At 43.8% G+C, this 61,045-nt stretch overlaps 1 protein-coding gene across 2 annotated transcripts; it reads right to left on the bottom strand.

Moving 5' to 3' along the window:
* Positions 1-1,358: 1,358 nt before the first annotated feature.
* Positions 1,359-32,825, bottom strand: CYSLTR1 (cysteinyl leukotriene receptor 1). 2 transcript variants are annotated; one of them, XM_020964609.2, is made up of 2 exons: positions 32,345-32,825; positions 1,359-3,622 (listed from the first exon to the last, which is right to left on the bottom strand). In XM_020964609.2, the coding sequence occupies exon 2, from the start codon at positions 3,593-3,595 to the stop codon at positions 2,576-2,578; it is 1,020 nt and encodes a 339-aa protein (XP_020820268.1). In that variant the 5' UTR covers positions 3,596-3,622; positions 32,345-32,825; the 3' UTR covers positions 1,359-2,575. The 2 variants fall into 2 exon arrangements, with proteins under 2 accessions (XP_020820268.1, XP_020820269.1); XM_020964610.2 differs by lacking the exon at positions 32,345-32,825 and adding an exon at positions 11,177-11,505.
* Between the last annotated feature and the right edge of the window lie 28,220 nt (positions 32,826-61,045).

The raw sequence follows: 61,045 nt of genomic DNA, 5'->3' as shown, positions 1-61,045 counted from the left end.
TATAGTATAGTGTAATGACCACTAAGCTTATAGCCAGAAGACTTCGTTTGAATCCTGGTTTCTGGTAGCTACTGTGGGATTCAGGGCAAGTCATGTGATTTATTTCTCTGAGCCTCATTTTGCTCCTCTATACAATGAGGGTAAAAATACTTAGCTTACACAGCTCATAAGGTCATTATGGGGAAAGGCACATTGTGGATCTTCAAGCACCATAGAAATGAACGTTATTTACCAGAGTAACAGACTTGATTTCAAGAAGGGTGGATCCTCAGACCCTGGAAAATCCTGAAGGATTTCCTGAATCATCACAGCAGGAGGATACTCCATTCAGCCTAATCAATGTTTATGTGAAGTCTATTACACTCTGTCTCTCTGAAAATTGGGAATGCATGTATAAAATGTGTGAATTCTTGATTACTAGAACCAGCCTTACTGGTCAGCAATTTTCTGCACTATCACTGGGGATCTACGGATATCATGACTGGCCAGGTGGTTGGACTGGATGACCTCCTAGCTCCCTCCCAACTCTGCTAAATGCCACAGTTGGCTTGATGGTATGCCGAAGGCATGAGCAAACAATTCATACTTGACTAATGCTAAGGAGTGACAAATTGGGGGCAGCTATGGTCATTTCTCCACCTAGAAGGCCCCATGCTTGACATAGAATGTTGATACCCTTTAGAACATACACTGTCAGAGCTGGATGGCACCTTAGGACACAGACTATCAGGGTGGCAAGGACCTAGAAAGGAAACATCTCAGAAAATGTCAAAGCTGAAAGGGATCTTAGGACAGAGACAATCAGAGCTAGATGGAATGATAGAAACAGAATGCCAGAGCTGGGAGGAAACATAGAATAGAGATTTTCAGAGTGGGCAGGAACCTTGGGACATAGAATATCAGGGTGGCAAGGACCCTAGAACATAGAATGTCAGCCGGAAGGACTCTTAGGACGGAATGTCAGAGCTGGGATGGACTTAGAACAAATAATGTCAAACCTAGAAGAGACACTAGAATGCCAGAGTCAGAATACCCTAAAATATAGAATATCAGCTCTAAGAGGGACCTTAGAACAGTGAATGTCTGAGCTGGGAGGGAACTTAAGCCACAGAGAGTCAGGGGAAGAAGCAACCTTAGTGCCTTGAATGTCAGAGTTGGAAAGAACCCCAGAGCTCGTCTGGTGGGCTTTTCAGGGTATTGTACCATTGGAAAGGAGATTGAAATAAAATGTATCCAATGTGTTCAGTCAGAGCTTCTTTCATAACCTTTCCCACTATTATCATTTCATTTCTCAGGAAGGGCCACCCAGCAGGATTTTTTTTTGGAAACAGAATGGAGGAACAGACAACACTTTAGCATGAGTTTACCTGTGAGGATTATATTTTTCAGACACGACCAAACTTTTTTTTTTCTAAAGTACAAAGCTTTTACTGTAACATAAAAACCAATGTAAACATTTCCTTAATATTCCTGTCAACATGCCACTAAAAAAGGAAAATCTAGAAAACAATAATACAGCTTATAGTGAATTTTCACTCAAATGCATTTAATGGAATGTACTCTTTCTCAAAGGTACATACACACTGGCATGTATATTTATATACATAAATATATACAATTAAAAATAAAATGAAAGAAAAGATTTTTAAAATTTTCTTTTGAAATTTCTTGTATTAAATTTTAATCCCAGTAATAGGCATATACAGCTATCACATAACCTATTCCTCAGCAAATCAGTTTAATTAACCCTGGCCACCCAAGGGTTACTGTTTGGCCCCTTGAAGAGGGCCTATGGATGGCCTTATTTTCTGCAAACAGAACCCCCACTAACATTCCACTGTGGAGGGAGGGAGAGAGAGGGGGAGGGGGGAGAGGGAAAGAGAAAGACACTTTGACCAAAAGAGATTTGGCCTTTGACTAAAGAGATTTCCTTTGGGCTGCAATTGTCTCCCTGTAAGGGGCCACATGTTGAGAGGAGCCATTGCTGTGTCTTATACGACTCTGGCCCTTGGACGTCTTCTCTTCAGACCACGTAAGCACTCTCTGCAATCAATGACCATTGGCAGTGCTCTTACCATTGTGAAAAAGTTCAGGAGGTTCTTTGTGTTGTCCTTATCCGATGGGATTCATGCAAAGGTGAATTTTGGGGTGGTAGCTAAGCGTTAAGTGCCAACCTAAGATACTGAAGGCTCAATCACTACCCTATGCAAGGCCATCATTTGAAGAATTGTTTATTATGCTTTTTAGGCTAATATTCATTTGTAAAGTGTAGGCACAAACAGTAACAATCCTATGCAGAATTTAGTTTTTGGCAGTGAACTTAATTTTGCCATCTCAGGAGTCGTTAGGATCTATGACAACATGGATGGAGAAATTAAGCAAATTTTGCAGGCGTAAATATCCAGATGCAGGTTGTTTACATTTTGTGACATATACATCTATTTCTCTCTCTCTCTCTCTCTCTCTCTCTCTCTCTCTCTCTCTCTCTCTCTCTCTCTCTCTGTGGTTATAGCAAGTAATTATTTGGCTAGCTCCTCTCATTGACATAAGAGAGATTTCTACTTTGGGGGTGACCCTATTCTTTGCATAATTCATCCACCTTTTCGTGGAAGGAGATCTTCTTCTTGGATACATAGGTCATGCTAGACAGGGAATGCTTTCTAAATGTGGACAGCCTCTGCCTGAAGTTACCCCCTGAAAAGAAATAGAGGAGTGGGTCAAAGCAACAATTTGATGCTGCTAGAGACAAGGTTATGACCACTGACTTCTGCATGGCAAGGACAGACTCACAGTTTTTATTTTCATTGTTCAAAAAGTGAAGGTGGATTGTGCGTTGAATGTGATAAGGCAAGAAACTGATCAAAAAGGCGGCTGTTACAACAATGATCATCCCTACAGCCTTCTTACGGCTTGGCAGATTTTTCTTCATTGAATTCTTTAATAAGGTCAAGATGATCATAGTGTAACAGACAATTATGGTAACAAATGGAATGATGAAGCCAAAGAATAATGAGACATAGTGTAAAGCCATCACTGTTTTCTTGCTCTTTGGGTCCTGTGGGGGTTCAAAGCACTTGGTGTTATTCCCGTCTTTATAGGTTTTGCTCATCAGAAAAAAGGGTGAGCTGGTCAGGATAACAAAAATCCAAATGGCTGCACTCACAACCCTGGCTTTTTTCTGGGTCACAAGGTTGATGTTTTGGACTGGGAATACTATGGCTACACAACGGAAAAAGCTCATGGCGGTCATAAAGAAGATGCTACAATAGAGGTTGACATACAAAGCATATGTACTGAGGCGGCACAAGAAGTCTCCTAAGAACCAGATGCCCCGGTGAACGTAATAAACCACCCGGAAAGGCAGCGTACACACACAGAGCAGGTCGGCCACAGCCAGGTTCACCATGTATACTTGGAAGGCTGATTTCTCATGGTATGTCCTGATGAGAACATAGAGCACAAAACCATTGCCGAAGAAGCCGACTACGGACACCATCGAGTACACAGTGGAGTATACTTGGTTGCGGAAGTCATCGATAGTGGAGAGGCAGCTGACGTTGTCCCCAGGCCTTGTCATATTTCCTACACCGTCCATGGTTCTCTGGGAATGTCCTCTTGGCACCTAGCATATAAAGATGAAACCATCATGTCCATTTTTATGAGGCCATCAATTACAGGAAGTTCTCATGTTCCACTTCATAACTTCATCATGTATCATGCTAAAGCCAGGATAGGCAGTCTTTTTTTTTCCGACCAAGGGATACTTCACTCACAGGAAAAAAATCAAGCAAGGGACACATGCAAGGAAAAAGGAGCTTAATTTAGAATCACAGAAGATGAGAGCTGGAAGGACCTCTGAGGTCAACTAGCCCAACCCTCATTTGACAGAGGAGAGAGCTAAAGTCAGTGTTTGTCTGGTAGGTTTGCTTTTTTTCTGAGAGAGGCACATATATGTTAAAGATTAAACTCCCTGATTTTAAAATTGAGAACAGAGAAAGGCATTCCCCACAATCCACTGAATATCTCCACCTGGATGTCTCACCCACACTTCCAACTGCAAACATCCCGGACTGAAATTCACCCTTGTCCCTTTGACCCCTGCTCTTCCTTCTGACCTCCCTCTCTTTGTTCATGGATTCCCGGGCTACACACCGTGGTGTCTTTTTGGACATCTTCCTCTCCCTAGCCTCCCATGTACAACAAGTTGCTCAGTCTTCTGGATCTGGTCACCTTCCTGGTCAATCTCCCTTTCTTTTCCCTTCCCACTGTTTCTATCCTAGTTAAGTCCTCATGCCTCCTAACCAGACTCCTGGCCTCCAGCAGCCCTCTCCTCTAAGCCATACCAATATGCTGCCAGGTTAATTTTCCTAAAACAAAACTCAGATTATGTTGTTTCCCCCACTCCCAAAAGAAAACCCAAATCACAGCCTTGAATCTTTCTACCCCCATCCTCCCCCAAATTCTAAATCCTCAGGCAGGTGGGCATCAAAGGCCTTCCACATTCTGCTCCAGACACACTGCTGCCTCCTGAACCCTAGCCTACCTCAGTGCTTTTGCTCATGCTTTTCTCTGTTAGGATCCCCTTGCCCTCATCTCTGCCTATCAACATTTTACCCATCTTCAAGGATAAATGGCATCCTGTCCATGCTGTTTGTCCTAATGGGCCTGGTCAAAAGGATCCTCCTCCCCCTTCCAACTCCTGCCATCCTTACTTTCTCCTTTTCTTACTGCTCCTACCACATTCTACCTTGGATGACCATTCTTGGCACTAATTTTGCCTTTCATACTCTGTGTATGTCATGTAGCAAGGAGGCAGGGCCCAGATCTTCTTCTTTGTAGCCTCCTTCATATCCCAGGGCCTAGCTCAGGGTTTTGCTCATAGTAGGGGCTCAATTTGCTGAATGAAGACATTCTTATTCAATAATTGTGCAAGGGGGGCTGCACCCCATCGGCATATACCCCATGGGAAAGGTGCAACACCCAAACATTTTAATAAATACTCAACTTTCTTATTATCACCAATTAGGTGGGAAGGCAGAACGAGGGGAAACAACTAATCTTGGGGAGAGGAGGTAAAGATTATTCTTAAGAATCCAATAGAGGCTCCAAAAAGCAAACTGGTATTAGATTATAGTCTGGAAATAGAGGTGGCTTTAGGCAAAAAGACAATTTAACATTAACATTGTTTAATGAAGATACATACACAGAGAGTGGGAGAGATAGAAGGGAAGAGGAAGGAAGAGGGAAAGAGAGAGAAAGGAATAAAGAGAGGGAAGGAAAAGAGAGAGGGAAGAAAGGAATGAGGGGAGGGGGAGAGAGAGAGAGACATGGAGAGTGAGAGTGACAGAGAATGAGAATATGACCTAAGGTAAATCATTTTCCATCTCTGGGCCTTAGTCTTCTCGCCTTAAAATGAGGGGAGTAGGGAGACTGTGTGGTATCGTTAGACTTGGAGTCAGAGGGTCTGGGTTCAAATCTTGACACTGTCACTTATTAACTGTGTGCCACTGGGCAGGTCATTGGCCTTCACTGGGCTCCACTTTCCTTGGCTGTAAAATGAAGGGGTTGGATTCAATCAGTAGCACAAAGGTCGCTGTCGCCTTTAACCATCCACACAGTCACTTCCCTGCCCTCAAAATCAGTCCAACTGACAAGGTTTCCCCCACCCCCCCTTTCCCCCAATTAAAGCTTTTTAGGAAACTATTTCAGATCATCCTTTTTCAGTGGGAAGTACAGGGTGGCGAGGAAGGAGATAGACTTGATGAGAGAGAGAGAGAGAGAGAAGAGAGAGAGAGAGAGAGAGAGAGAGAGAGAGAGAGAGAGAGAGAGAGAGAGAAAGAGAGAGAGAGAGAACATGAACACACTATGGTTTCTTCCCCCTTCTGCAGAGGTCTTCCTCCATGCCTATCCTCAGGGAAAGCCAGCATTCAGCATTGACAATGCGCCCCCTGGTGGATATCAGGTTATTAACCCAGCTTCCCAGAGCAAATGGGAAACAGTCCACTGTCTGAACGGATTATCCAGAGAGCCCACTCAGGGCAGGCAGAATGTTAGAAATAGAATGGACCTGGTAGCCTTCCTAGTGTAACCTTCCTCTATTTGATAACGAGATAACTCCTGTCCAGAGAAACCAAGCCTAAGGTCACTTGGCTATCAGGATACAGTTAGCTGTATCCATGTGATCTATCACTAGTCCATCCCCTCATTTTCCAGTTAAGGAACCTAAGGTTTGCCTAGAGAGATGATGTGACTTGTCCAAGTCCACACATGGCCCAAATGGTAGAGTCAGGATTTGAATCCAAGTCTGCCCTCTGCCAGGGCTGGTGGAGAGTTGAGGTGGAAAGGGTGAGGGTAGAGGAAGGACACAGCAGAATGGAAACAGCTAAAACTTACATAGAATTGCAAAATTTGTCTGTTTATTATTAGCTATGCTACTTCAAGCAAGTCACTGGGTCTTAGTTTTCTCAGTGGTAAAGTAATGGCATTGGACCAGGTGATTTCTAAGATTGATTCCTTCTCCCTCTAAAGCAGGCTACCTGGTGAAGGCCAGCAAGGTACAAGGTTAAAAAGCTAAACCATTGGTCTGGTATTGAAGCTCTTGTCCTATGGAAAGAGGGTGTAAACATCCCCATTTGCCCCACATTGGAGACTTTATTTTGATATCAAAGATGACTCCTCTATGGGTTGTGATTATACTTCTCTCCAGGCCCACAGACATTGAGGGTGATGACTGAATCTGCCTGAACCTGGCCTTGGGAGCCTGTGGGAGAGCTAAGTTTTGGGGACTCAGAAACACGGACTCAAGCTCCTCAGAGGGAAGCCTGTGAGGACACCATGGTCAAAGAGATGGCAGGAGTGGAACGTGGGAGAATTCTGGTACTAAACCCACTGGAGAGAAGAAAGGGAACTCCCGGGCCATGAAGAGGAGACGCAGCCTGAGCAGGAGCCTAGCAGCAGAGCAGCAAGAGACAGGGCCATGGTATGGAAGGCCATGGCACAGAAGGACCGGGCCCTCTGTTAATACTGTGCTTCTATGGATAAGAGTAGATGACCAGAGAGGTTCCTGAGAAGGTGGGGGCTCACTGGAGGATGAGGGGTCAAGTTTCTCTGGACTCTAACCACTGGTCAGTAGTAGAAGTCTGTAGCACTACAAAGGGCCCTTATTTTAGAAACTCAGTGTTGTTCAGGACCCCCATTGCTACCTCCAGCCATTCTCTCTGGGGCTTTCTCAGCTTTGTCTACTCTGGCTTATAGAGGCATCTCTGAGTCGGGCTCAGGCATCAGACTAGCTATGAGTCTCAATGGGCTGGCTCAGTGTTCTCTCTAGAGCAAGAAAGACCAGTTCCAGGATGGAAGAGAGGCTCAAATGTGATGTCGATGTGGATGTTTATATAAGTCCATAAAGTTCAATGCCAGAAGGAGAGGCCTTGACCTTTAACATTATTGGCCTTGACCAGACAGACATCCTGGTCACACTCCCTGTAACCATTAGGGCAAATTAGGGTACTAATTTATTGCCTGAAATTCAGTTCATCCAGCTCTCCCATGGACTTTACTTTTATGTATAAATGATCTCTCAAAGCCACTAGTATAAGACAAAGAATTGGGAAGAAATCATCAGGGAAAAGTATCTGAGATGCCTTCTGGGCAAAATAGTGTAGTAAAGAGAGCCTCGGCCTTGGCATCAGGAGAAACCGAAATGTGAATCCTGCCCTGGACACATTGACTAGCTGAATGACCCTGGCCAAGTCACTTAACATTTCTAAGATTCTCTTCTCTAAAATGGGAATCTCAATCCTTGCCAGCAGGGTGTGTGGCGAGGATAAGCTGAAAGTGTACACATGCAGAAATACATTTCAACCTTAAAGAGAAGCAGGGACTGGTGCTGCCTTTCCCCAGCTCCAGCCGCTGGTTCCTGGTTGTTTCCCAGCTCCCTGACATGTTTGCCCTCTTGCTGCTATGGTAGGATGGAAAGTTTCAGGGGGATTAGCCACTCTCCGGTATTCTGGTGCCACTCACCCTCATCATTTGCATAGCTGCTAGAAAGCTGACTGTATTCAAGGCCCCCACAGTGAAAGCCCCCTGTTTCCTCACTAGGTGTTTACTCACTAGATGGCGCTATTGAGGTGGGTTTCCCCCCCATGCTACTTTTCTGCATGAAGACCCTCAATGGAAAGGTGTTCTATAATTACACAGAATTAGACAGTCTTACTGATCGTTTGAAAAGCCTTGGGGAGTTTCTGTTCCAAAGTCTTTTTAAACTTCACAAAACTTTGAGCTAGAGGCAGCCAAAATACTCGTTAGGGAAGTGGATAAAGGAGGAGCTTAATTACTCAATCCAGAGCTCCCAGGAGAGTCTGGAACCCATTTCACTCCAGGCCAGCTTGAAAGACTTCTCTGCCCCCACCTCAGAGGGGGCCAAGCAGAACAAATCTAACTAACCCTTCTTCCCCATGCCAATCCCTACAATACTTGAAGATGGTGATCACGTCCCTTCTCGACTTCCTTTTTCCAGGCTAAATATTCTCTCTGCCTTCAGTCAGTCTTCATATGATGTAGATGTAAGGCCCAGCACTCTCCTGGTTGTCCAAGATGTTCTTCAGCTTATCAAAATCTTTCTTAAAACAATACTCCAGCTGTGGAAATCTTGGATTACAATAAGAGAGGAATCAGGAGGCCATAGGCATCCTCTCCTCTGCCCTGGTCAGAGCACATCTGGAACAATGGATCTTCTGCTCTTGGAAGGCAACCAGGATGGTGAAGGGCCTCAAGTCCATTACATCTGAGGATTTGCTGAAGCAACCTGGGAGTGTTGAGCCTGCAGAAAAGACCTTCGTGACATGAGCTATCTTTCAGTATTTCGAGGTCTCTATCATATGACGAAGGACTCAGTCTTGTTGTTTGGCCCTGGAGCACAGAACAAGGGAAGGTGTAGAGCAGCAGATTTAGGCTTGGTGTTATGTTAACAAAACAAAACCAACCTCCTAATAATTAGAGCTGTCCCAAAGTAGAATGGATTGTCTAGGGAGGCAGTGGGTTCCCCTCATTGGGGTTCTTCAAGTGGCATTTGGATGGCCATTGGCTGGGTACATTGGAGGGAGGATTCTTTTTCTAGAATGAGTTGTATGACACTAGAGGGTTCCTTAAAACCCTTTCACCTCTGACACTCTGTGATGCATATGGGGCTTGCAGACCATCATAACCCTCAGATCTTTTTTTTATGGCAGCCTGGATTTGGTGCCAGGAGACAGGTTTGGTGCCCATCTGGGTCACTTCTTAGCTATGTCATCTTGGGCCCTTAGTTTACTCTAAAAAATAAAGGGATCAGAATCTACTTCCTAGGTGGTCGCTAAGGTCCTTTCTAGCTCTGAAGCCTAAGATTCATTGGCTACAACACTGAGTACCACAACAACCCCGTGTCAGGTTGCTGTTATTATTATAGTACAGATGGGAAAACTGAAACTCGGAAAGGTTAAATGACAAATTGCTTGCCCCTGTAGTCACCCCATTAGTTAGTGTAGGAGGTAGGATTTGAACCTGGATCTACTCATAGGTCTCAGTCCAGTCCCCACCCCCACTCTGTTCAACTTTTTAAGGGCCTGAAGTTTTCGGGTCTCAGGAGGATAGACACTAGAGAAGATGAGTAAATAACCAAATGCTTTTGGCTTTGTGCCAGGAGTCTGACCCTGTGATTATCTTGGTACAATTCTTAACATGGCTGCATGTGTGATCAGCTTGCAGTCCTAGAGAACTGCCTAGGGCAGTGAGAGGGTAAGTGACTTGGCCAGGGTCACACAGCTAGGATGTATTAGAGGCCAAGACTTCCTGACTTTCGGATCTGCCCTCTAGCTACCACACCATGCTGTTGGTCTCTTTATAAACGAGGCAAAGCCTCCTTTCCCAGGGATAATAATAAAAACAGCTCACATTTTTGATCACAGTCACAGGGTTAGGCTTCCAAGTTCATTTCTTATATATTGGTGGGACTCAGTAACCTTTCAGGTGTCTCCCAGCTTTAGATTTATGATCCTGTCAATTGCAGACTCTGGAGGTGGCTGGTACAGGGATTATTATCCCTATTCTATATATGAGGAAGCTGAGATTTACAGTGACTAGATACCAGAACCCCCTGAGCCGGCCAATATTATCCTAGCCTCCTCCTCTGCTGCTCATCGCCCCGCCCCCCCCTCTAAAAACCTATCTCTTAGCACTGTAATGGAAAAAAAAGAGAAGGAACAAACATTTGGGGAATTTTGAAGTACGTGATTTTAAATGGAATGGAATTAGGAGCCAAGGGAGATGAGAAAGCTGAGGCAGTGGCTGTCATGGAAGGGGCTGGGGCCTGGGAGGCAGCCAGCTTGGGCTGCAATCTCAGCTGAGCTCCTGACAAGCAATCACTGGATGAGTATTTATTTAAGCCCTTACTACGTGATCAGTTTTCTTATCTCGAAAATGAGGGAGTTGGGAGAAGGGTTTCTCTACAAAGTGGCTTACTTTCTAATGTTCTCATGGTCACTCGTGCAAAGTGCAAAACTGAAACCAACCTCAAGTGTACAGTGCACAACCAAATGGCAAAGGACCACTGCTCTGGCCTGTTTGCTTTGGAAAGGAATTGGTGGTAGGGGGATGTCCTGGGAAAGACATTGTGAAACCAGGTCAAGGGAAAAACACTGTCTCTACTCACTGAGCCATAAATTCCTGTTTGTGGGGTTTCAGCCTTGAGGTCAGAGCATAGAACATATTGGCAGATGAACAACCTTTGGTACCAGCTATCGGGGAAAGAAGTATTTGGTTTAGGGGGCACAATTGACGTTTCTCTACGAAGGGGCAGAGCCTGGCCTCCTGGCTTCAGAAACAAAGCTTTCTCTTCCACAACGGGCTGCTTCTCCTGTGGGTTCGGATGTTTCTTTATTACTATAACTTCATTTGGGAATTTGGCTGCAAATAGAGAAGCTTGAAGGCCCATATACTACTGAGGGCCTCCTGGCTTTCACTGGCAAGCCTCTTAAATCTGTTTTTAATGGATCGGTAAAGGTAAAGAAACAAGAAGACCACTAAAAGCTCCCCATTCCCTGAGGTTTACAAAGCACTTTCTTCCCAACACTCCTGTGGGTTAAGGAGTACAAGCATTATTACAGATGAGGGAGCTAGGGGTCAGAGCAGTTAAGAGACTTACCCAAGGTCACCCAGCTACTTAAATGTTGGTGCTGGGACTTGGACCCAGCTCTCCGGCCTCCCACACCAGGACTCTTTCCACTAGACTCCAAGCAGCCTCTGGGAATCCATTTTCCATCAGGTGGCAGACAGTGTGGAAAAGATGATTGTAGAGGGCTTTGCAAGGCTAAAAACAAATTTCTGCCTGCAAAGTTGAGGGATCCCTTCTTTGGCCACTGTCTTAATTTTCTCAGTTGTGCTCTGCCTGTGGTTCAGAGCTTGTGAGCTGGCACACTAGCCAAAGGCAACTCAAGCCGAAATCATACAGCTTAAAAGGAAGTGAGTTTGCTTAGACTCCTCTGGGGGAGGTCATGGGAGCTTGGCAGGCCTAAATACAGACGTGGGGGGGGGTGATGCTGAAATCAAAGAGCCACTACCATATTTAGGGTTCCCCAATAGGATTCTTGTCCCATTACTCTCCCCCCACACCCTCCTCCATTTCCCCATCACCAGGAGGAAGCTGAAAATGTTGATTGGAAAACATTCTGAGGACAATGACATCTGGGCAATTGGTTGTTTGAGTTTCCATCCAGATGTTTGGCCCTGTATGCACACAACCTTCGGTCCTTGGACCTGCTCTGTCAGTACACTAATAAATCTCCTTTAACTGTTTAGGTTTTTTTCCCATCACTTTCTATTTTTGAAGTTCTAAAGAACCAAAACTCAACAGTTCACAGAAGCAGCCTCTGTGCTAGTGGAAAACATCCTGAATTCCCAGATTGGTGACCTGGGGTCTAGTCTCATGTTGTTAAGAACTAGTGAAGTGAGATGCGAAATTTGGTCTAGTAATTCAAAGAAGGTGGAAATGACTTCCAGTTCAAGAAATCATGGAAAGCTTCCTGGAAGAGGTAGCATTTGAGACAGGCCTTGAACACGGTGGCTAGGAATTGGAAAGGCAGATTTGGGGTGGGCTGCAAGGACATTCCAAGTGGAAAGAGCATAGCAGTAGAAAAAAGTACATGGGCATATTTAGGCAAACAGCAAGGAGCCCTCCAACTGAAGATGAGTACTAAAAGATTGCCTTGTAAAGTCATGTTGCAACCAAACTGTGAAGAGGCATGAACACCAGAAAAAAGTTTAGATTTCATTAGGCAATGGGGAGCTATTGAAGAATTTTAAACAGAGTCACATAATAAGAACTGCACGTTAGGAAGATTGATTTGTCAGCTGAGTGTAGAGCAGACTGGACTGAGAGGAAAGACCAGAAAGGAGGCTGCTGCTGCAATAGTTTAGGTGGCAGGCCATAAAGAAAGGCCTGAGCTAGATAACTAGACCACTGGCACATGGAATGCAGAAAGGGGAAGACATACAAAATCGTCAGTTTAAAGATCCAGCACTGGAAGGACCCTTAGATTTTTCTCTAAGGACTACTCAGTGACTTACAGGTAGGGCGTGAGGTTGACGCTTTGGACTCAGGTGACTGGGAGGATTGTGAAGCTATTAATAGGAAGAGGTGAGGAGGAGGAGGTTTGGTGGAGGAAAATAATGAGTTTGATTTCCTGTCGTGTTGAGGGTGAGGAGCTAGTGGGCCCTCCAGGAAACAGATAACAAGGCAAGGATGAATGGCAGCTTAGGAAAGAAACCAGGGTTGGGGACAGGGACAAGGATTTTCAGCATGAGGGTGGGAGCTGGAGCTGGGAGACTTGAAAGGACTGCTGAGGCAGAGAACACAGAGAACAAAGGCTTGAGAAGGCCTGGGGGGCCCATCATGGGCTGAGGGCAGCAGGAAGGCTTCTGATGGCTGGGCTTTTTCCTTCTTTTGATTTTCTTTCTCACTCCTATTTGTTCTGCTCTTTGACCTTTAGCAGCCACACCCCATGCAATGGGATGGAGATGGGCTTCTTGGACTGTTGTCTCACAAGTTCATATGTATGTGTCTGTTACCCCAAATCAACAGATCTTAGATAGCTTGGTGTTCCAGTGGTGTGCCTGTAAATGTTTAACAACTGGCTCTCTGAAAAAATGCTATGCAGGACACACTTCTAAGTTGAACATCACTACCATTTTTTTCCATTACTCTCTTAAGTCTAGATATCAACAAAACAATTGAGTCCTTATTTGGAGCATTTGCTGATTTCTGAAGTGTAAATATTCACACTAACAGTTTAACAATTGACTCTTGACAGCTAGTTTGAACTCAGCTCTAGCACATCCCTGTCCTTAAAACACCTGACATTGGGGCATTTATGTACATAGAAGATTCTCAGGAAAAATTTGTTGAATATTGAATAAGTAAGGCTCCTTTCTAATATGGAGACCATTAATCAAAGTCTAGCTGCTTATGTATGGAGAAAAAGAACTTCAGGGTTGGCACAGTTTCCTCATCAGCTAAGTGCAGATGATACCTCCTTGCTTTCTCCCATGGCATGGGATGGCATGAGAAAGAAAACTTATGAAACTTTAGGATTCACCTACAAAAGGTACTCCATGCCTACCTAAGAAGCATAAGCTAGTAGATTCCCACGTTTCAGTACCAAATGGACTGCCCAGTCATGCTCAGCCCAAACTTTGAATGGACAGAAGGGTAGGTGATTAGACGATCATAGGCCAAGAGCTGGAAGGGACTCAGTGCTACAGCTTATAGTGGGATTCTAGTGGGCTAGGATGGAGATAGGAAGGAAGAGTGAATAAGTCAATCACTCAATCAACAAGCATTTATAAAGTGTTCATTATGCCACAGGCACTGTGCTAAGCTCTGGGGATACAAAGAAGGGCAAAAAAAAGTCCCTGCCCTCGAGGAGCTCACATTCTAATAGGGAAGACAACATGCAAACAATTGTGAGCATACTAAAACATATACAGGAAAGATGGATGGTTACATCAGAGAGGAAGACATTAGTGACTGGGGGCTGGGAAGGGTCTCCTGCAGACGGTAGAATTTGAGCCCAGTCTCAAAGGAAGTCAGGAGACAGAGGTGTGGAGGGAGAGCATTCCAGGTTTTGGGAACCCAAAAAGGAATGAAGTCAGGAGATGAAGTGTCCCGGTCAAGGAAAAGCTTGATCCTAGAGCATATGGAGGGGTTAGAAGACTGGAAAAGTAGTTAGGAGTTAGGTTTTGAAGGGTTTTATGTGCCAAGTAGAAAAGTTGATATCTGATCCTGGAGGAAATGGAGCAATTGGAGCTTGCTGAGTTGGGGAAGGGATTACATGGGTAGACCTGCACTTCAGGAAAATAACTTTGACAGTAGACTGAAGGATGTTTTGGAATAGGGAGAGACTTGAGGCAGGGAAACCAGTAAGGTGGCTATTCTAATAGTTCAGGTAAGAGGTGATGAGGGCCTAAATTAGGGTAGTAACTATACGAGTGGAAAGGAGATGTATATAAGAGGTGGGAAAAGATCTGGGAACAAATTGGATATGGGGGGTGAACGAGACTGAGGAGTCAAGGATGACATCAAAGTTGTGAACCTTCAGGATAGTGAAGATGGTGGTGCTCTTAACAGTAATAGGGAAGTTTAGAAGAGAGGAAGGTTTTGGCAGAAAGATAATGAGTTCTGTTTTGGACATGTTGAGTTTGAAGTGTCTATGAGACACATAGTTTTAGATCCAAGAGGCAGCTGGGTATGCAGGACTGGAGGTGAGGGGAGAGATGAGGACTATATTTGGGAATCACTTCTGCAGAGAGATAAGTGAACACCAGGGAGCTGACCAGATCACCAAGTGAGATGGTACAGAGAGAAAGGAGACAAGGGCCCAGAACAGAGCCTTAAAGGATACCTACACTTAGTGGACATGACATAGATGAAGAACCAATAAAAGAGATTGAAAAAGAGCAGTCAGACACATCGAACCACAAAAAAGCAGTGTCACGGTGACCCAGAAAGGTCAGAAGTATGAGGATTGCTAGGAGGCCATTAGATATGGCAATTAAGAGATCATTAAAGAAATCAGTTTCAGCTGGCACTCAGTAAATGCTGCAGTGCTCCATAGCAAAGAGCCCTGGGTTTGCAATGCAGAGGACCTGGGGTTACATTGTGAGGTTGGCCAAATCATTTTACTCCTCTGGGACTCAGTTTCCTCTACTGTAAAATGAGAGAGCTGGGACTAGGGATGATCTCTAAGGTCCCTTCCAGCTCTGGATCCTACAGCTATGTGCTGTCCTTGCCCACAAAGTTCGCTGCCCCAAACTGTATGGCTCCCATTCCAATGAGGGCTTTTGGGTGAGTGGGAATGAGGAGGTCTAAAAACATCTCACAGCTTTCTCCCTGGGTTGGCTTGAGGCCCCCTGGCCGGCCTCCTTTGGCTCCACTTTCAGTTGTTTCCTTGGTTCAGAGGATGCTCTCTTTGGACTGTTGATCTGTTCTCATCTCACATTCAACAGTCAGTCTTCTCGAGTCCCTGAGAACCCATTGGCATTCTAAGCAGATGAAGACCCAATTTCCACTATATTGGACTTTTGGTATGGAATTGCCCCATAGTTACATAGGATGGGAATCACTTTATTAGATTTCACTAAAGCTTGCTCCAGGCTGACTTGGTGGCTTATGTGTGTTCCCAACTGGCCTAAAGGACACAGGGCTTTAGTCTGCTGTTTATAAAGACTTATACCTTTTGCTTCTGAATGAAGCAATTTTCTGAAGTTTCATAAACAAGGAATGATATGATTAGAGATTTAGACCTTAGAAGTCACCAAGTTCAATACCTTCATTTTATAGATGAGGAGACTGAGGCACAGAAAGTTTACAGGACTTGCTTAAGGTCTTCCCATGCATTCTGCTGAGTGTAGGTCGATATCACCTTTGCCTTGGCAAGGGTGGAGCAGGTAGAATAGATTCTGGTCTGTAAGGTCTTTGGACAGAAGTAATTCATGGATGGAAAATTGTTGAGGCCCATTATGGTAGACAGTGAGGTTAAATTCTGCCCCAAGCTGCTTTTCTCTTAAGCAAGTGAGAGTTGAATCAGATTACTTCTTTACAGAGCTCAGGTTCTAACTGCAGATTTGTACAGGCTGCAGAAAGCCTAGTAGGCTTAGCTTTAGGCTGAACTTCACAAAGTAAGAGTCAGACATTTATAATGATGTAGTGTCATGGATAGAATGCCAGACTTGAAATTGGGAAGCCCTGGGTTTTGAATCCTATCTCCAGACACTTACTTGGTTATGTGATCTTGGGAAAGTCACTTAATGTCTCAGCCTCAGTTTCCTTACTTGTAAAACGGGGATGATAATACCTCCTTCACAGGTCTACTGGAGAATCAAATGAGATGAGGTGTATATAGTGCATATAAACTGCTTGTAAATTTGAAGCTAGTGTGAGCTATTGATATCTAGAGGGACTCCTTGTTACATTTGGATTCTTTGCTGAACATACTTCACAATAGTAGCAAATACCTTTGGCTAGCCCACATCTCCCTTTTTCCTGCCTTGCTTGATATTAATAATCAGAGTCTAGTCAATGAAAAAGTCATCTCTTTTGTTTTATATTTCAAGTGATTTTGTATGATTTTTACATTTGCAAGGGAGACACCTTATTGGAGGAGATCCTTATGTTGATTATATCAAATCTAAATGCAAGAAGTGGGGGGGGGGAGGGAGGGGAAGGGAATAAACATTTATATAGAACCTACTATGTGCCAGGCACGTGCTAAGTGCTCTAGAAAATGATCTCATTTGTGGGATAAACTCAGAATCACTCAAAAGAGCTTGGCCTAAGTATCTACTTAGGAATAACTTGTGGATGAAGTTGGTTGGACAACCCATACATTTAGTTAATACATATATCTTGGACATAAGCTAGGCCCAGAATTGAACAGGAGGAGTTGTTGAACAGGCTAGACTGCCTTTGGGAAATGACAGTGGTTTTGGCGACCCCCAATCTGGCCCCTGAAGCAAAGGATCATCTTTCTTTTAGGATCAGTATTCTTCCAGTGATGCTTGAAGGCTATGAGTAATGCATCTACAAGTCACTCAGAGGACAATGGAGAAGTACAGGCATGAGGGGGTTGTAACACATCACCAACAAAGGAAGTCATCAAGAGGAGGTGTGAAAGATGTCATTAGAGAGAAAGAGGAAGTGAGACAATTAGATAGGAGAGTGAGGGATAAACAATGGCCAAGCTCAAAGGCAATGACCCCCGCCCCCCATGGAGGATTTGTGGCAGGTCGTAGACAAGAATCACATAGGAGAAGAAGGTTGTGGTCTGCATCGCTGAAGGGAATCCCCATGCTGAGATTTCAAAGGCATTAAAATCCGTCTGCCAGAGACTCACAGCTTTCTTTTCTTCCTTGAGTTGATTTCTTTTGGCTTTACAAATTGGAGCTTCCTCACTTCTGGCGGCTGTTAATCTAGTAACCAAGGCTAGAAGCCCAAATGTCATCTCTGGCTCTTCTGTCTCCTTTGTCCCCCATCTCCCACCTCTGTTGTCCAACTGTACCATGCTTATCTGCTTGGCTTGGCTTTAACATTTATTATCTGATTGGCTCCTGTGGCTTCTGGTAGGCACTCACTCCATGCTTTTTGGACTATGTCCTTCGGACAAGGTGTCCCGTAATGGGTCAGCCTTATTGCGACAAGCATTTCATTAATGGTGGAGCATCAGCCTACTTAGTGAGCTTAGGAGATGGGGAGAAGCCGCAGTAGACATGGGAGAGCCCCCTTAAAGTGCTAGAGAAACATGAGTAGTCATTGCTGTTATAATAATAAAGTGGTTTATGCACACTGGCAGTTGCTTCAAAAGAGCTAAAGGGGCAGCTTAGAGTGTTGGCAGAAGTAGCTTAGAGAAGAAGAAAGTCAGTGGGTCTCCAGAGCCATCCTAGGGGCAGGGCACCTTGCCCAGCTAACTCTGGACCCCTAGGCAGCCTGGGAGGCTAGAGAGAATAGGAATTCACTCAAGGGACCCAAACTGCCTTGTCCTGACTTCCTGCCACTGGGACCTAGAGCCTAGAAACATTAATATCTCTCCCCCAAGGCTCCTCTGTCCCATCATCCCTCTCATCATGACAATAAACTGCACATTCCACTGTGGGATTCTGTTTGAGCCATTGAAATCCCAGAGTCTCGGTACTTTTCAGTCTTCTTCTTTTAAAGTGTTATACACACTAAATTTTCCATTCCCTTAAAAGCCCCAAGTGGAACTGTTCTGCCTCAGGGCTCTCAGCCAGTCCCAAGAACCCAATTTAGGGGAAAGGGCAGCTTTTGTTGAGGGACCACAAAATGTGAGTTGATCAGTCTCTCTCTCCCCTCGGACTTAGCACTCTCTTAGAAAAAGTCCCTTTGACTTTGGAGTTTCATTCTCACAAGACTGGATGAGAAAGTATCTTTTGAGTCTAAATTTGGGGAGCTGACATTACTGCTGATCCTCTGGTGGAGAAAAGCAAATGAAACACCCTCTTCTGGTGAAAAAAAAAAGGCCTCACCAGTTTAGGGGTATCAGTTGGTTCAAGGAATCAAAAGGTCTGTCTGAAAGAGCCAGTGTTGACACAAGGGGATATTTCTGACCAAGAACAAGGAGATGAGTGAAAAATAGACATTGAACTATGTTTTTTAAGCTATGAGGAATTAGTAAAAAAAAATTAAATCGAGAAGGGGGAACATAGAGTTTATTTTGAGGCCAGTTTTTTTCTGCTTTTAAAACATAATAGCTTTCTGAGAGCCAAGACATGGGGGTGCCCCAATTGGAAAGAGCCCAAGGTTTGGAGCCTCGGGACCCGCCGCTCCCCGTCTAGATGACCTTGGGTAAGTTACTTGAGCTCTCTGGGCCTCAGTTTCCTCATGTGTAAAATAAAGGGATTGGAGAAACAGAAGGTCAATATGTCCCCGGTACCACGTTAGGGAGAAGATGACCTGACCAGGTATCTCTAGGCCCTTAGGCATCCTGGCAGCCTAGGAGTTGGAGGCCCCAACTGCTTTACCCTGATTCCACACTCACCAGGCAGAGAGGCCAGAGGCAGGACAATCCCACTAGGACTTTTGAAATTAGTATATAGTTAACCTTTTTCAAAAGTAGGCTGAAAAACACTCCAACTCCAGGATCTCCTTGCCTCATATACAATCCTACCATGAGATTTATGGTTTATTATAATGATGGGAGGGATAATGGGAGGGAGAAACCTCAAGGGAGATGTTAACATTTCTGTGCTCCAGAGGGGCCACTCATACCACAGGCCCAGGAGGCTGCTTGGTGAGCATGGAATCAGGGCATGAAATATGGTCTTTTGAATGAACCTCTAGCATCCATTCCAGCTCTGGGTCTGTGAACTGCCCAAGGCCTGCTCAAATCACAGAGCTAATAAATAACTAATAACCGGAGAAACCAAGTCAAAAATGTTTATTAAATGCTTCTTATGTGCAAAGTCCTATGCTAGGGCCTTGGGGACAAAAAGACAAGGAGGGACCAGATAGGCTGTGCCTTCAGGTTACTGACATTCTTCGGGAAGGATACGACTTGTATAGATACGATGCATAGAGATAAGGTAGACTCTAGAGAGACATTATCACCAACTGGGGTTAGCAGGAAAGGTTTCATGGAGGAGGTGGCAGCTGAGTTGGGCCTTGAAGGAAGAAAAGAACTCTATGAGGTGGAGAGGAGGAAGAGGGAGGGAATTCCTGGCCTGGGCGATACCTTGTATGAATGAATGGAAGCTAGAGATGCTGTGCTGAGGAACAGCTAGCAGGTAACTTTGGTAGACTCTTCCAGTTCAAGTCTCCTTGCTACAGTGAGCATTATTTGGACATAGGAGGTTTTATTTAAAGCCCATTAAGATAATTAATTTGGTATGAGCTAGTAGTGTGCCTCATTGAACAAGTCATGTAAAGAGATTTGCAGTGCTTTTGATATGACCATCTTTTTTTTCTTCTTCTTCTTCTTCTGTTGTTGTTTTGATGACTGACCTTTGAACCGAAGAGGCACTGTGGAGGTGTGAAAAGCAGAATGGGCTTGAAGCCAAAATACTGGAGTTTGAGCCCTAGCCCTACCGCTCATTTGTGACTCTGCACAAAGTACTTAACCATTTTGAGCCTCAGTTTCCATAAGATGGACATAATAGTCCATTCTCTGCCAATTTCTCCAGGACTGTGAAGTTCAAATGAGATCATGGCTGTAAAGTCCTATAGAAACAGGTGAGCGATTATGATCTCGGTGTATTCCAGGTAGCATGGTATGGTGGACAAAATGCTAGATTTGGAGCCAGGGAAACCTGGGTTCAAGTGTTGCCTATGACACTAGCTGTGTGATTCTGGGCAAGTTCCTTAACCACTCATTGTGATCTGTGTTGGCAGAGGAAGCATCCCAACCAACAAGATTCAAGATCATTCCCATATGGTCTTTGGCTATAATCCAGGAAATTGAGCAATTACCAGAGGGCTAAGGATGGCATCCTTTCTTACCCATTTCTCACTCAAGCAAAATCATCAATCAATCAGTCCGATAGTGGACTATGATTCCAAGTGGGCGAAACTAAAATCAACAGCTGCATCTAAGCCTTAAGCTTCTTGAGGGAGGGTGCCCTGGGCTAGAGGTCAGAGGACCTGAGTTCAAGTCCCATTTCTGCCATCCTCTAGCTTTGTGACATTGGAAAAGTGTCAGATTCCTTATCTGTAAGACAAGGAGGTTGGACTATCTTTTTTCTAACTTGAGAATTTCTTCTTTGTTTTTCCTCTCTCTCATATCTGCACCTCCCCCCCCCCCCAACTCATCTCTTTTCCCACAATGGCTAGGACGGTGCTCTGTGGTCATTCACAGTCAATGCTGTTGGCTGACCCATGGTTAATGAGGATGGTGGCAGAATAGTGAATGAGGGGAGGTTTGCACTGAAGCCAAGTATTTTAGGGCTGGAAGTAATCTTAATTGCCACCAAGTTCAACATGGTCCCTTCCCGCAAGAGAATACCCACTCTTTGGTTAGATGGGGAAACAGGTCCAAGGAGAAGTGACTTTGCCCAAGTCAGGTAGTATGGTGGTTAATGGCACAGCTGGAAGTAGAACCCCTGCTTTCTGCCTCTTGGTCTAATGTTCTTTCCACTTTCCACCTCTGAGCCCTATTAGCTGCCATATCTATAAAAAACAGGAGCTAGTAATCCTGGCTCTACCAGTCCTCACAGAGTCACTGGGAGGAAAGCACTTTGCAAATTGTAAAGCATGACAATTTCAAGAAAGCTCTCATTATGCTTCATTTCACTCCCCTGTCTCAGGCCACACTTCCTCCACAGCCTCCTGGCCAATGGCCTTGACTACCCCTCTCTTCAGGGATGGAAGGGTGAACTCTGAATTCACTCTGCCATTGTTCCTAGATGGGATGTGCCAATCTATTTACTTCTCAATGACCTCATTCGCCATTCTAATAACAAAATGGCCCCCCCAAGAATTTAAGCTCTTAGAAGGTGAGAACTATTTTTGGGTTTTTTATTTGTGTCCCCAGCACTTAGCACTGTGTTTGGCGCATAGACCTTAATAGATTTTCATTGATTCATTCATTCATCATACAAATGCATATTGCGATTTCTAACATGCTGCCTCCCATCTAGACACTTTCTCTTGGCCTGCCTTAAGACCCATGACTGAAATTTTGAAAAAGGTTGGCTGGGGTTGCCGCTTCTGTGAGTTTTATGCAACCCCGAGATTCAGTTCTTAGCCCTCAACTTTCCTCTCTCCACACTCCCTTGGAGATCTTTTCCCCTATCCTAGCTTTAACAACAGTCTCTACGTAGCTGCTTCTCTAGGTCGACATCTGCAGTTCCAAATTTACATCTGCCGAGCTCCAGACCCATCATTTCCTATTGTACGTTTTCATACCAATGACCTGGTGTCATTTGAAACTCAACACGAAATGCTCTGTTAAGCTGTAAGTTTTTACTAAGTAAGAAAACAACCTGAATGTGGAGAAGAAGGCAAGGGGGTAGGAGTCAGTGCAGAAATACGAGCTACTATTATGGAGCAATTGAAAGGCATAAAGCAGAGGTTCTTCATGTGGGCAGATTTCAGGAAGTCCATGAACTTGGTGAGGAAAAGCAATCTTGATTTCCATTACCTCTAACCGAAATTTAGCATTTCTTTCAATGATGAAATGTAGGCAACAACCACAGTAGAATTAGTAGTAGGTTAGTGAAAATAAAGATGTCATTTTCTTTCTGAGTTCACAGACTCCCTGAAATTCACCAATAGAAATCATAGATATTTTCATATCCCATTAAAATTGCTGTAGATATCTTGAAAGAGAGTTCATGTTCACCACTACTTTGAAATCATTATTAGACCTGCTACTAGCTTGGGGTCTTCCTGTCTACAGAGCTGCTGAGGCATAGCTACTCGGCAAGTTTCACCAGCCTGCACAAAGAAATGGGGTCCATGACCCCAAATGGGTAAGAAGCCTTTGTCTAAGGCAGGAGTGGGGAACCCTTGGCCTTGAGGCCACATGTGGCCTTCTAGATCTTTAAGTGAGGCCTTTTGACTGAATCCAAATTTTACAGAACAAATCAAAAGGATTTAGAGTTAGGGTTAGAGTCTATAAAATTTGGATTCGGTCAAAAGGCCTCACTTAAGGATCTAGAAGGCCACATGTGGCCTCAAGGCCAAGGGTTCCCCACTCCTGGAGGGATAAATGATTTTATTCCTTCGTTTAATAGAGATTGGAGGGCCCCTGAGAGCTGGGTGCTGGCCTGGCTGTCCCCTAAGCCCAGACTGCTCTCCCCCTCCTCACCTCTGCTTCCTGGCTTCCTTCAAGATTCAGCTCAAATCCCACTTGCTGCAAGAGGCCTTTCCAGGTCCCTGTTCCCTCCCTCCTCCCCTGCCCCTATTCTTGCCCTCGGAAATGATCTCCCATTTGTACCGTCTAGGCCTCACAGGCACGTTGCTGTTAGTACATCATCTCTCCCTTTGGAATGAGGGCTCCTTGGGGGGGTATCTATGCCCTTTCTAGCCACATTTAGTACTTGGTAAATGATTTCGGATTGACTGATTGACATCTGTAGGAGGGTGGAGTTATACAGAATTCTGAAAATAGTTTAAAACATTAAAAAAGACTAAGGAGATGTCCTGGTAGAGGATTAGGTGTCTTGGATATTTAGAAGACACTGGAGAATTATACCTAGAAGGAAGAGAGCGAAGGAGACAGAGTCCTGGGTTTAGAAAGGAAGAGCAGAAGCTGGCGAGATCATGGCAAAGACAATAGTGGATGCAGCCTACTGGGGCCTGTACAAAATCCACAGACCTAGGATGTGGTTGTCTGAGAGCAGACCCTGGGTGAGACTGATGGCTGTTTCTGGATCTGCGACCACAGCTTGGTGGTGAGGAAAGGCGTGGTTCAGCACAGCACCATGTGTTTCAGCTTCACATCCCATTTGACTGCCCACCTAGGCCGTCTCACCACCTTCCTGTCCATGGGGATGAGCTGCTCTTCCCTACCTGGACCAGCACCCTCCACACCAGACATGAACCATGCACCTCCATATGCAGGTCTTCCTGAATCTATGCTCTAGTTCCTAGAGAAATTAATCTAGTCCTTTTTGGAGTTCCTGTCCTAGGGCCCCAACCCAGTTGCCTGGTCACTCCAACTAGCCCAGGTAGCCTGCTACATCCCCTGACTGGCCCTAGGCACTAAATCAGGCTTCAGGTCTGCATTCGTTCCCATTTAGTCGTCCACCTGGGCCGTGTCTCCATTTGCTTTCCCTCCCTGGTTATCATTCTCCTTCCTTATTAGGATGTAAGCTCCTTGAGGACATGGGATGTCTCTGTTTCTCTCTTATATCTATCTAGATCACCAGTACTTAACAGTACCTGACACACAGGAACCATCACTTGCTTTTTCATTTATTTCTATGGCAGAAAGCAGGTTGGTTTTGGATTCAAAGCACTAGGGGTAAGATCAGGGGCATGGTGGATGAAGAGCTGCCCTGAAAGCCCAGAACACTGGGGTCCAGTCTAGCCTGTGACACACGGTGGCTGTGTGGCCTTGGACAAGTCACTGAGCCTCACAATGCTCTAGGCAAATTTCTAAGACAAAGTTGCAGAGAAGACGCTGGCTGGCATTGGTAGTGGGAGTTTCCTGACCAGGGGGTGCTGCGTATTAGTGGAATCACAGGTCCAGCCCCTATGCCTAGAGCATGAGGCCATCTAGTTTTCTAATGTTTATTTAACTGTTTTGTCACACAGAATGCCCCTCAGTCACTGGCATCATAAACATTCTGCTACCCCGAACAGCCATCCATGCCCCAGCCTGAACGTTCTGGGTGGAACTGACCTTTTTGCTAACCTCTTGGTAATTTTCCATGAGCAAGAGAGCTTTGAGGGCCCATGATGGATCCCCACCTACCTTTGAAATGTTTCAGTCTGGAATTTGTCCAAGCGTCTCGCCTCAGGAGAGGTGCGAGGTAGAACCTGCCTTCAACCCAAGCAGGTGGCTCTGGGGACTCAGAGCTCCGATTGTAGCTACCAGCAGCCAGCCCCATTTCAGTTAAAGTGTCAAAGGCCAATCACCACACAGTCACAAGTCTAGCTTGGTGCTTGGCCTCTAGTAGATACTTAAATTATAGACTCAGAGACTTGCTCTGAAATTTGCCAAGGTCCCTCCCAACTCCAGATGGCATCATCCTAAGGGTGTGGTAAACAGAGACAAGGGATCTGCCGGATGGTCTTGGGCAAGTCACTTCACTTCTCTGTCATTAATCAGTTTCTTCCTCTGTAAAAGGGGTGGGGCTAGGGTTTGATTAGATAAGCTCTAAGATCTCTTCTACCTCTGAAACATCAGAGTTATATGAAATGGATCTGAAACTTTAAAAAGACATATACATACTTCAGAGCTCTCAAAGATGACAATCTTAGTTCATGTTTTCTTTTCTGGAAAAAAGGGATAAGGGAAGAGGACTAGAATCAGAAAGGCCTAAATTCAAATTCTACCTCAGATACTTGCTTGCCTTGTGACTCCAGGCAGATCACTTAAGCTCTGTAAGCCTCAGTTTCCTCATTTGAAAAATGGGGCTAATAATAGCACCGACCTCATAGGATTGTTGTGAGGATCCAGTGAAATAATTTTTGTACGGCACTTTGCTAACTTTCGATCTATTCAGAAAGGGTTAGCCAAGACCGCTGCTATCCTGCCACTCTTTCTTTCCCTTCCTCCTGAACTGCTGGCAAAGGAAACAGCAAATACAGCCTTTGGGAACACTTTAAAAAGAACCACTTATCTGCCCCTGGGCCTTGGAACGCCTGACATCCTCGTGCTGCATAACTCTGCAAGACCGATTATCTGATTATTGTCCCTGTTTTACAGAGAGAACAATGGGGTAATTAGGCTAGATAGACCATGAGATAGAAAGGTGCTGAAGGCCAGCACATCTTCACCAATCTCCTGCTCCTGCCACTGCCATCAGAGGGCCAGATCAGAGCAGGCCAGGAGCTTGTTCTGGGCAGGGGTAGAATTTCAGGGAACAGAGACAGAGTCTCACATGCCTAAGTTGCTCTGACTACAGGGCTTATTGTAGAGATCTACAAACCGCAAGGAGGAGGCAAGAAGACCTGGTTAGATCTCTGGTCTACCTCACTGCATCTGTTGGCCCCCCTCCTTTGTCTGGCCTGCGGAAATAAGGTTACCCATGTCATTGCGTTCAGAAGGTTGCCTCTATCTAGGGAATGATAACTCAATCACTCAAATGGCCCACAGATCTCAGGGGCCGTAGGGTTTTATACCGAGGTAGACAAAGGGAACAAAACCCCAATCTGGCGTATGTCAGATAAGGTTAATAAGATAACAGAGAGTGGTCAGCATTCCTCTGGACTCATAGGCCATGCCTATGGATAGTTAGCAGTCTCTAACCATACCTCTCTTCCTCAGAGTAAACTGGGCCGATTTAACTAGCCTGCATCATTGGACATTTACTCTAGTCCCTTCATTTTACAAATGAGCAAAGTGAGGCTGAAAGGTTAAGAGACTTACCTAAGGTCACATAGCTATTGTGTGGCAGAGCTGGCACGTGAACTCAAGTCTTCTGATACAGAAGACTTTGTTGCCTCGAGGATGTGGGCTTAGGACAACTCATTCAGTAATTTTGAGTGAAAAAGTCGTGGAGCAAGAAGGTAGTCCTTGAAAGTAAGGAGAGGAGGTAAACCAGATTTCTTTGGAGCCAAGAAATCCTACCTGGTGAAAGGCAAAGTGGGAAGGCCCAGGGGCTAGGAGGCACTCATGTACCTGGGACAAGTCTTTTCCCCCTCTTTGAAGCAGAACTTCCTTAGCTATGGATAAAGCCCTTTCCAAAATTCACATTGTATATACTCTGTGATAAAACCCACTTTTCTCTGGTGACTCTGAAGCTCAAATCACTCCAACTTTAGAGACAGGAAGCATCCTCTAAACACACTGTCATGTTGGAGTATGTCCAAGGCAAGCCACTGGGATGGGACTTGAAACCATGCCATGGGACTATCAAATTCAAGGATGTTTAGTCTAGAAAAGACAAGATTTAGGGGAGGCACAACAGCTGTCTATCTGGAATGCATTAAAGTGGAAGCAGGATGGTTGCTGTTCAGCGGTTCAGCCATGTCAGACTCTGTTGTCCGTGGGGTGTTCTTGCCAAAGATACTGGAGTGGTTTTGTCATTTCCTTCTCCACTGGGGCCCCATTTTACAGATGAGGAACTGAGGCAAATAGGGTTTAGGTGACTTGCCTAGGGTCACATAGCCAGTAAGTATCTGAGGTCAAATTGGACTCAGATCTTCCTGACTCTAGGTAGTGCTCTATCCACTGAGCCACCTCATTTATTAGGATCCAGAGCTAGAAGCAATGGGTAGAAGTGGCAAAAGGACAGATTTCAGCTCTATGTGGGGGAACATTTCCAAATAATCAGAGCTTTTCAAAAGGGGGTAGTGAGTTCCTTATCACTGGAGGTCTTCAAGCAGAATCTGAATGAGTACTTATGAAGCATATTGGAGAGGGGATTCCTTCTTAGGCATGGGGTTGCCCTAGATGCCCTCTGAGGTCTCTTCTATGTTGAAATTGTGAATTCTTGAAAAATGAGCCAAAGACCCCTATAAAATTGGTCTTAACAAAACAAGAAAACCTACCACTTGGCCTCTTTGTATCCTAGCTTCCAATATGCATTAAGGCTAAAGCCTGGAATGATGCTTGGAGAGAATCAGGTGCCCAAATTCCTACAGAGAGGAGGTAGAACTCTGATTCTCCTTCCTTCCTTGCACAGGCATCTTGATATTTAACTTGGACATAACCTGCGGGAGGGGCACAAGCCCCAGACACAAAGACTACCTGCCTAAGTCATCTCCCCTGCCTTATAGCGTGGAGGACACGCAAAGATACCTGCCCTGCTTCTCTTGGCAACCTTTTTTTTTTTTTTTAGGCAATTGGGGTTAAGTGAGTTGCCCAGGGTCACACAGCTAGTAAGTATCAAGTGTCTGAGGCCTGATTTGAACTCAGGTCCTCCTGACTTCAGGGCTAGTGCTCTATCCACTGCACCACCTAGCTGCCCCACCCTGCTTCTCTTGGGGGAAGCTACAGCACACACGGGCTGACCCAATTACTGGGATTGGTAGTTTTGCTTAACTGTTTTTCTCTGTTATAGGGGAGGGCTTTGTGGAATGGGAAGGACTCTGGAAAATGTCTGTGGCATAAAAAATAAAAGGCATCAATACAAATGCAAAAACCATACAAAGCAAGGCAGTGACCTCATGACCAAGGCCAGTCTTACTTTGGAGCAGGTGGGGGCTGAGAGGCCCTGGGAAAGGCCCTTGGCTGCCCAGTTGCTCCCTGACCAGCATGTGGATGCCTGAAATCCCTTCAGGTGGCCATAAAGCCCTTCCTTCCTCCTCGGGTTTAGAATTCTGATGTCTCCAGACAAGGGGAGCAGCGGCTTCACATCCACTGGGCTTGTTAGACCTCCTCTGAGGGCGGGTTTGAGCAGGAAGGGGAAGAAGCTGAGATGGAGGGGTGGGCTGGAGGGCAAGGATGGCGATTGTGGGGCAGGGGTGGGGTAGGGGTGGAGAGACACTTCCCAGTTTGACTCCAGGCTAGACCTATTTCTGAGTAACACAGTAACCCAGACCCTTAAGGAATGGTTTGTTTTTGAGCTGATGAGGAGGCAAAAAGGAATCCTGGGGATTGGAATGAGAAGACTAGTCCTGCTACTTAATAGCTAGATGACCTTGAGCAAGTCACTCTCTAAGCTACCCTTTCCCTATCTGGAATGATTATTAAAATAATACTAACTCACTTGACATCACACTTTGAGGCTGGCAAAGTGCTTTACTACATACATGGTCTCATCTGATCCCCACTACAGCCCTGGGAAGTCGATGCTGTTATTATCCCCACTTTACAGATGAGGAGATTGAGGCTCACAGGAGTTAAGTGACTTGCTCAGGGACACACAGCTAGGAAGTATCTAAGGCCAGATTTGAACTCATAGAATCATACCTTTAGAGCTGGAAGGGACCTTGAGAAGTGACTTGCAGGGGGATTTAAAACAAGGTCCCCTGAGACTTGAAACCTAATGCTCTTTCCATTGGATGACTCCAAATCAAGGGCTTAACTACACCGAGATGCTCCATCTGTAAAATGAGGATGATCGTCCCTGCCCTATATGTTACTTCTCTGCTCAAAAAGCTTCACTAGCTTCCTGCTGCCTGCTCAATAAGGTTCAGGCTCCATTGCCTGATGTTCAAGGCCTCACCTCCACCCCCAATCTGGTAGCACCCTACTTTCCCAGCCTCATCTCATATCATTCCTCTCTGAACAATCTACACTCCAAGGAAGCTGGCTTGCTCTCTGCGCCATGAATAGACCCTCCCCTTTCCCTCTTCTAGGCCTTTGTTAATGTGATTTCCAATGCTGGAATTCTCTCTTCCTCCCTCCCTCTGTTACTGTTGTGCTTTTGTTGTTATTCAGTCATGTCTAACTCTTCGAGACCCCATTGGGGGTTTTCTTAGCAGAGATACTGGAGCAGTTTGCCATTTCCTTCTCTAGCTCATTTTACAGATGACAAGACTGAGGCAAATAGAGTGAAGTGAGTTGCCCAGGGTCATACAGCTAGTGAGTGTCTGAGGCTGGATTTGAGGTTAGAAGATGAGTCTTCCTGACTCCAGGTGCAGTGCTCTAGCCACTGCACCATCCAGCCACCCTTGTTAAATTCCTAGCTCACCTTTGAAGCCCAATTCAAATGGCCCCTCTTTCATGTGGTCTTCCTGCTTAGGTCAGTAACAGCCTCTCCTCTCTTACTTTATGTATCATGTCCTTCACCCCTCTCTTGCACGTTGACCATGGGCTACTGTGTGTTATAGTTATTTTTCACGAGTCTCATCCCCATATTGGACTGTCAGGGCAGAGACCATGTACAATCAGGTCTCAGCAATGCAAATAGCACTGGAGAGTATACAGAAACTCCCCCCCCCTCCACTGCCCACCAAATTTCTCTGGCCACGTGTCCAGTGAATTCACTTCATTATGGCTATATGTATGCAGCACTCCCCAAACTTTCTGACAGGGGGGGATGCTGATGCAGATGCCCCAGGTCCATTTCCTCTTCTGTGCAAGAAAGGAGTTGGATTAGATGACTTCTGAGGCCTGCTTTCTATGTTTATGGCCTTCACTGAATTGACCAATCTTCCTGTTCCTGGTCTAGCTTTCTTTTTATCATGTTAGAGATGGAAGAGAGCATAGAGTGTGGTTATGCAAACCATAGCGACACAGGGGCCAGTAAAGGGATCTTAGATCATAGATAGTGAGCCGGAAAGGGCCTTAGAAAGCCATCTAATCCAAACCCCCTCATTTGAAAGATAAGGAAATTGAAGTCTGGAGATATGAAGTATGCTGTCTGTGGATGCCTACGTAGGAGGTGAGGTAGCCAGGATTTGAAGCCAGGTCCTCTGAGTTAAAAGCCAGTGGTTGTACAATTGTACCCAGTGCTTCCTTACCTTGGAGATAAAATACTAACTTCTCTGCCTGGTGTTTCAAATTCTCCATCCATCTGGCTCCCACCCAATGGGCTGGCATGATTCTATTGCCCCCTTCTGCACTCTCTGGTCCAGGCAAACTGAACATTCCATCTCTCAATGCCATATTCTCCCCTCTGCCTCTTATGATGCCCTCTCCCATCTGCTTCAGAGTATTCCTAGATTCTTTCCACAGGAGGCCCTTCCTGAGTCCCCTCCAATTGTTAGTACTCACCCATCCTCAAATTACTTTATATTTCCTTATCTATACAGATGCAAAGTGCTGAGCACACAGCAGGGGCTTAATAAATGCACACTGATTCATTGATACTATATAGTATGGCCCCCATAGAACGTCGGCTCCTTGAGGACAGGGGCTGATGTTATTTTATTTTTTTGTCTTTGTAACCCCATTGCTAAATCTCATAAGGAAATCAACTTTGTTGAATTATTTGTTGAATTGACTCTAACAGCTGGCTAGCTATGCAAATGAAGTTCTCCCATTTGTCCGAGACAAACCTGCAAACCCAGAAGTCTTGCATTTGTCATGTATAGCCACTTACACAGAAATAATTTAGGAGTTGCTGGTAATCTATCCTTGAAAACATCTAGAAATTATTTAAAACCAAATGTGATCCTAAGACCAGGCTTAGCTCACATGTGGCATTCATATGACACCTGCCTAATGCCCCCCTCTTTTCTCCAGCTTCCAGGGCCTAGTCTGAGGCTCAGAAGGTAGCACTAACAAATCAAACCAACCCATTTCTTGTTCGTTGGATTTGGAATCAGAAAACCTGATCTTGAGTCTCTAAGCTGACTATAGTATATATATAGATAGTATGTATATATGTGTGTGTGTGTGTATACATATATGTGTATGTATGTATTTACACACACACATATACTATCAATGTTACTAAAGGCAAGTCACTTAAATGTTACAAGTCTCAGCTGTCTCACCTGAAAAATGGGCATACTTGTACTACTTAACACTTTCAAACTGGAAACTTCAATAGAAAGGTGCCCTGTCACCTTCCTTGTCCTCAGTGTTGCCACAAAGTAGAAGGATCTTCCTCCTTCCCAAAGTTTTTGACCAGGATGTTAGATCCAGTAAGCTTTGTGGAGCCCAGGCCATACATGGTAAGACCTCAGGAAATTTTTGTTGTTGAATTGAAGGCACAGCTTGGGAAGCTACTAAATGTGCCTGACTTCTATGTTTTGGTTTAAGCCCTTCACAAACAGAAGGTCAAGAGCTAGAAAATGGCAGAGATGGGGCAGATCTGGAATTTAAGAACAATTTAAAGGGAGCTGAGATGGGACCTTTGAACATGCAATGTAAGATCTAAGAGAGACCTCAGAACGTAAACAATAGGCAGACTGTCAGGCCTGGAAGTTCTGAACTTGGGCCCAGAAGAAGTTGGGCTAGCCTTCAGGCTGTGCCACTTATCAGTTGGAAAATCAAGGGCAAATCCTAGCACCTTTCTGAGCCTCAGTCTCCTTATCTATAAAATGGGGACCATGGTACCTTACTCACAGTCAGTCAATAAGCATTTATTAAGCACCTACTAAGTTTCAGGTACTGTGATAAGTGCTAGAGATACAAAGAAAGGCAGAAAATTCAGTCCCTGCCCTCAAGGACCTTATGTTCTGATGGTAGAATCACCATAAGGACAATAAGATACATCCCAGATACCTGTAGAGTACATGGAGGGGCACTGACAGCTGGGGGGGTCAGGGAAGGGCCTCCTGGACAAGGTGGGATTTGAGTAGAGTCTTGAAGGACACCAGAGATTCTAAGACGGGGAGGGGGCATCAAGCCCCTCGTTTTACAGAGGAGGAAACCGCGGCCCAGAGAGGAGAGATAAATGGTTAGCAAGGGGCAGTGCTGGGCCGGGTCTCTAGACTTCCAGTTTCTTTCTACTTTGTCTCCAGAAAGGACAGTGCAGCCAAATGAAGCCAAACCTAACCTCCAGAGGGAAGCTCTTACAGTATGGCCAGAAGGCCGTTCTTTTGACAGCCTGGCATCACCTGGGAAGTGCTGGGGCTGTCTGAAAGGTGCAGGTGTCTCCTGTTAGCCAGGGGGAATGCTGGGCTGCCTGGTTCACTTAGCCAATCTCAGTCAAAAGAAGGAGAAAGAGAAGCATTCCCAGAGCAGCCCAACCTGAAGCCCCAAAGGGTAGCCACGTTCTTTTCTTCCCTCCTGGGGATAGAGAGGGACTTGCAAATAGCCTTTTTTCTAACACCTACCCACTGAAGGAATCTCCTTACCTTAGGAAAGGCTCGAGGCTGCCCGTCGGGGATCCTTGGCACGTTACCCGCAGAAGCCAGTCCCCAAGGGTCCCAGCAATTCAAGGTGGCTGGCTCTGGGCTTCCCTCCCTAGGCAAGCTGGGCCGGATGCTGGCTGCTGCGTCCTGTCCTGTGAGCTGCCACCATTCACATGCTGTTTGCCCTCTAAGGCAGCTTCTGCAGTCAGCTGGGTCGCTGCTGTTTTGAGGAGGACCTCTCGCCTGTTGGGGAGAGGGCAGGGCACTCTGGCTAGTCAATAGTCATGGTCTCCTTCCTCTTTCACATCAGTCCCCCCCTCCGGCTTTGAGCAGGGGAGAAGGGAGGCAGAGAGGAAGGGGACAGTAATCATAGGAGTTAAAGGCTTGCAGATTGTGTCGGGGTGGGTTGGAGAGTGGGTGGGCTCCTGTGCCTCTTCCTACTAACTCCCCAGGGAACGGTGCAGCTGCGAGGAGCATGGGAAGCAGGGAGGATTTTTATGACTAGGGTTGGGGTTGGGGGGGGGTGAGCTGGTTTATCTGTAGGCGGGGAAAAGTGGATCTTACCAGTATATGCTAATGTAATTGGCATGATGTGAAACTTGATTCTCAGGAAGGATAATAGTCTTACTTTCCCCCTTTCTTTTCAGTTTATACTTGTGGTGGAGAGCCCCTTTTGGGGACACGATATTCGGAAAACTACCATCCTGGCTTGGATTTGGTATACTGGAGCCGAAAGAATATGTACTGTGGGTGTATATGTATATATGTACACACAGATTGTGGGTGTGTACTTTGTACTTAATTATAGATGTTTCCTGCCAAGAGAAATGTTTTTTTGAGGTTGGGGACGGTTTTCTTTTTGCCTTCGTATTGCCAGTGCCTGACACGTAGTAGGGGCTTGTTGAATGAATGAAGGGAGTACTGTAGTAATGTAGTCTGCAGACTTGGGTTTGAATCTTGATTCTGCTACTTTGGGACTGTGTGACCCTGGACAAGTCCTGTCCCTCCTCGTGGCCTTTCAGGTGGGTTAGACTGGGTGACTGGGAAGGCTCTTTGGTTCTCAAACTTCCTAGTCTGGAATTCTTGATCAATTGCCTCTCTGCAACTTGTCCAACATCGTTGGTAGTTCTGCCCTCTAGGGTCAAGCAAAACAAATCGAATCCCTGAGCAGCCCCCATCAGCTGACGCCAGACAGGCCTTGATCCCCACACGTGGAATGCCTTCCTTATTTATCCCAACCTCTTAGAATCCCTCACCTCCTACACGAGGCCTTTCCTCATTCCTTCCAGTGGCAGCTGGGTGTTTTCCCCCACCTGTCACTAAGCCTGTAAAATGTAAGCAATTTGAGCGTAGGGGAAATTCAACCTCTCTTCTTGTCCCTAACACCTAGCATGGTGTCTGCACATGGTAGATGCTTAATAAAGACTTGTTTATTGATCACGTCCCCTTCTTAACCCTTCTCTTGTACAGGCTAAACATCTCCAGCTTGAGCACACTTGGCTCCTTCTGACACTGTTCTCATAGGAATATGCCACCCTTTTTATTTCATCTGTCCTTACTTGTCCTTCCGTCTTCTGTATATGTCTTTTAAAAGTCTCACCTTCAGGGGGCAGCTAGGTGGCACGGTGGATAGAAGGAGCATCGGCCTTGAAGTCAGGAGGACCTGAGTTCAAATCTGACCTCAGACACTTGACACTTACTAGCTGTGTGACCCTGGGCAGGTCATTTAACCCCCATTCCCTTACTAAAAAGCAAAAAAAAAAAAAAGAAAGAAAAAAAAAGAAAAATCTCACCTCCCTGTGCATCTACATTGATCCCTTTAGATCCCCACTTCTTCCTCCCAAGAATTGTTTGTCTTTATGGCTTCAGAATCTCATTTCTTCCCATCCTTCCTGGGCTGACTTCCCCTATAGTTTTTGCCCATGAGATCTTACCTAGCCTCTCTCTAAACCCTTTGGCATCTACTCTTCACAAAACTAGGAGGTGTATCAGACTACACTTGGCTTCACATATTTTTCACAGTTTCTAAGATAGAACTGTTACCTCCTCCTCTACCCATGGAATTCCCATTATTTCTACTCTAGCAACCAATTCCAACTTGTTGGTGAGAATCAGGTCCAGAATGGCAATTCTCCTCAATGGTTCCTCTATCTTTTGAAGGATGTATCAGTAAAGCAACCCAATAAGTTATTAGATGTTCTGTTTTTGGCAGGAAAATCTCTAGCAGATATCTGGAAGCTTAAAGTCCCCTCTGTGCCAGACTTGAGATTTATTTCCTGACCTACTTATCTATTTCCTCTTTCTGTCCAGGAGACCTATAGTATAATCTGATAATAGTATTGATTTTGGTTCTGCCTCCATTCATCCTCACCTCTAATCTATGTCATGGTGCCCCAGTTTCATTCCTAGATTTCCTCATTTAAATGTAACTTAATATACAGTGCTTCTTGACTTTGCCCTCCCTTTCTTAGCCTCTTCCAGTTGAATAAAGTATTTCAGATCCATATCCCAGCCATCAATCAGTACAGTACTGCCTCAATACACATGTTGAGGTATAGCCAAGATGGCGGAATAAGGCAGGAACTCAACTGAAGTCGCTCAAATTCACCCTCAAACAACTATTTAAAAAATTCCTCAAAACGAATTCTGGAGCAGCTGAACCAATAAAAAGATGGTGAAAAAAATAAAGTTAAACTGTTTACATTCCTAAATGGGAAGACAATACTTGTAACTCTTTTTTTTTTTTTTTTGCAGTGAGGCAACTGGGTTAAGTGACTTGCTTAGGGTCACACAGCTAGTACAGTGTCTGAGGCTGCATTTGAACTCAGGTCCTCCTGACTCCTAGGCCAGAGCTCTACCTACTGTGCCACCTAGCTGTCCTGATACCTGTAACTCTTAAGAACTCTATCACTAATAGGGTAGTTAGAAGGTGTATACATAGACAGAGGGTATGGGTATAAGTTGACTTTGGTGAGATGATATCCAAAAACACAACCACCAAAATTAAGGGGTGAGAAAGATGATTGCACTGGGAGAAGAGGGAAGGGAGAGATAGAATGGGGTAAATTCTCTCATATGAAGAGTTGCAAAAGACCGGGGTGTGGTGGGCATTGCTTGAACTTCGCTCTCATAAGAATTGACTCAAAAAGGGAATAACATACACATTCAGTTGGGTACAGAAATGTAGTTTATAGGGAAGTAGAATAGAGGGAAATGCACAGTAAATCATAACTGTGAGTGTGAATCGATGAACTCACCCATAAAAACAGAAGCAGGTAGCAGAGTGAATTAAAAACCAGAATCCTACAATGCATCAATTACAAGGAGCATACTTGAAGCAAAGAGAGACACAGAGTAAAGGTAAGGGGCTAGAGCAGAATTTTTATGCTTCAGCTGAAGTAAAAAGAGCAGGAGTAGCAATCATAAACTCAGACAAAGCAAAAGCAAAAACAGATCTAATTAAAAGACATAAAGAAGGAACTACATCTTGCTGAAAGGCAACATAGACAATGAAGTAATATCAATACTAAACATATATGCACCAAATGGTACAGCATCCAAATTCTTAAAGGAGCAGTTAAATGAGTTACAGGAGGAAAGAGACAGCAAAACTATACTAATGGGGGACCTCAACATTCCCCTCTTAGAACTAGACAAACCTAACTACAAAATAAACAAGAAAGAAGGTTAGAAAAGTTAGCTATGATAGACCTCTGAAGAAAATTTAATGGAGATGAAAAGGAACATGGCTTTTTCTCAGCAGTACATGGAACCTACACAAAAATTGACCATGTATTAGGGCATGAATACCTCATAATCAAATATAGAAAAGCAGAAATATTAAATGCATCCTTTTCAGATCATAATGCAATAAAAATAACATTCAATAAAGGGCAGTGGAAAGATAGATTAAAAATTAATTGGAAACTAAATAATCTAATCCAGAAGAATGAGTGAGTCAAAGAACAAATCATAGAAACAATCAATAATTTCATTAAAGAGAATGACAATGAGACAACATACCAAAATTTATGGGATGCAGCCAAAACAGTACTTAGAGGAAAATTTATATTTCTAAACACTTACATCAACAAAATAGAGAAAGAGCAAATAAATGAATTGGGCATGCAACTAAAAGAATTAGAAAAAGAACAAATTAAAAATCCCCAAACACCAAATTAGAAATCCTGAAAGTCAAAGGAGAGATTAATAAAACGAAAGTAAGAAAACCATTGAACTAATAAATAAAACCAGGAGCTGGTTTTATGAAAAAACAAATAAACAATAAAATAGATGATGGTTACTTTGATTTAAAAAAAGAAAGAAGAAAACCAAATTACCAGTATTAAAAATGAAAAAGGTGAATTCATCACCAATGAAGAGGAAATTAAATCAATAATACCTCTTTTTTAAAAAATTATATTTTATTTTTTCCAATTACACATAAAAGCAATTTTTAACATTCATTTTTGAAATATTTTGAGCTCCAAATTCTCTTCCTCTCTCTCTCCCCTCCCTGTACTTGAGAAGGCAAGCAATTTTATATATATATATATATATATATATATATATATATATATATATATATATATATATATATATATATATATATGCAGTTGTGTAAAACTATTTCCATATTAGCCATGTTGAGAAAGAAAACACAGAAAAAACCAAACAAGAAAAATAAAGTTTTAAAAAGTATGCTTCAATCTACATTCAGACTCCATCAATTCTTTCTCTGGAGTTGGATAGCATTTTTCATCATGAGTCCTTCTGAATTGTCTTGGGTCATTGTATTGCTGAGAATAGTGAAGTCTTTCACAGTTGATCATCGTACAATATTGCTGTTATTGCATACAATGTTCTCCTGGTTCTGCTCAATTCACTGTGCATCAGTTTATAAAAGTCTTCTTAGGTCTTTCTGAAAACATCTTGCTTGTCATTTCTTATAGCATAATAGTATTCCATGACCATTATATACCACAACTTGTTCAGCCATTCCCCAAGTAATGGGCATCCTCTCAATTTCCAATTCTTTGTCACCACAAAGAGAGCTGTTAGAAATATTTTTGTACATAGAGGTCCTTTTCCTTTTCTTTTTAAAAATCTCTTTGGGATGCAGACCTAGTAGTGGTATTGCTGGGTCAAAGGGTATGCACAGTTTGACTGCCCTTTGGGCATAGGTCCAAATTGCTCTCTAGAATATCTGGATCAGTTCACGACTCCACCAACAATGCATCAGTGTCCCAATTTTTTCATATCCCCTCCAACATTTGTCATTTTCCCTTTTCTGTCATTCAAGAAAACTCATGTTAAATTAGCCCCCTTGCATTAAGGTCTCTTGTTTACCTTGCCTGTTAACCCAGACGTTCAGCATTTATATTGACATGTGAGGCCATGGGCTCTATTACAAAGTTCCTTTCTTGGATTTTGTCTCCTGTGAACTTTTACATGTGTCAAATATCCTTTTTTTCGACATTGTGGCTAACTCTGTGGTATTCAACTTGACAGTTTTCTCCTGTCCCCCACCCTCTTCGGTTTTAACTTTTGCTTAGATTTGCAAGATTCAAAGCAACTACATTTTTACTGGATCCTGTCTATTGTGTCCACCATAGCTGGCCAGGAGTCCATTATTCTGGTCTTTTAGGTAAGCATGTATTAATCTATCTCTAGAAACATATGCATATACACAAAGTAGCTATGATCTTGTCAGTGAGGGGACTCCTCTGCTAAGGAGGACTACAACCTGTCTCTGTCTCTGTCTGTCTGTCTCTGTCTCTGTCTCTCTCTCTCTATATATATGTATATCTATCTATCTATCTGTCTATCTATCTGTCTGTCTGTCTGTCTATCTATATATCTATCCATCCAGTCATGTCTTTGTCTTGCCAGCTAGATAGCCGGTCAGCTAGTTCATCCCCTCCAGGGAAGAACTATGAACTCATGAACTTAGGTTCAAGGCCAAGGTGAGGCAGGAGGGAACATTAGGGCTAGGACCCGTCACTGGATTGAAGCTGCTTCTCTCCATCTCCTTCAGGAAATTGATTTTTTTTTTTTTACGGAACTTCACCTTTTTTTGGGTATGGTTTTTTGATCTCAGCTACCATAACAGTGATTTCTTCCCATGTTCAGAGGACCTGCTAGATTGTAAGTTCCTTGAGGGTAGAAACTCTATTTTGCCTCTTTTTGTATCCTCAGCACTTAGTACAATGCCTGGCACATAGTAGGGGCTTAATAAATGCTTATCGATTGATTGATTGACCATAGATTTAGAGGTGCAAGGGAATGAAATCTAGTCTAATCCCTTGTTTTGTAGATGATGAAACTAAGGCTCAGAGAGGTCTTAAGTGACTTCCCCGTGGTCACACAGCTAGTAGGCAGCAGAAGATTTGAACTCAGATCTTCCTTACTTCCAGTCCTGCGTTTAACCCCTCCACCATGTGGCCTCAGTTAGTGAAAGTGAGCTGTGGTGAGGTTTGTTTTCCAATGTGCCTGGGAGTCTCTGGGTATTGCGAATCCTTGTGATCTCTGGATAATACCAAACAGACCCTGTTGGCCAGACAGAGCAACAGCAGCAGCCCTGGCAGCCGGAAGAGTGCCTGGCTCAGCCATGCAGACTGAGATCACCCTCTTCTCCAGGGATGTGTATGGCTCCTCACATTCTCCCAGACTCTCTGTCCCCTGCTTTTCCTTATAGGAAGGTCAGCAGTCATTCATTCAAGTGAACAAGCCTTTATTAAGGGCTCACCACATGCCAGGCTCCATGCTAAGCTCTGGGGATACCAAGAAAGGCAAAAACATGGCCCCTGCCCTGCAGGAGCTAATTTTCTAACGGGAGGACGATGCAAATAACTAGGTACATATAAGCTACAGAGAGAATAGACAGAAGGTGATCTCAGAGGGAAGGCACTAGCAGGAGGGGAGGACCAGGAAAGGCCTCCTGAAGAAGGTGGAATTTGAGTTGAGTCTTGAAAGAAGTCAGAAGGTAAGGGTGGGAAGAGAAAGTGTTCTAGACATGGGGGAAAGCCAGTGCAAAGGCATAGAGATGGGAGAAGCATTGCCCTCTGTGAGAGGCCCATGGGGCTCGATGGGAAAGTGGGGAGAGAGGAATGAAGTACATGTATGAAGGCTGGAGAAGCGGGAAGAATTCAGAGTGGGAAGGGTTTCCAGTGCAAAACTGAGCATTTTCTATTTGATCCTGGTGTTAACAGAGAGCCAATGGAATTTACTGAATAGGAGGCTGACATGGTCTTTACCCTGCTGAGGATGAGGCAGTTCACCTACGACAAATGCAAAAACTAGTCAGCTTTAGAAACATTCATAGATGCCAAAAACATAGGAGATGGAAGGGATCCTAGGGCATAGAATGTTCCAGTTGGGGAAGAATTGTAGAACAGAGAACATCAGATCAAGGAAAGTGTTGGAACAGAGAATGGCAGAGTTGGGAAGAGCCTTGGAACATGTAGTTCTGAGAGAGACCTTAGACATTTTCTAGTCCAGCCCAATCATCTTACAGATGAGGAAACTGAGGCCCAGAGGGGCTGGGATTATGTTGTTGTTCAGTCGTGTCTGACTCTTTGTGACCCCGTTTGGGGTTATCTTGGCAAAGATACTGGAGTCGTTTACCATATCCTTCTCCAGATCATTTTACAGATGGTTAAATGATGTCTAAGGTCATAGCAATAATTAGTAGCAGAGCAGGGATTCTAACCCTCAAATTCCAGAGGAAGTGAGGCCCATAGAGGGGAAATAACTTGCTATGGTCATATAGATTGACAGTCAGATTTCAGAAGGGATTTCTGATTGGGAAGCATGAGTAATTCTGTATGTATGTGTGTGTGTATATATATATATATATATATGTGTGTGTGTGTGTGTGTGTGTGTGTGTGTGTGTGTATTTATGCCTGTTGTCTAGGGGGAAAAGGCCTCTGGGAAGGTCTTCTGTAAATCTCCTGTCTCAAGAAGGGTCAAACGTCTAGCGGGAATAGGACAGTTCATTTGAACACTTTCATTTTTGTTTTTGTTTCCCCTTTACTTTACACAGAGTAGGTATTTAATGAATGTTGAATTAATGAGTGTTGAATGTTGAATTAGCCCCTGAGCCTGATAATTATCTTAGCTTCTTGCTACAATGTACTTCCCCTTCCCAATACTTAGCTCACAGCATGTAGCAGTTCCTTCTTTGGGTAAAATTAGGAAGGAGATGAAACATTTTCAGCATCCTCCCTGCCTTATCTCTGTGCTGCTTCCACTTGACACTTCCCTCAGTAACCCAGGACTAACTAAAGAGGAAAACACTGGATAAACTCGTTATTATGATGTGGAGAGGGCAAACCTAGACTTCATCCTTCCCTCATACTGTGAGCTCTATGGACTGTGCAGGTCCATATGTAGGTGGCGACTGTCTAGAAACTCTGAGTGCTACAGGGGGAGGTGGAGCTTAATGCCAGGGTAGTGCTGTAAGCAGGACAGCTATGTAACATGGTGGATAGAGGGCCAGGCCTGGAGTCAGGAAGACCTGAGTTCAAATCCAGTTTCAGGCACTTACTAGTTGTGTGGCTCTGGGCAAGTCACTTTGCCTTGTTTGCCTCAGTTTCCTCATCATGTCAAATAAGCTGGAGAAGGAAATGGCAAACCACTCCAGTATCTTTGCCAAGAAAACCCCAAATGGGGTCACAGAGACTCGGACACAACTGAAATGACACACCAACATCAATAAAAAGAAGAAGAAGAAGTGCTATAAGCCTGAAGGATTGTAGAAGTCCCGGGGGGAGGGGTGGCCTCTCTGGAGACAAGAAGGATGCTTGAGTGGGCATCCTTTTTATTTTACATTTTGTTTGGTTAAATAAAGTCTGACCTCTATTTAGTGTGATATTCGCCTGAGTGCTTGTACAGGAATGGAGAGCCCTTTGATCTGTGGTAACCTAGCCATGAGGCAAATTTCAGGTTTCAGGGGAAACCCTGGGGGCATCAGGCATGGTCCAGAAAGAGAGAACCTGAATGAAGACAAACAGAAGACTCTACCACTGAGGGACCTAGGGAGATGCTTGGAGGCACTGAGCAAATTATCCATAGCCACATAGCTAATGGAGGTCGGAGACAAGATTTGAACCCAAGTTCCAGTCAGCTTCCTAACTCCTAGGAGTATTATATTATGGTCTCTTCCCTCAAGGGAGATGGTGGGGAATATAAGTAAACAGAAAGTAATTTGGGGAAAGAGAGAGAGAGAGACAGAGAGAGAGACAGAGACAGAGAGGGAGAGACAGAGACAGAAAGACAGAGAGAGAGAGACAGAGAGACAGAACAAGAACTAACATCTGGGGGAATTCCACTGGTACCTCAGCTGAAGCTTGAATAGAAATAAAGATTCTGGGGCAGCTAGGTGGCGCAGTGGATAGAGCACTGACCCTGGAGTCAGGAGGACCTGAGTTCAAATCTGGCCTCAGACACTTGACACTTACTAGCTGTGTGACCCTGGGCAAGCCACTTAACCCCATTGCCTAGCAAAAACCCCAAACCAAAACAAAGAACAAAACAAGAAATAAAGATTCTGCAAGGTTGAGGTGAGGAGGGTGTGAAGGCCTGGAGATGGGAACTGGAGTACCAAGACTGGGAAGAGTTAGTAGGACAATTTGGCTGGAATGCAGAATGTGTGAAGAGGAGTAATATAAAATTAGCTTAGAGAGTTATGTTAGAACAAGACTGGGGAGGCATTTAAATGCCAGGATAAGGAGTTTACCTTTTATTTGAGAAGTAGGAGGAAGCCCCTGAGGGTGTTTGAGCAGGAGAGTGACAGGGTCAGACCTGTGCCTTAGGAAGATGATTTTGGCAGCTGCGAGGAGAATGGATTAGAGAGGGGAGAAACTAGAGGCAGGGAGACTGGTCAGGTTATTTCAACGGTCCCTGTGAGAAATGCCAATAGTCTGAGCTAGATTGTGTTTGTGTAAGCGGAGAGAACGGGATGGCTGTGAGGCACTATTGAGGCCAAATTGATAAGACTTGGAAACTGACTGCATATGGAGGGTGAGAGAGAGAAAAGAACCAAACATGATTCTGAGTTTGAAAAGTTGGGTGCCTGGAAGGATGACTCAACAGAAAGAAGGAAGCTTGGAGGAAGGGCAGGGTTAGGGGAGAAGTTAATGAGTTCTATTTTGGATACTCTGAATTGGAGATGTTGATGAGACCCATGGGTAGAGATGTTTAGCAAGCAGTTGGTAATGGAAGACTGGAACTCAGGAGAGAAAGGGTTGTAAAAATTTGGGAACTGTCTGCATAGAGAGGACACTTTAACTCAGAGGAGTTTATAATATCATCAGAGAAGAAAGTGTAAAGAGAGAAGAGAAAGACACCCCTTCTTAGGGGGCAGGAAGATGGCTAATGATTCAGCAAAGGAGACTGAGGAGTGGTCAGACAGGTTACTTCTTGTGTGACTTTCAGCAAATTTTACCCTCTTCCTGTGTGACTTTTTGCTTCATTTTCCTCCTAATTAAAATGGGGACAATAAAAGCACCTACCTCATAGGGTTGTGGTGAAGCTCAAAGGAGCTCTGAAAACTTTAAAGCAATCTACAAATGTCAGTTATTATCATTATTATCTCTATTGAATCATGACTTCTCTGGGCCTCAGTCTTCTCATCTAGAGACTAGATGATGTCTAAGAGTTCTTTCAGCTCGAAAACTATGATACTAGCAATACTAACCCATATTTCTTTATTTTATTTTTTCCAAATACATATAAAAACAATTTTTAACCTTTTTTTTTTTTTTTACAATTTTGAGCTCCAAATTCTCTCCTACCCTGTCTTCCCCTTCATTGAGAAGGCAAGCAATTTGATAAAGGTTATACTTGTGCAGTCATGCAAAACATTTCCATATTAGTCATGTTGCAAAAGAAAACAGACCAAAAAATCCCAAGAAAAATAAAGAAAGTAAAAAAAAAAAACCCAGTATGCTTTGATTTGCGTTCAGATTCTATCAGTTCTCTCTCTAGAGGTGGATAGCATTTTTCATCATAAGTCCTTCGGGATTGTCTTGGAGCCCTGTATTGCTGAAAATAGCTGTCATTCACAATTGATCATTGTACAATATTGCTGTTACTACGTACAATGTTCTCCTGGTTCTGCTCATTTCACTTTCATCAATTCACCTAAGTCCTCTCAGGTTTTTCCGATAGCATCCTGTGCCATCATTTCTTATAGCACAACATGAACTCATATGTCTATAGATATTTTCAAAAGCAATTTTCCTTATAGCAATCCTTTGCCTTGAGGGGAAGGGGAGGAAAGTGACTTATCCATAGTCTCACAGGTAGTAAGAGGAAGAACTAGAATCCAGGACTTCTGACTTGAGGACTAATGCTCCTTTTAAAATTTTTTTTGATATCTTCTGTATCTACATAACCTTCATTTTTCCAATATATCCCCCTTCCCTTCTCTACCACTGCTCTTTCCATAATGCCACGTTAAGACATTCTATGTTCTAATGTCTCTCTTAGCTCAGACATTCCCTATTCCCAGGTTCCTTGCACCTTTAACATTGTATGGTCTGAAGAGTTCAGTTTTCTGATCTCTATAATGATAGGTTTGGGCTAGGACCTAGCCGGTAGGTGATTGCTGAGGTCCTTAGCAGCTTTAAGATTCTGTGGCCATAGAATTCTGTGATTTGCCACTCATTCACTGTGTGACCTTGGGCAAGTCACTTCCCCTCCTCTTGTCCTCTGTTTCCTCCTCTGTCAAATGAGGGAACTGCACTAGATGATCTTTAAGTTTCCTTCAAAGCCCCAACTCCTGTTGAATGATTTCAGACAAAAAGCTGCCCCTTTGATCACTCAGGCCAGTGGAAGTCCTAATTCAGCCAGCAAACATAACACAGAGCTCTTCTTTACCAGGTGGTGTTCATGTTGAATGGTCGTTACCAGTCTCAAGATGAGTAGACACCCATTTGGGGACAAGCATCCCAAAGGGACAAGATCATCAGTTGTTTAATTTGAAGTGGACAATTCTTGGAGGCATTCCATAAGAAAAAAAGGCGCTCTGCAGTGAGGCAATGTTTTAGATACTATTTACAAGGGCTAAAGTAGCATTGTTATAAAAGACCTTGGGCAAATGGCTTCCTCTTCTGTCATTTTGGAAGGGGAGAACCTATTGAGTACGAAGTCATTCCATGCATTTCTTGAAATCCTTCCACATCCTAACTCACACTTCAGGTTTTTTTAAAGGTGACATAGTGTTATAAAGAAAAGAACATTGAATTGAGAGCCAGAGGAGAACTGGATCGGAATCCCATGCCTGCTGCTTACTGGCCCTGTGACTACATGTCATATCTGGAGTACTATGTTCAGTTCCAGCTGCCACATCTTAGGAATGATATAGACTAGTTAGAGCATGTTAGGAAGAAAGTGACCAGGATGGTAAAAGGTCTTGAGTCCATACCATATGAAGATCTCTTGAAAGAATTGGGAATGTTTAGCCTGGAGAAGAGAAGCTATCATATAAGAGCTATCTTCAAATATCTGAAGGATTATAACACGGAAGAGGGTTAGCCTTGATCTGCTTGGAGTACCAGGTATACGTCACAGAGAGAAGAATTTGAGTTGGAGGTAAGGAAACATTTGCTAATAATTAGAGCCATTCCCAAATGGAAAAGGCTGCTTTGGAAGGGGATAGGTTCCCTCTCTAAATGAATTCCTCTATCCAGGTCCAGATAAATCACATCTTCCCAGGTTTCTTAAAGAATGTTCAGATCTTTGCAGAATCATGGAGAAGTGCCAGAAGAGAGGAGACACAAAATACTCTCCTAATTTTTCAACCAAGGGAAGACAGTGTATTATGGAAACCATAGCTTGGTAAGCTTGAGACTGATTCCCAGAACAGATTTTTAAAGAGATGATTTATGAACACTTAGAAATGAATATGGTAATCACTAGGTGCCATCATGGATCACTTAGACTCGTGCCAAATGAATTTCATTTCTTTTTCTTATATTGTGACTAGACAGATGCATCAGGAAAACACTGCAGTCTTGGAACATTTGGATTTTAATAAGGTATTTCACAGAGTTTCTCATGAAATCCTTATAGAAGATGTTTTGTTTTTGTTTTTTCTTTTTTGGTAATTGGGGTTAAGTGACTTGCCCAGGGTCACACAGCTAGTAAGTGTCAAGTGTTTGGTCTGAGGCCAGATTTGAACTCAGGTCCTCCTGACTTCAGGGCTAGTGCTCTATCCACTGCACCACCTAGCTGCTGCAGAAGAAGTTTTTTTTTTTATGTTAGTTAGAAGATAGTAAGATTAGTTTAGGTTGATCATAGTTGGTTGAATTGCAAGTCTATACCCAAATAATGTATGTTAATGGATCTCTAACAAACTCGAGCTTAGTCTCTAGGGATGCCCAGCCCAGCTCTCTCCTGGTCAACATTTTTTACCAATGATTCAGATGAAGTTATACATGGCATGTTGGCAGATCTGTAGATGGCTGTAAGAGATAGCTAATGTGTTGGGTGATAGAATCGGGCTCCTAAAAGCTCTTGACAAGCTGGAACAAAAGGCCAAATCTGTTAGAAGATGAAAATGAAATCCATAAGGGATTATTGTAAACAATTTAAAAAAAAATCAACTGCATAAGTACAAGATGAGGTGTGTATGGCAAGGTGGAAGGGTGATATGGCTAGAAGGAATTCTTGTGAAAAAAGATCTGACGGTTTTAATGGACTGCAAACCTGGACCACCAGTGTGACACAGCAGCTGAAGGGAGACCAAACGTCCAGAATGAGGAAGGTGATGCTGCTGCGTCTCTCTGTCTTGGTCTGATCATATCTGGAGTACTGCGTTCACTTCTGGATACCACATTTTCGGAGGAACACTGGCAAAATGAAAGGTAGCCAAGATGATGAGGATGAGGGGCTTTGGCACCTACCTATGTGGGATGTAGACAAAGATAAAACTCAACTCTTGTCTTTAAGGAATGTGCTATATAGATGGGGGAGACAAGATCATAGGCATGTGGAAGGATGACTAAATGATAGTAGGCAGGAAAAATAACTCATATTTATATATCAGTTTACACAGCTATTTCCTCTCAACTTTGTGAAGTATATATAGTGTACATATTGTTATCCTCATGTTAGATATGAAGCAGGTGAGATGTAAAGACATTTAAGTGACTTGTCCATGGTTTCATGTTGAGTAAGTGACAGACTTGGGATTTGATGCTGGGCATTCTGAGTCTATGGGCAGGGTGGAGAGGGATACTCTTTCCTACAACATTATTGTTACCTAAAATAGGTTATCAGTGCCAAATGCATGGCAAAACCAATTAAGGACAGTTGGGACAATGAAGGAGGGAAGGTAACCCTGAGGGAGAGGTGACATGTGCCAGTTAAACCACTACCACCACTTTGACCACTACCTCCCCTCAGACCCTGATGGAGGCAGCCTGGTCCCCTGAACTCAAGATCTTTGGAAATAGCAGTGACCCCAAACCCTTCAAGGGCAGCTAGGTGACTCAGTAGATAGAGAATTGAGTTTGGAACCAGAAAGACTCACCTTCAAGTTCAAATCCAGCCTTCGATGCTTCCCAGCTGTGTGGCCCTGGGCAAGTCACTTAACCCTGTTTGCCTCAGTTTCTTTATCTGTAAAATGAGCTGGACAGGGAAATGGCAAACCACTCCAGTATCCCTGCCAAAAAACTCTAAATGAGGTCATGGAGAGTTGAACACGACTGAAAAAATGACTTAACAAACCACCAAACCTTCTTCTAGTCCAGCCCTACAGCCATCACCAAGGTGAGAAATCATCGTGGAGAGGAAGCCCGCCTTCCTCACCACCACTACCATCAACCATCTACCAACTGCCACCAAAGGGCAGATAGGCACAGGAGCCCTAGGAGTGGCAGTAGCCCTCTTCCCTATTCCCTGCTCCATACCATTCTTGTTTCTAGCCCAGCCCTCATAGCCATCATCTGGGGAAACAACTTTTGTGAAGAAATGGCCAGCCATCTTCACCAATTACCCACTAACTGCCAAATACATGGCAGTAAGCCAACTTAGCTGAAGCAGCAAGGCCTCTGAGGGTGAGACAGGAAGTAGCACATTTTAGGCAAGTAAAAAATCACCACCACCACTGCTGCCACCGCCACCGCCACCGCCACCGTCACCTTTACCACCACCACCATTTTCTCTTAGATCCTGAGGGGGATGTCCTAGAACCCTGAACCCAAAAGCCTTGGGAATAATGACATTAAAGAAGAATTGTTACTATTAGCTTTCCTGCTGTGCTCTAAGGATCATGAGACTTTTCCATCTGACTGGCAGCTGCAACCTTTCATATGTGTTGTCTCCTCCATTAGAATTTGAACTCTTGGAAAGCAGGGACTGTCTTACTTTTCTATTTGTATATCCAGCACTTAGTACTTTGTACATAGTAAGTGTTTAATAAAGGCATCATTCATTCATTGATTCATTCAAGGAATAGGTAGGATCCCATGGACTAAAACACTATAGGGAGAGTGAGCCCAGGAAGGATCATTTCAAGAATGAAATTTTTTTAACATTTCATTTTATTTTGTTTTTTGGTTAACAAGCATTTTTTTCCCTTCTCATCCTCTCCTAATTAAAAAAAACCCCACAAAATCCTTGTAATGAGTACTATCATGCTGTAAGAAATGATGACAGGTATGGGTTCAGAGACACCAGGAAGATTTGTATGAACTGATGAAGAAAAGAGCACAATTGAGAGAACGATTTATACAATAACAACAATTCAAAAATAAACAGCTTTGAAAAACTTGAGAACCCTGCTCAACACAATGACCAACTATAACTCCAGAGGACTGATGGTGAAGAATGAAATTCCAAAGACAAAAAGAGTAACAATTTCAAATGAGAAGGGAAAGGGGGAGTGTCGTCTAAAAAGACTAAAGTGGTTGCATGGGGAACTCCTCAACCAACTACGTGGTATGCTAATCAAGTTTGCAGATGATACACAACTGGGAAAGATATTGAATGAGAGCTAGCATTTATATAGTGCTTTAAGATTTTCAAAGTGCTTTACAAATATTATGCAATTTTATCCTCATAAGAACCCTAGGAGGTGGGTGCTATGACTATCCTAATTTTATAGATTAGGAAACCGAGGCAGACAAAGTTAAGTGACTTGCCCAGGGTCACACAGCTAGGAAGTATCTGAGGTTAGATTTGAATTCAAGTCTTCCTGACTCCAAGTTCAGTGCTCTATCCACTGGGCCACCTAGCTTCCTCATACATTGGATGACATGGTTAGGATTCAAAAAAAAATTTAAGCCTAGTTGAATAAGATGGCATGTAATAGTGACAAATGAAATCAATTTCACAAGTGTAACATGGAGGAGGCATGGCTAGACATTAGTTCATCTGAAAAAAGATCTTCGGGTCTTAGTGGACTAAAAGCTTCATAGGAGTCAGTAGTATGACATGGCAGTCACAAAAACTAATGTGGTCAGAGGCTGTGAGTTGATAGTCACATATTGTATTCTTCTCTGGTCAGACCACGAGCTGTAATACTGTGTTCAGTTCTGGGTAACACATTTTAGGAAGGATAAGCTGGAGAGCATTCAAAGGGGGTCAAGCAAGACTGGTGAAAGGTCTTAATATCACGTTCATTTGAGAGAACTGAAGATGCTTAGCCTGGAGAGGGGAAGATGTCTGTTTTCAAGTATTTGAAGGGCTCTTATGTGGAAGAGGGATTAGATGTGTTCTGCTTGGTTTAAGAGGGCAAAGCAAGAAAAAATGGCTGGACGCTTCAGAGAGGCACATTTAGGACCGATGCAAGGAAAAGTTTGCTAACAATTGGACCTATCCCGAAGTGCAATGGAGTAAGCACCTTGGGAAAGTAGCAGGTCTGCAAGAGGAGGCTGGATGGCCGCCTTGTCAGGTGTGTCATGGGGGTATAGGTTGGACCAGATGACTGCTGAGACTCCTTTCACCTCTGAAATTCTGTTAACTACTGTCATGGTACTAAGTATTTCAACAAGTGGTAGGGCCAGTAGTGATTTGTCTTTGCATTTTCTTCTTCCCTCACTCCCAGTTGCAGCTAATATTCTAAACCCTTTTCCAACCCTTTTTCCAACATGGCCAGCAAAACAGATCATTCTGGGGTGAAATTTCCTCAGAGCCCTTCTCTCTACTAGGTAAGAGCTAGCTGATCATTCCGACTAGTTTCTGCTAAAGAGTGTTAGTGTCATCCATCCCAGGTAACATGGACACCATCACTGTGACTTTCTGGAAATGGTGCCAGCACAAGAGACCTGGTTTCTAGTCTTGGCCTCAGTGTGCTTCTGGCTAAGCCATCTCCTGTCTCTGAGCCTCAGATTATAATGGCTGCCTTAAGGAAATGCAATTACAATTCCTTGATTCTTAAGTCTTTATTTGATTCCAAGGGTGATGTTAAGGAATCAATATATAAACAATTTATATTAAGACCCAAGGAGCTAATGCAGCCGTTATAATAACGGAGCCCCAAAGGTTTAGCAGTCCCTAGGGAACCCTTAGTATCTCTCCTCAGGCTGGAGATGGCAATTCCCAACAACTGGCATAGTAAAAATGGATTATAATCAAGTTGCCCCAAGTTTTTGCTGTGCATTAAAGAACAGAGCCCTGGGAATTGTGTACAGGGAAGGGAAATGACTCCTAAGTGCTCAGGATGTGGCGGGAGGGAAGATTTGAGAACACAGATTAAGAGAACGAATATGAGTTGGCCAAAGCTAAGTCTTTGATTATATTTTATAGCCTGGCCCTTTAGGCCTTGGGCCTGTTTCCAGTTTCCAAATGCTTTCTTTTGTCTTCCTCTAACCTAGAGAGATGCCATAGTTGATCTAAAGCTGGGCTTCCCAGTTCCCAGGAAAGAATTTCTCAACATTTTTCAGACTATGAACTTGTTTGTATCTATGATAGGGGCAAGTGGAAGTTTCTTCTGCTCCATATCCAGTTAACCATTCATTAGACCACTCCTCCCCCAAACTCTCATTTTTGTGTGTGTGTGTGTGTGTGTGTGTGTGTGTGTGTGTGTGTATACAAACATCTATATATGTACCTATCTATACATATGTCCCCACAAGCACAGATACATATATACATACACACACATACAGAGCAGCCATCTGGAGGTAGCATGGTATCGTGAAATGAATAATGCATGTGTAGTTAGAGGACCTGGGTTCAAATCTTACCCCTGTCATTTACTACCTGTGTGACTTTGGGCAAGACACTCCATGGCTCTAGGTCTCTGTTTCCTCCTCTGTAAAATGAGGATGTTGGACTATATGATCTCTAACGTCTACATCTGCTGGCGTCTCTCATTTCTACCATCTTTATTACTCACTACTCTTCCCCCTCACCCTGCCAATTAAAACTGGGTTTCAGTCCTAGCTGTCACTTAATAGCTATGTGACTATGCGGATGCTATAAGATAGAAAGATGGACAGTCTGGAGAAACTGGGTTTAGAACCTGAGTTTAGAATCTGAATACCGGCTCTGCCATTTACTAATGGCTCGACCATAGGCAAGTCACTTACCTCTCTCTGGGCTTCAGTTTCCTCCACCTTTATAAAAAGAGGGAGTGGCACCAGCTGCTCTCACAGGGACTGCAGAGGTCATGGAGTCTAATTTCCTATGCTTTAGGACTCCTAACCCTCGTCTTCATCCTCACCATGACCCCTCAGTTTTTCCCCAGGCCATCACCCCCAAATTGGTTATACTAACCCCCCTTCCCTATCTTAACCTGTTGGTGAACCAATTCACCTCTACATTCTTCTCTGCTTTCACATTCCTTGGCCCCTTGCTTGTCTATCATTAATTTCTCTTTGCCAAATTCCCGACTCTGGATCACTCACATCATTTGCCTCCTTCAATCCCATTGCTGAACAGAGTTTGGGGAATTCACAAAACAATGTGTTATCTAATCTCAGATGGGCCCTGGAAATAGCAAGACTAACATTCAGTTTCTCCCTCAGGGATTTCTTACCCCACCCTGGGATACTGGGAGCTGTTCCAAACCTTTTCTTCTCTCCCCAAGCTTCATATGACATATCCTCCCCACTCCCTCTCAGCTAAGGACTTCACATTTAACTAAAAACTGAAGCCATTCACCAGTATCACATGGAGAGGTGGCCCTCCTCTTTGCTTCTACATATACCCTTGATCCCATCCCTCCTGACTTCTCCATCAGATTGCCTCTACCATCATCCCATTTCTTGTCTTCAGTCACTCCCTATCTACTGATTCCTTCCCTACTGCCTACACATATGCCCATGTCTTTCTTACCTTTAGGACCCTTGCTTGAGCCTACCATCCCTTCCAGTCTTTGCACAATATCTCCTCTCTCCTTCCTGGCTAAATTTGAGAAAGCCATGTATAATGTCTCCACTTCCTTTCTTCTCACTCTCTTCTAAACCATCTGCAATTTAGCTTCTGGCCTCATCATTCAACTGAAATTATCCTGTCCAAAGGTACCAATGATCTCTTAACTGCTCCCATGGGTTCAATGATCTCTAGCCAGAGGATTCCCAGATTTTTGTATTTGGCCTTCATCTCTCTGCTGAGCTACCATCACACATCACCAACTGACTTTTGGACATACTTAACTGCATGTCCCATAGACATCTCAAATCCAACATGTCCAAAAATGAACTCATTAGCTACTCTCCTCCCCGCCAACCTCCCATCTTCCACACTTCCTCATGATCGTCAAGGGTACTACCATTCTTCAGTCGCTGAGACCCACAATCTCCATGTCCTCCTCACCCTCACTCACCCCATATATCCACTCTGATGCCAAATCTTGTTTCTTCCTTCACAACATTTCTCATGTATGGCCTGCTCTGCATTCACACAGCTGCCCTAGTTCAGGCTCTCATCACCTCTTGCTTAGACTATTACAATAACCTTCTAACTGGTCTCTCTGGCTCAAATCTTTCCCCACTCTAATCCATTCTTTTTTTTTTTTTCTAAATTGTAGGTCTGATCATGTCACCCCCTGCTTGGTAAGCCCTAGTGGGCTCACCTTCAAAATCAAATATGAAATCTTCCTTTGGTTTTTAGAGCCTTTTACAATGTGGCCACCTTAATTCCCTACACATACTCTCCAGCCCAGCAGTGATGCTGGCCTTCTTGTGGTTCCTTCAGTCTCTGTGCCTTTGCTCTGGCTGTCACTTATGCCTAGAGGCCTTGTCTTCCTCATCTCTGCCTCTTAGTGTCCTGGCTTCCTCCTTCTGCAGGAGGGCTTTCCCAGTACTCTCAGCTACAAATGCCTCCTCATCTCAGAGTACCTTCTCTTTATACTGGATAGATTTTGTTTATTCCCGGTTATTTATGTGTTGTCTTCCCTATTAGACTGGGAGCTTCTTGAGGGCAGGGACTGTTTTTGCCTTTCTTTGTATCCTCAGAGCTTAGCACAGTGCCTGGTACACAGTAGACACTTAATAAATGCTTGGTGACTGAACAGAAATTCCCTCTGCAGCTATCAGCCAAGTACAGTGGAAAGAGCACTGAGTTTGGAGTGGACCTTGGTTCAAATGCCGCCTCTGATGTTTACTATCTTGAACAAATCATTTAATCCTCCCCCCCCCCATGCCTCAGCTTCTTCAAGTGTAAAATGAGGCTGGATTAGCCAGAGCTTTCCAGCCATAGAGCTATGATCCCTGACATTGGTCATCTAACCTCTACGTGAAGACTTCTGGGGAATGCAAATCTATTACTTTCTGAGTTAACCCAATCTACTTTGGGAAATATCGATTGTTAGGAAATTTTTCCTTACATTATGCTCTCTCAGGGCCTCTCTGCAATGCCCCAGCCATTACTTCTAGTTCTGATCTCCAGGGTCAACCAGACCAAGCATAATTCACTTTAGCCTTTCAGGTACTCAAAGGCTACTGCCAGGTCTCCTGGCTCTAAAATCTGTCATTCTATTTCAGCTCTTTGTTTCCTTCTCAGGAAAACAGGACTTGTAGGGAGAGAGCCTTGGATTTTAAGTCAGGAGACCTATATCTGAATCCCCTGCTCAGCCGAATCCTGCTTCGGACATTTACTGTTTGGGTGATCTTACGGAAGTGACTTTAACTTCTTTGGGTGGGCCTCAGTTTTCTCATCTGTAAAATAAAGGTAACAATAGCCTCACAGGTTGGGACGATCAGACAAGGTAACCTATGAAATGCTTTGCAAACCTTAAAAAGTGCTACAGAAACCTGAACTATGGGGACAGTTGGGATTACTCCCGATATGATTTGGGGGGAATAAAAAAGAAATCAAATCCAACAATTGTGTTTTCAGCACTTGCTATATATGAGACGAGTCCCTTCCCCTCTCTGGACCTCAGTTTCTTCAGCTATAAAATGAAGGCGCTGAACCCGATGAGCCTTTTGATCCTTTGATCAAAAATCCTTCAATGTCAGCTCTTCTTGTCATTGTGAAGCAGAATTCCCCAAGCGCTGGATTGTTCACCCGCTAATAGGGAGCTCGAGCTGGGATTAGACTGCCGTGAGACAGGTTAGTTTAAACCTACTGATGCTGGGTTGTTGCCATAGCAATCCTGCTCTGTGGGAGAAGAATGGCAGGTTCAGACAAAAGCTTGTGTCAAGGGCTGCCTTTCAAGAGATCACAGCGAGGGAGCTGCTCTGCTCCCCTCCCAGGTCTAGATCCTGGGCTCTTACGATTGCTGGGAGAAAAGGGCTTTTGTAAACTGGGAGGCACGGTAGAAATGGGCTATTATCGTGGCCAAGTCCAAGACCACCCATTCATTCAGTGTTTATTGAGTGCCCATTGTAGGCAACGAGAGGCAATGGGGGAAGATAAAAAGGGACCAGAAGTATAGTCACCACTCCAAAGAACTTAGTTGAGGAACTAAGATTGGGGCATAACAAGCTAGAATACAAGGCCAGATGAGCTGAGTGCAGCAGAGGGCTGCCAAGGTAGTGCTTATGAAGGTTCCAATGTGGAGATCAAGGGGAGAGAGAGCTACTCAAGTAGGCCTTGAAGGAGGGGAAGGATTCCCAGGTGCCTCCACATTGCCCCACATGTATAGCAGGAATCTGTCCAAGCAAACCTTTAAGAAAACCTTTCTTATAAAGTTTACCCAGGTGCCTCTGACCTGCAACCACATGTGTAGTACAGAAAGAGTTAATCTAACAATCTGATAAATCCTTCCCCCCTCCCCCACCCCAAGCCATTTTCCTGGAAGAACCACTGATAAGCAGCAACTGGTACAAAAGGGAAGGCACAGATACACATTCACCAGGGTTACTGAGTTGCAAAGAAGCTGGCCATTTGCTATTGATTGGTAATAAAACCCATGTCCTTCACTGTGTTTAAAAATTTAATATCCTAGTTTTGTTACTATCTGTGTCATCTTAAGCAAATAATTTAACTCCCCCTCAATTTCCTCATCTGTAAGATGAGGGATCTGGACTAGGTGGCCTCTGAGATCCCTTCTAATTCTTGATCTATGAGCCTATGTACAAAAATGCCAGCCACCCCCAGTCTTGGGCCTCAGTTTCCTTGTTTGTAAAATGAAGGGATTAGATGATCCTTATGGCTTTTTTTCCCCCTAAGGACCCTTCTACTTCTGACATTCTAGGTTCAAATGAACAAAAGTTGTTAAGGGAAGTAGAGATACAAAGTGCCCTGAAGGGGTTTCAAATCTAATAAACTCGATTATCAGAAGTCATTGTTCTGAGATTCCTTCCCACCCAGCCATTCTGTGCTCTCCAATCCCAAGGGAATTACTTGAGACAAATGAACAGCTGAAATGATTTCCTTTTGTGACGGCGCTCATGTATGTGTGCTACCGATGCCAGGCTGACTCAGAAGTCTGCCCTTTACCAGAAGAAACTGGATTGAGCTAGTTTCCCCACCTTTAGTTAATTCTCTTATTAGCCGAGTGCTGGATTTCATGCCATGCGTAGGAGTTTCAATGATCTATTTTGTTGTTTATAATTCTCTCGTTTTTAAAGAATGGTTATTGGTCCAAAGAAATGTAGAAAAGTTATGCGTATCTCTTAAAACCCTCCACCCCTCAGTGATTGCTGATGTGGGGTAGTGGAGCGTTTCAAGGACAGCTTGGTACAATGGGAAGAGCACTAACTTTGGAGTCAAAAGATGTAGGTCCAGATCCCACTTCTGATATTTACTACCTGTGTGGCCATGGGCAAGTCATTTAGCCTTTCTAGGCCTCAGTTTCCTCATCTGTAAAAATGAGGGGACTGGATTGGATGATCTCTAAGTTTCCTTCCAGCTCAAGATCTATGCTCCTTGGATCCCCATCATTCAAATCTACATGAAATAGAATCGGTCACACTGAATCACAAAGGAAGGTATGGTTGAAAATGGGAAAAACAACTGCTCCAAAATTAAAATTATTGCTGTCAAGCAGCCTAATTAATCCTCAGAAAGCAAGCAAAGACCTTCAGGTGGAACCCGTCTTGAAGCTGGAAGAATACCACTAAAAGGGAGTCCATTCCTTCCAGTCTCCTCCAGCATATTACCCCCTTCTATCATCCCTACACCCTCACTTGTCTTCAATCTTTCCTTATCTACTGTCTACAAACATGCCCATGTCTTCTCCATCCTCAAAAAACTCTCCCTTGATCCATCCATCCCTGATAGCTATTGTCCAGTATCTCTCCTCCCTTTTGAGTCTAAATTCCTTGAGAAGGTGGTCTATGATTGGTGCCTATACTTCTTTCCATCTCATTCTCTTCTTAATTCTCTGCAGTTTGGCTTCTGACCTCATCATTCAACTGGAGCTGCTCTCTCCAATGTCACCAACGATCTCTTACTTGTCCAATCCAATGGCCTTTTCTCAATCCTCAGCCTTCTTGACCTCTATGCACCCTTTGATACTGTTGATCATCCTTTTCCCCTTTCTCCTTATACAATCTCTCTTGATTTTTGTGGTACTGATCTCTCCTGGTTCTCCCACCAATCAGACTGCTCCTTTTCAGTCTCTTTGATGGATCTTCATCCAGGTCATGTCTACTAATTGTGAGTATCCCACAGGGTGTCTGTCCAGGGCCCTCTTTTCTCTATATATTATCTTCCTTGGCAATTTCATCAGATCCTGTGGATTCAATTACCACCTCTAGGCTGATCATTCTCAGATTTATCTTGTCCTAACCTCTAGATTCGAATCCTAGTCACCCAGGCTTGAAACCGAGGTGTCATCCTCAATTCCTCACTATCTGGCTTTTTTTTTTTTGGTTTGTTTTTTTGCTAAGCGATGGGGTTAAGTGACTTGCCTGGGGTCATACAGCTAGTAAGTGTCAAGTGTCTGAGGCCCAGATTTGAACTCAGGTCCTCCTGAATCCAGGGCCAGTGATCTATCCACTGCACCACCTAGCTGCCCCCTCCTCACTATCTGTTGCCAAGGCCTGTTGACTTTACCTTTGTAATATTTCTTGTATATGCTCTCTTCTCTCCTCTGGTACTGCCACCACCCTGGAGCAGGCCCTCATCATCTCACTCTTGGACTATTGAAAGAGCCTTCTGGTTGATCTCTCTGCCTCAATTTTCCCCCCACTCCAGTTCATCCTCCACTCAGCTGTCATATTGACCTTTCTATAGTGCAGCTCTGACCATGTCGCCCTCACCTCCCCATCCTATTCAATAAACTCCAGTGGCTTCCAGTCATCTCCAGGATCAAATAGAAAATCCTCTCTTTGGCATTCAAAGCCCTTCATAACCTGGCCTGCAGATTACAAAGACAATACAAAGACTTGGTTGCTGAAGATTACAAAAAGGTAATTTTTTCAAGGTTACATCAGAACCATTGGCAGATGTAGTTCAGTGAGCCTATCAGATCTGAACTTCTTAGTCAGTCTGTAAAAATCCACCTCCAAAAATATTTTGGGGATTTTAAAAAAATGTCTAGTGGGCTTGGAATGTTTTGTTCTCATTGAAGAAGTGACAAACTCAAATAAATATTTGTTGTTGTTCATTGTTGACTCACTGTGACTGCATTTGGGGTTTTCTTAACAGAGATACTGGAGTGATTTGCTATTTCCTTCTCTGGCTCATTTTACAGATTGAGAAAGTGAGGCTAACAGGGTTAAGTGACTTGCTCAGGGTCACACAGTTCATGAGTGTTTGAGGCCACATTTAAACTCATGAAGAGGAATCTTTCTGATTCTAGGCCCAGCAGTTTATCCACTATGCCCTTGAAATAAATATACTGGTAGACTAAAAAGCAGACTTGTTCCAGAATTATAGAAGATCCCAAATGGAGATAGAATACTGTAATATGGCTTTGTACCATGCCACATGTCATAAAAGGTTATGAAATGTTTCTGAGAGAGATAAACATGCTTCAATGGCCTGGGAACTTCCCTGATTTAAATCCCATTGAAAATGTATCAGCTATAATCAAGACTAGATTGGGAAAAATGGCCCATTAATCAAAAGTACACTTAAGATACAATGTGGTAAAAAATAGTTTCCTGAAGAATAAAAAATTCTATGTCAAAATCTTATGAACTCCATGTCAAATCATGTATGACAAGTGATTGTAGCAAATGGAGGTCATGGTGCATATTCAATTTTTAAAGATATAAGAAATTGTAAGGTTTATTATATGCCTTTAAATTATTTTGTGCCAATTAATTTGCACACTACTATATTTTCTCAGGTTCCTTTTAGTTCTAAAATTCTATGGTTCTAACAAGAGAGATGATGACAAAAATGTCACAGAATGCTATTATTATATGTAGCATGCACTGACGATTTCTGTTAGATCTTACAAATGTTTTCACAGGGTTAAACATTGGCTTTTAAATTCCCTTATTAGAGATTATATGTAATCATATTAATTATATTATATTATATTATATTATTTATATAAGTATAACTATTAAGATAGTTCTTTGAATCTCTGATCAAGGCTTATCCTCTTGAAGCATCCTGCATTAGTAATAATGTCTAACTACATGGCACTTTAAGGTTTGCTAAGTGCTTTACGTGTTACCTTAATTTAATTCTCACAGCAATCCTGGGAGGTAAGGTGCTAATCCTTTCCCCATTTTACAGATGGGGAAAGTATGGCTGAGAGGGGTTAAATAACTTGCCCAGGGTCACACAGCTTCTAAGTGCCTGAAGGTAGCTTTGAACTGAGGTCTTCCCAACTCCACGTCTATCACTCTATTGCGTAGTAGTCTTGATGGAAGGCATCCTCTCTGGGATCTGAGTTCTAGTTCTTGCTTTGCTACTTATGAGACTCATGACCTTGAGTATGTTGCTTCCCTCTCTCCCCTCTCTCCCCAATACCCCCTTTCTGTATCTTTACAATTAGGCAATTGGACCATTGAACCAAAGAGCCTCTCCACATACACAGGATTTTATCAGCTTCCCAGGTGAGCCTAACAACTCAAGAACAATGTCCAGCCTGTCACTAGGCATGAGGTTGGAACACTAAGAGCCCCTAGAGATTATCCATCCAGCTCAACCCCCTCACTTTGCAAATGATGAAACAGATGCCCTGAACACTTGTGATTTTCCCTAGATCACACGGCCAGATAATGGCAGTGATGGTGCCAGCTCGCCAACGCAGGGAGCTGCCTACTCTGCCTACTCTGGCCCTGTTCCCAAGTGTCCCTGGGTTTCAATATTCTCCAGTAATCCTGATTTACTTAAGGAATGAGTCATGCTTCATTTTTGTGGCCTCAAAAGCAATGGGGGAAATCCAACAGGGATTTTGTAGCTGCCAATTGAAAAACAATTCTCAGAGTCTTCAGATAGTATGTGCCCATTAGGACAGGGCTTCCACATCTTTGTTGTGTGGTGCTCTGGGTGGTCTGGTGAAGCCTATGGACCCTTCTCAGAACTATGTTTTTAAGTGCATAAAATCAAATACATAGGATTACAAAGGAAATCAATTCTAGAGAAATAGTTCATGGACCCCACGTTCTGAACCCTTGCTTTCGGGGTTTTAGTCTCCACTATCCATGCTCCAGAAGCTTCTTATTGGTGCTTGGCTCAGATGCAAACTCTGGCTTTTTGAGCCCTTTATAATCTGGCTCCAGCCTACCTTTCCAGGCTTTCCAGGCCTCTTAGAATCCACCATTTCCCCCAAAGCTCAGCACAAGCTCTTCATTTTTCACAAGTCCTTTCCTGATCCCTACCTTCCCCGTGACTGCTAATGTCTCCTCTACAGCTCCCCCCCAAATAATTGTGCCAAGCAAACACAAGGTACATTTTGCATTTACTTATATGCATAAATATTGTTTTTCTCTCAAAGAATGCCAGCTTCTGCTAGGACAGGGACTGTCTCATCTTTGTCTCTGTCTCCCCAGTGCCTAACAGTTCCTGGAACAGAGTATTTTTGTTAGTCATTTTCAGTTGTGTCTGACTCTTTGGGACCCCATTTGGGGTTTTCTTGACAAAGATACTGGAGTGGTTTGCCGTTTCATTCTCCAGCTCCTTTGACAGATGAGGAAACTGGGGCAAACAGGGTGAAGTGACTTGCCCAGGGTCACACAGCTAGGAACTGTTTGAGACCAGGTTTGAACTCAAGAAGATGAGTCTTCCTGACTCCAGGCCTGGCTCTCCATTGCAGCACCACCTAGCTGCCTGGGACAGAGTATAGGCTTCATAAATGTTTCCTGACCCATCCTTTGGTAACATTAGGTCTTTTCCTCTAAGGAGCTTGTGGAGCAACCTTACTTTTACTCAAATGGTCCTCTTTCTCATGGGAATTGCATACCTCTTAATTAAAAGTGATATCTCTCTATCCTGGAAGGCCATATTCTTTGATCCAATTTTGGGAGAGGAGAGAATACCATTGCTTTTGAGGCCGCAAAAATGAAGCATGACTCACTTCTTAAGTAAGTTGGGATTACTGGAGAATATTGAAACCCAGGGACTCTTGGGAACAGGGCCAGAGTAGGCAGCTCTCTGCGTTGGTGAGCTGGCACCATCACTGCCATTATCTGGCTGTGTGATCTAGGGAAAATCACAAGTGTTCAGGGCATCTGTTTCATCATTTGCAAATACTGACCTGGAGGTCAGTCAGACAAACTGTTTCATTAGAGATTGCTAGGGTGAGAGACATCACAGCCTAATTACTCTCACATCTTCACAAGAGCCTGGAACTACCTCTAAAAGATACACTGAACTTGGCCTAAGCCTGGCCTGATGGTTATATTCAATGAGCCTCAACCAGACTCAAGGTCTCTTTCCAATGTGGATTCTAGAACTTGGATTCTAGAACACTTTCTAAATCTCTCCTTGTAGAATGGGAGCTCCTTGAGGGCAGAGCAGTCTCATTTTTTATCTTTATATCTCCAGTGTCTAGCACATTGCCTGGCACATAGTAGGTGCTCAAGAAATGTTTGTTAATTGATTCAGCAAGCCCAGTCATATGTGTGCCCCATGATGATCTGGGTCTAACTCTTTAAAGAAAGAATAAGACAAAAGAACTTAGCCCTGTTGGAAACAAGAGCTGAATCCTCAGATGTATTAGAATGAGGGAGGAGGAAAAAGACTGGAATGGTAGGCAGGAGACAAGGAATGAGAAAATAAGCTTGTAAAATGGAGGTGGTAACTTCTCTCACCTACTCTATAGAGGCAGCTAGGTGGTACAATGGATAGAGCGCTGGGCCTGGAATATGGGAGACCTCAGTTCAAATTCAGCCTCAGATATTTACTAGTGACCCTGGGCAAGTCACTTTACCTCTGTTTGCCTTAGTTTCTT

The sequence above is a fragment of the Phascolarctos cinereus genome, unplaced genomic scaffold (genome assembly GCF_003287225.1).
Source record: "Phascolarctos cinereus isolate Bilbo 61053 unplaced genomic scaffold, phaCin_HiC Scaffold_8;HRSCAF=390, whole genome shotgun sequence".
Lineage (NCBI taxonomy): Eukaryota > Metazoa > Chordata > Mammalia > Diprotodontia > Phascolarctidae > Phascolarctos > Phascolarctos cinereus.
Note: the sequence above shows the minus strand (reverse complement) of the source record. Positions and strands in the feature narration are given on the sequence as shown.

Excerpts from the sequence above, each read along its gene's own strand:
- CYSLTR1 (XM_020964609.2), bottom strand. The coding sequence starts at position 3,595 with ATGGACGGTGTAGGAAATATGACAAGGCCTGGGGACAACGTCAGCTGC.